Raw genomic sequence first — 72,089 nt, 5'->3', positions numbered from 1 at the left:
TAGTTTAGCTCCGCCCACTAAGACTGTCTCCGCCTGTCTTCTCTAACGTCCGCAGTTGAGACATAAACTCTGACTTGGTGACACTCAGACTCCCACTGGACTTTCCATTCAATTTACACATTTCTTCATATATGTATAAACACACACACACACACACACACACACACACACACACACAACACACACACACACACACACACACAGATAAAACTACCAGAAATACATATATATATAATATGACCAACATATGACAAAAAAATACCACAAATATGAATAAAATGACCAAAATATGAGATGAAACTACCATAAATATGAACAAAATGACCAAAATATGAGCTAAAACTACCAGAAATATGTACAAAATGACCAAAATACGATTGGTTGATAATGTATCAGTGTTATTATTGATTATTGATGGGTTGCAGGGACAGAGATTTGTGTCTGAGTCTCTGCTGCCATCTATTGGTCCATCAACAACATGACTTTTCCCAGATTTAATCCCAGAGTCCTGACTTGTTAGTAGAATGATGAAGAGGTCAGAGGTCACAGCATGCAGTGTAAAAGTTCCAGAGAAGACATTAACAGCAGATTGTGAATTTGTAATAGTTTCTACATCATGACAAGTTGTTTTGATCATAGAGTTAAATACCAGATTGTTCAGTTACTAAATGACTGAATGTTGTGTTCCTTTGTAGACACTCTGGAAGTTGTCATGTGGAAATGATGAACTGAGGCATAAAACTGTTGAAATTTAACTTATTTTCTGAAAACATTTCTGGTTGTTCTGGTTGTCAAAAGATAATTCCTCAAATGTGAACATTTTCAAAATGTGCTTTTTGCACTAAAACAAATGGAATAATTAGGAGTTGTGGTTATTTATAGGTTATTATGCTGTGGAACCTGGACTAGAATCAGTTTGACGTCCTGCTGCAGGGCTTTGAGGTAAAAGATTCACACTAAGTTGGATGATGAAAAGATAAGATAAGATAAGATAAAGTTCTTTATTTCTCCCCACTCCAGGGGAAATTTACATTGTTACAGCAGCTTATGTAACAGTGGACGTAGTGATAAGAATAAAATAATAATAGAGCAATAGTAATAATATTTACAGTATATACAAGGGTGAGAGATGAGGATAAAGTGGCTTAACAGAAAAAATAAAAAATAAAAATAAAGTTTAAAAGTGCAAAGATGTGCAGTGCAAGAATGTCAGTGCAAATTTTATGGTTTAGGGTGGTAATGATATAGTCCAGTTTATGTTAACATCAGCCAGTGATGCTGATGTTGTACAGTCTTATAGCAGATGGGATGAAGCACCTGTGATAGCGTTCCTTCTTGCAGGGTGGATGTCTCAGTCTGCTGCTGAAGGAGCTGCTTAAAGACCCCACAGTGTCATGCAGTGGGTGAGAGGGATTGTCCATGATGGATGTGAGCTTTGCCAACATCCTCCTCTCACCCACCTCCTCTATGGAGTCCAGGGAACAGTGCAGGACAGAACCTCCTCCTGACCAGTCTGTTTAGTCTCTTTCTGTCCCTTTCAGTGCTCCCTGCTCCCCAGCAGACCACTGCATAGAAAAATATTAGGTCCACGTGACCACCACTGTTTCTCTCCCTGCTCAGATTTAGTTGCATGTTCTAGTTGGAGAAAGGTCAAAACTTCTACAAGCTTTGACAAAGTAAATGAGTACAAAATGAATAAATCAGTAACCTGCAGCTCTAGCTTCCTACACGCTAAATGAGACTCCTAATACGTCGACGACGACTCATCTGCATTCCAGTATCCTCACTACCAAACTGTCCAGCAGCCAGAGAAAGATGAGCCAGTAGATGGAATGTCAAAGAATACCTGGGATGTCCCTCTGTTTGGATTGGGAAGTATCCCAGCATGCTTTTCTGGCCATCCTGACCCACAATCCTTTGCAGTTACTTTGAGCATGAGTATAGACAAGCTGGATCTGCTGACAGATGACGGGTCATTTTCCACCACAGGAAGTTTAAAATGCATTATTCTGATGAAGCAGCATGTCCCAGCTGTACTCATGCTGAATAAAACACAACGGACCATGGGCTGTACTGAAAGTAAAAAGGATGAAGAACTGCATCAGACCTGCTTTCTGTGATTCTGTTTTATTTTATCACCAGTAGGTTCCACTTCCAGGGTAACAGATGACATTTGTATGTATGTATGTATATATACATATATACATGCATACATGCATACATATATCAGTTTATGAGATTATGGTAATGCAGTGGACTTATATTTCTGCCATTTGGCTTCAGGTGTGTCTGATTAAACCCTCCATCACCGGTAGATGACTCTAGATATCAGGTGACTCCGTGCACGCCTCATCCTGCTCTGAGGGTTAGTGAATAGAAGTCCAATATGGACTCAATAATTATTACTATTATTGTTGCTAAAGGTACTGCATAGGTGTAAACATTATTTATTTAGCAAGAGATAGTACTTCTGTATCCTAAGAAAGTACCAGAAATGTGCAGAAAGTAGCTTTAAATGCATTTTTGAAGAGAAACAACAGTGTATACTGTACAATGGAATGGAAAACTACAACACTTCCTGGTCTCTAAGGCCTCCTTAATCCATGGTTTGTGTTTGTTGGTCTCTGATGTTAAATCCTCCCCCTGTCCCAGTCCATGATGTGGTTGTTTCTTTTACAGTGGTCCCTGATGGCTGATTTTTTTTGTTTTCTTCATCTGCTTTTTCTTTTTGTCTTCTTGTGAGTCGTCCAGCTGTTTACTTTATTCTGTCTGTTGTTCCTTTCTTCTTGTGTTGAATGATCTTCCAGTTTCTCCAGTGTATGTTTTATCGCATGATTTACACAGAGTTTCATATATGATGTTGCATTTTTTGTCTTTTGGATGGACTAATAGCTGCTGCAGTTTTTTATGTGGTTCTACTGCTGTGGTTGATGTTGTGTTTTCTCATTATGGGATGTATGGGTTCTGTTGTCCCTCGGATATATGGAATGCTGATTATGCCTTTATTTTTATTGTCTGGTTTTTGTGTATGTTTTGTTTTTGTTTTGTTTTAGTTTTTTCTCTTGTTTTTTGCTTGTTGTTTTCCTTTGTTTATGGCCCATATGGGATATTGGTAGTGTGTGAGTGAGTTCTGATGTGTTTTTTCCTCCTCTGTCTGTCTTTCATCGGTCGTCTTTATCATCGGTATATGCCTTGGTCTGTTCTAAATAGTGTTCTAACCAGGTAGTTTGTGTTCTGTGGATGTTCTGATGTCCAGAGGAGGTTTCTGGTCTGTTCTAATAGTGTTCTAACGGGTAGATTGTGTTCAGTGATGTTCTGATGTCCAGAGGAGGTTCTGGTCCGTTCTAATAGTGTTCTAACTGGTAGTTTGTGTTCTGTGGGTGTTCTGATGTCCAGAGGAGGTTCTGGTCCTTCTAATAGTGTTCTACTGGTAGTTTGTGTTCTGTGGATGTTCTGATGTCCAGAGGAGGTTCTGGTCCGTTCTAATAGTGTTCTAACTGGTAGTTTGTGTTCTGTGGATGTTCTGATGTCCAGAGGAGGTTCTGGTCCGTTCTAATAGTGTTCTAACTGGTAGTTTGTGTTCTGTGGATGTTCTGATGTCCAGAGGAGGTTCTGGTCCGTTCTAATAGTGTTCTAACTGGTAGTTTGTGTTCTGTGGATGTTCTGATGTCCAGAGGAGGTTCTGGTCCGTTCTAATAGTGTTCTAAACTGGTAGTTTGTGTTCTGTGGATGTTCTGATGTCCAGAGGAGGTTCTGGTCCGTGTGTGGTTTCCTGTAAACTGTTATTTTGATGCTGCTGTCTTCTCTGTGGTGAATGTTTCATGTCCAGGAAGAAATGGTCCGGTTTATTTCCTCTTCGTGTGTGGATGTATGTTTTCCCGTGTCGTCCATGTTGTTCAGATGATCAGTGAGTTCTTGTGTGTGGTCCAGATTTTATTATTTCCAGGATGTCGTGGACGTATCTTCTCCAGAGTGTGTGGGTCTGCAGAGCGGGGGATGGCTTTGGTTTCCAGGTCCTCCATGGAAAAAGTTACTCATTATGGGCGTGAAAGTGGATCTTTTTTTCAACTTTTATTTTACCAGGTAAGATCAGATGAGAACATTTTCTTCCTTTACAGATGGTTGACCTGGCCAATGTGTCATTGCTAAACCTGGGTGTCTGACTGTAGATTATTCCTTTCAACTGAAAACAGGTGTGATTTTGGCAATAAACCGGGAGGTAAATGTGATGGATGTCGTCTACGTAACATTGGCTGTGGGTATCAGATGGTTTTATGCTTCCTGTGTTTTTAGGGGATCCTTTGCTTTTGTTTCTATGGGATGTTTTTTTTTTCCAGTATTTTCATTAAATTATCTGCTGCAGAGAGAAAAGGAATAAAAGGAGACAGAAATGAGGGCAAATGTGTTCAAAACAAGTTAAAACATCATGCAAAATGCCTCAAAACCTGCTCAAAAACAATAAAAACTGACTCTGAAATGACTCAAAAGCTCGAAATTTGTCTAAACAAGTTACAATATTGTGCAAAATACCTCAAAGCAAGATAAAAAACTGACTTGAAATTCTTTGAAAAGACTAAAAAAAATCTAAATTTGTCAAAAACAACTTAAAATATTGTACAAAATTCCTCAAAACATAAAAACTGACTTAAATATGTCTGAAATGACTTAAAAGCTCAAAATTTGTCCAAAACAAGTTAAAAATATTTGTCTCATAACCAAAATGTATCATGACCTGCTCAAAATGATAAAAACTGACTTGAAAATGTCTGAAATGACTTAATAGCTTAAAATTCAACCAAAATGACAAAATTTGCCCAAAACTAATTAAAGTTCTGCACAAAATCACTGGAAACTTCAGTCTTGACTCATAATGTGTCCAAATGCATAAAGTTCCTGCTGTTGGGCCTGAATTTTAATACAGGTGTAACCAGGTGGTAAACAGAGGCAAGTAAATATCCTGAAAACCACTGAAATCCCTGTTTGTGACTCTTCTGCTGATTGTCGTTTTGGACAGCAGGGGGCGTATTGTTATTGTTGTACTGGGGGTAGTTTTGAGGTCAAAGGGCAAGATACTGGAAGTGGTGGGAACAGAACAAAGGGTTACTGGTTTCTTTGGGACAGTAAGAAACTGTAAATAATACCGTGCTATGAAAGACTGAATTATGAAATATAGTGACAGGGTGGTAAATTGTTTGTTATTTGCATTAAAAATCCACTTTATGTCCGTGTACTGTGCTGAGGAGTACCGACAGTTAGAGCAGTGGTTCCCAACCTGTTTGGCTTGGAGCCCCCCATTTAAGCTGCACTCCAGCCCCCAGCGGGCGTAACTCCATCTTTAGCAGAGAAACGAAGCTCCAGCAGCGTTTGTCCATCATACATGAGCAGCGACTTGATTTGTTGAGTGCCGAGGGTGAACTACAATAAAATCATCAACAAAACTGACAGTGAGAGACAAGCTGCCACACACACTGGCACCATCTTGACCCAAGCTGATCAATCATGATGTTCTTAGTTCCATGAAATATGAATGTATTATTATATGCATTGTGTTTTTGTGTTGGTTAATGATGAGATATTTCTAACTGCTTTTGTGTTACTGCAGTATGTGTTTAGAACAGAGGCTTATAGAGGGCAGTGTGGTAACTGTGGGTTTTATTTGCCCACTAGGTGCCACAGCCGTATGTTTCTGTTTTTAGTGCTATTTCTGGTGCTGTTTCTCATATTTCTACTAATGTGTTGCGCCATAGGTTTTTGTAAAACACAATTCATTGTATAAATTCTATTAGATGTAAATAACTTGGGAAACAAAGAACCCCCACAAATTTAATTTGAAGTATTGGTTTCTGATTTAACCCGGCTTCAAATCTAATGTTAGATTCAGTGTTAAATCCACAAACAGAGAGACTTTTGGTGACTTTTCAGAGCGTATTTTAACATAAACTCAGACTTTTGGTGACTTTTCTGTTTGGATTTTAACATAAACTCAGACTTTTGGTGACTTTTCTGTTTGTATTTTAACATAAACTCAGGCTTTTGGTGACTTTTCAGAGTGTATTTTAACATAAACTCAGACTTTTATTGGCTTTTCAGAGCGTATTTTAACATTCGGAGCTCTAACTCAGACTTTCCTCTCTTCTCCAGCATTAAAACTTTGTCTGCAGAGAGAAAAGAACGACTCCGTTTTTTGCCAGACTGGAGGATGTTGGAGGGAGTCTGTTAATCTCTCTGGACCTGACATTTGAAAACCTCCATCTCTCCTCACCCTCCCAGCCCACTGATGTGAGGAAATCCAGCTCTGAACAGACTGAACTCCTAAATCCCTCCTGGAAGCTTCACCCTGAACAGACAACTGCAACGCCGTGGTAACGGGCAGATTACAGGTAACAGGTGTAAACTGTTAGTAACGCTCAGAGTCACGTGATGCTGCTCCGTTTATGTAGCGAGGCAGAAAATAAGGACGGGAAGCCGCCACATTTAACAGATCAGAGTTTCCACAGACCAAGAGTTCACTCTATTTATGCACTCTGAGAGGAAATTTATCGCTTATTTCTGTCAACCAAACTGGGTCAACATCATAATGTAGCATCAACTTCACATCACGTGGAGTTTACACTGGAATTTATAAAGAAGGTGAGAGAAAACTGAATTCAAGTCGAGTTAACTTAACCTTCCTGTTGTCTTCATTTACAGGCACCAAAAAATATTGTTACCTTGTCTGAAAAAAATCAGCAAAAAAAATCCCCATATTTCTGAATATTTTGCAAAACCTTCAGGAAGAAAATTGCAATAACTCCTTAAAAGTTTCCTTTAAAAGTTTTATTCATAAAAAATTTCCTAAATTTGGCAAGAAAAATCTTGTAAATATATTTAAAAAATGAGTAAAAATCTTCCAAAAAAATCCTAAAAATTGCCAGTGATTTTTTATTTTTATATATATATATATATATATATATATATATATATATATATATATATATATATATATATATATATATATATATATATATATATATATATATATATATATATCAATAAAACTTGTAATGCTTTCTTTAAGAGCATTCATAAAAAAATCTGCAAAATTTGCTGGATTTTAGTTGATTTTGTTGTGAATGTTATTCACAAACATTTTAACATTTCTTTGAACTGTAAACTGTCTGAAAATGACAAAAAAGATGAAACTTGGTGCAAAATTACTCACAAATTTCTCCTAATGAGATCAAACTTTGACAAACTGACTTGAAATTATCTGAAATTACCCATGATTTTTCCAAAAAGATTAAGAATTTGTGCATAAGTGGATTAAAAAGTGAATTCAAATTGAAGTGAATTCAAATTGAGGTATCTCTTCTTCTATTTGCTTGTTTGGACTCAACAACAATTAAGACAATTTCACCAATTTTACTCAAGATTTGGCAAAAGTTCAACTAAAATAACTGGAAACTGTTCAAAATGAATCCAAATGACTTGATTTGCTCAAAAAAGCGGAATCTTTGTGCAAAATGATCCAAAAACTTTTTCTAATTGACTAAATTGTATAAAATTACCCAAACATTTGCCCAAAAAGATTCAAAATGTATGCAATAAGTTGATGTGATCTTCTTGTTAAGCACATTTAACTTCTAGAATTAGGGTTAGGGTTTTAGGAATCTAACGTTCCTAAAACTGAAACGTTGTCCATCCTCCAGACGGATCTAAGACCCGACCGGCCTCTGGGGCGGCGTTTGGTGAAGTTATCTCTGGAGGCTGCTGGAGGATAAATGTGGAGATCTGCAGATAGAAGCCAAGAAGATGGACGGAGCTGGAGAGGAAGAAGATCTACAGTGGTGTTCAAAATAATAGCAGTCCCACATCACTTTATCAGGACCGTCAGTGTTGATTTAACTTATTTCTGTAAGTTATACCTTGAAAAAAGAAACGGGGTGCTGGGGGGAGGAGGGGAGCAGGGCCGTGCAGAGACCTTTGGAGGGGCAGGTGCTCAAAGTTAAAAGGGGGCACATGGAGCAAGAATTTGAAACATCGTACAGAAACATACCTCATAATACAAGGTGCAGCAGTGGCTAAGTCTCAGGACTGCTGATCAGAAGGTCATTGGTTCAAACTCTGACCTGTGATGTAGTGTATGTGAGAAAAATTATTATTTTGAAGCTGAATTTACATCACCATTAGACACTGGACTGTTTAACTGTGGCTACTCTTCCTGGAGTCCTTGCTTTTAAATTTCATACCTTTTCCAGACATGTACTGTAGAGCCACGGATTTGCTCCATGGTGCTGATTCATAATCTGCCCTTTAGTATTCGTAGTGCTAATAATAAGTTTAAAAACAATTAAATGATATAGGAATCATGTATTTAAATGTATTTGTACTTTTATTCAGTTTGACTATCCACTTTGCACAAGACAGCAAGGTTCTAAAAGTTTTATATTTTATATTTAGGCATATTATATTTAATTTGTCTATATATACAAATGTTATGAACAAGTACTGATATCTTTAAATGAGAGGTTGAGAAAATCACAATTCAAATTCTTCTAATTATTATTGTATTTATACTGCAATAGTCCAAAATTATGTGAAAATGCATGTACGTAGTTTCAGTGAAATAACATAACCTCTGTCTCATTGCCTCTAGAAACAGGAAACACACTGCAACTCACTGACAGTAAAATAATACATCTCTCTGATGCACTTTGCCCATGACAACAGAAACATACAGAAACAAAAAGAAGCCTGGCAGACTTTATCCTCTCAGCAGCTGTGTGGTTAACTAGCGGCTAGAACTGATGACAGGTGTGTGTGCAGAGTCAGACACACACACACAGGATGCTCACTTCATCAGTCATCTTGCAAAAATACACCGTACATAAACGAATCCCGCTGCAGAACCTCCTCTCCATCAGCACCATCAGTTGTTGATGTCCTCCCTCGGGTCTCCGGTTTCTAGACTAGCGGCGCTAGCGCAGAGCTACAGGGAACATCTGGACCCCTCAGAGCAGTGGGGGATGTCTACGTAGATCACGTGACCGACCGACGGTAGATCTGAATTATTTTTAGTTTTGTTTTATTTATTATTTTGGTCCTCAGAGACTTTTACACACACACACACACACACACACACACACACACACACACACACACTTACAAATAAAAACAAAATTAAATAGAATTTAAAAAAAACAACTTTGACAACAGGGCACTTTGGGCATCAAGGAGCAAAGGGGCAGGTGCTTCGGCCCCCTCCGCCTCCCCCCACCCCCCTCCGCCTCCACCTCCCCTGCTGAAGAAATACCATAATCTTGGGATTAATCAAAAATAAAACCCTAACTCTATGATATACAAGAACTGTCGACCTCACCTGTTGTCTAAACTGGACAAACCACAGTATTTCAACCCCAACTTAATTATTGACAAAACAATATAGAAAACAGCGGCGGACTACTTCCAGCTGCGGAGGGACACCCTTTTCCAGCTAGCTGCAATCTGACGCAGTGACGCAGCAGAGTGCAACTGACCAGGGCGGAGGGATACGTCATTCTGCTGGGAGAAGAGACACCGTGAGGAGGTAAGTTATCTTCTGAAAGTGCTTTTGAGTTTTTGTTGATAAAATTTAATAACAATGGCAGTTTCTTCTGTGATAAAATGGAATAAAATCAGCACATTGACAGAGCTTTGCGAATATGACTACATTTCCATGTTTTTCTCTATGCTAATCCATCGCGTTAATCATAGTTTGAAATGGCGCATTAGTAAACTACACCACTGTTGTCAATGGCGGACATTTTAGTTGAGGGGCGTTCATTTAGGTTAGAAATGCTTCCGACGTGACAGGAGCAATAAAAAAAACTTTGGAATTCAACATTTGCCTGCAAGCAACTTCTGGCTAATGTTACCCTTTTGTTAGCTAGCTAGTTTGCACACAGTTAAAGTTGTGCCGGTATGCCCGCGAAACTGAGCCCCCCTCCCCTCCCCTCCCCTCCCCTCCCCTCCCCTCCCCTCCCCGGATCAAAAGGGCCGCTATTTGTCTATTTGTCCATCTGCACGGTAAGTTTTAACTTGTGAAATAACAAGTTAATGAAGTCTAAAGACTTGGACGCTTATATTTACTGCATATAGTCAACGTATTTGTCGATGGTCCGAGTGTTTGAGGGGAGGCATTTGTGTTTGTACGGCGTATAGTAATGAAACGAGCTGAAATACTGTGAATTTCTTGCATTCACGCTGTTTATCTACCATCGCTCTCTCTCTCTGTATTCATCCTCTTGCTCGCTCTATCACAACAGAGCTCCTCTACCGCAGCTGCTGTGGGGATGAAGATCTCTGTCAGGGTGCAGCACTGTCTGAACTGTGTGGCTTGTCTAGTTTATCTTTCTCTACTTTTACTACTTACCCTACAGTCTACTGTTAATCTGGTGGTTATTAAATTGATTATTCCATAAAAGGTCAGAAAATAATATTGATGTAGTTCTTTTTTTTAAATTCCAAAATATTTTTATTGTTTTTCACATGAAAATATCAGTACATTTGTATAAATCAATGGCTCACAAGGTCTTCTTAACCCTCTGGCTATGTTCAAAAACAACATCCATTCAGTTTGTTTGTGGCCATTTTTGGCTCCCAACATACTGAGTCTGTAATTTTTTTAGATTTTTTTATCTTTTTTGCTACTTTTACTGCATAAAGTTTTTAACTAACATCAATTCTTATCATACATATAAAATATTCATTTATTTTCATATTTTTAACCCTTCAAATGCCAGTTCGTTTGCACAAAGCACTTGTTGAAAAACAACCTCAGAAATGACCATTATCTATATTCCCAGTGCTATCGGTTTTTCTTGTTTTATTAATAGCACAGTCTGAGATATGTATTTCATTAACAGCAACACTGATTATGATGCATTATTATTTTTGAGCATAGAGAGGGTTAGCCTAACCCTAACCCTTCCTCTCAGCGTGTTCGTGGCCAAAAATGGCCACCCCGTTTGTATTCTCAAAATGCTTTAAAATTTATATATATTTTTTAAAAATTCCACTTTCATCAGCTTAATTTTTCAAATTTGCATCAGTTGTGATCATGAAAACCAAAATTTCATTCAAATTCAGAATTTTAACCCTTTAAATGCCTTTTAGATCACATAATGCTAATGATCTAAAAGGGGAGAAACGCATAAAATCACATTTTTTTTAACCAACTAATACATGCTTCCTGATTTAGTTTTTAAGCATAATTGCAGCTACATGAATGTCAAAAAACAAAAAAACTCCCTCTCAGTGTGTTCGTGGCCAAAAATGGCCACCCCCTGTTTGCAGTCTCAAAATGCTTTAAAATTAATATATATAAAAATATTTTTCCACTTTTACCAACTTGATTTTTAAAATTTGCATCAGTTCTGTCCATGAAAACCAAAAACCAGAATTTTGACCCTTTAAATGCCTGTTAGATAACATAATGATTTATAAAGGGAGAAAAGCACAAAATCACTTTTTTAAATAAAAATAATACATGCTGCCTGATTAATTTTGCTAAATGTTTGTCAATAATTAGCAGTATCAATGATTTTTATGCATCATTAACTTTTTTGTGCACTGACAAAAAAAGAAAACTACCACCTTGTGTTTTTAGAAAATGCAGTAAAAAAAAATACCGCATTATTTTCTACTCTCAACAGTCAAGTTTTTAAAATTAGAATCAGTCCTGACCACGAAATCCAAAATTTCTTTCAGCTTCAGAATTTTAAATCTTTAAATTTGATTTGAGAAAAAAATGCACAATACTTGTTTACTTTGAAAAACAACAACATTTATTTTTATAGAGGGGTGGTACTGGATTGAAATGCAGGGTCTCTTTATTAGTGGGAAACCAAAGAATTTTCCCATTATGAGATATCCATTCAGCCGCCAGCTCCTCTGTATCTGCCATTACCTGTAGCTGTGTTTTTTTGTTTAACCGCTGTGTCTGTGTCCTCACCCCCTGAGGAGGAAGAATCAGGTACTGGCTGGTACTCCTCATCATCAGTAGAGTGGTGCTGTCATCCTCTGAGGAGGATGTGTCCTCATCTTCACGAGAGGATGTGTCCTCATCTTTGGTAGATGTCGTCTCTTCAAGTGCAGTGGATTTCTCCCCATCTTCGCTCTCTGATCGCATCACAAACTCAAGTGCTTGAAGCAGTGAATATGACCTTCTCGCCATCTTGCCAGAGTAAAAATGATCTGGGAGCTGTTGGGCTGCTGATAGCATTAGTACTGACTGCACCTGCATAAAGTCCAGGACAGATTTCTAAACAGTGTCGTAGGTTGTTTTTGTTTGCCCTGCAGCTGCATCTTTGCAAGATGTCCTGTTATTTTTTTTTGGAGACTAGATATTTGGGTGTCTGAGGTCTATTCTGTAGTTGTGTGTGGCACTTTTTATGAAAACAACAAAGCTACAGTTGCTTTCAACATGTGCATCAAAGTCAAGTTTGCCTGGGACACTCAAAGCTCAACAGCCTGCATCAGCAGAAATTCACTGCAAGCTGGATCTAAGATGCAATAATTTATTTCTCTCTACATTTTTTTGTGCTGCAATTTCATGTACAGACACACTTTTCATTATCTGACATCCTTAAGATCACACCTGTGTCAGAATTGTGTCATTCATTTACTCCATTGGAGGGCAGTAAGTCATCATACGCCCCTATTGGAAACTAAGAATATTACATGAAATTGCTCCTTTGGCCAAAAATAGACAAATGACATAATCTGGTAGAAAACATTACAAACTACAATTTTGAAATGTTGAGTTAGGAATGAAAGCAATTTTACCCAACTTGTATGCTTTAGTACTGTGAATAACAAGGAATGAAAAAATGTAGTTTACATGGGTTTCAATTGGCCAAAAATGGCCACGATGGAGCCAAGAGGTACAATTGTATGTATACAGTATATGAGCTGAAGATGAGCTAAGAGCTGAAGTTGAAAATTGAAAGATCTGAAAAGAATCCAGACCCCAAGGAAATGTCATTCCATTTGCATTAACACAGCTGAAATGGTCAAAAAAGAAAGCAAAATTGATTCACATTATCCTTTTTCAAAACATGCAGCTCATTTTGGGTTTTTTTCTCTTGCAGTTGTATAAAGCAGCCATTTCATCAAGCAGGAGGTTGACCCTTCAAAGTGTTATGCAGTGCCTTTGTTGCACCCATGAAATGAACGGCCAGACTCAGGTTCATCTTCGTTTTGGGCAACTTTTATTAACAACCCTCGGTTCAGTAACTTCAAGCATTTCTTTTGTTTTTCTGCTACTACAACACACTGTCGGGACTTGCCTTCCCACAAGTCATTGCGTGTCTCTTTCTTAAAGGTACAGGACTATGTAATAACACTGCAGGTACACATTCACAATCAATGTTATTGTACATGTCAGCATTAAATGTTTTTTTAACCTTTGCAAACACTTATGAATTATGTTTTTAACTTGTCTTGAATCATGAATTATATCTTAATACCATGTGTTTTTAACTTTTTAGCAGGTGTATTTAAATTTTAATTAGAGGATAATTCCAAGGCGCAACACCCTCCCCCACTAAAAAAATAAAATGTTGCCAAAACATTTTGTAAGTTTATATGAACAAACATGCAAAAGTGCTTGTGTCTTATCCTTATCTTCTAACATTGAACATTCTAGTCAATCAAACATTTCTTTCTTTCCAAAAATACCTACACACCAGTGACTACAAATGCATGAATACAGGACAAATTGTTCATAACTTGCATTCCCGTTTCTATGTATAGACTTAAATCATTGGTACATTGGTAGGCCTCCCAAAGTCCATTAAGTCACATATGGCTGTATCTACCATTCCACTTAGCTTAATGTCTTTGACATTATATCATGCTTGATATGTAGTACTCCCATTCACAGACTACTTTTGTGTTATCTAGAACCACACACTTCTTTCTGTAAATATACTAAACCAAAACTCATACGTGTAGTATTTACTCTTAAGTCACAAGAAATATTTCTGAAAAATGACTTATTTGTTTGATAGCACTTATAACACAATTGAATAATTAACTCTTTAGTTTAACTTTCTTTAAACAAGAAACAGCTTAATCAAAACCATACTTCTATTTCTTAAATGAAGTAACACTAGGTTTTCCTAGCTCTTCATAAGTAAAGATACACCATGGTTGACGTGTTCTGGTAGAACGTCTCTCATACACAGTTTCATGTTCGTCCTCAGAAGAAGTATCGGTATCTTCAGGCACAGTAGGTTCAACTGCTTGGCCTTCAGAGTCTGTTTCTCGATCCTGAATGTCCTCGAGTCGCTCGTCCACTGGATCAATAAAGTCAGTAGCAACATCTGCCTCTTGTGACTGACTTATGTTGGACTTGAAGACAGGAGCATCTGGGTTGAGTTGAGTGGTTTGGTTTTGACGTGGCAACCACAAAACATACTTGTCCTCAGAACTTTCAGAATCCTCCTGAACATAGTCTTTGGTTCTCTGTTTTTGTTTTGTTGTTTGATGCCTTTGGTTGTGTTTCTCGTGTTTCTCTTTTGGTCGTTTGATGTCTTGTCCATCCATGAGATAAGGACAGGGTAACAAAAGATTTCTGTGGAGAACTCTTTCTCTCCCTTCTCCGTCGATTGGTATCACAACATATACTGGACTGTCCTTTCCTCTTCTTTGTTTCACCACATGTACTTTGTTTTCCCAGTAAGCTCGTATTTTACCAGGTCCACCTCTTTCTGAAAGATTTTGCACAAGTACATGATCTCCAGGTTGTAGCACCGAGCTCCAGCTTCGTTGGTTATAACACCTTTGTCCTCTTTTACCTGCCTTTCTCATGTTTTCTTGAGCAATACTGTATGCTTCCTGCATTGATCTTTGCCACTTCTCAGCATAGCTTTCATGAGACTGAGGTTTTGTCTGTTCTCTTGGAATCAAAAGATCAATTGGCAGAATTGGCTCTCTTCCAAATAACAAGTAGAAAGGTGTAAATCCGGTAGATTCGTGAACTGTTATATGCATGTACAACTTTGTTCAGATAGTCTTTCCAGTTTGGTTTTTGCGTTTCTTCCAGCGTCCTGAGCATACCGAGTAAAGTTCTGTTAAAGCGCTCTGCGGGATTTGACTGGGGGTGGTAAGGTGTTGTCCTTGAGTGTTGAATACCACAGTAGCTTTGTAACTTTTTGAACAACTCATTCTCAAATTCTCTCCCCTGATCGTGGTGGATACGGGAAGGAAAACCAAACCTGGGTATAAAGTCATCAAACAATTTGCGAGCAGCAGTCTTACCAGATTTATTTGGTGTAGCATACGCCTGTGAAAACTTAGTAAAATGATCAACTATTACTAAGATGTATTCCATTCCACCTTTGCTCCTCTCTAGATGCAGATAATCAATAGAGATAAGTTCAAATGGTGCTGAGGTTGTAATAGTTTGGATCGGAGTTCGAGTCTTTTTGTTGGGTTTCTTTTGCTTAAGACAACGACAGACTTTTGTAACATAATGTTCGATTTCCTCTCACATTTTGGGCCAAAAGAATCTTTCTCTTGCCAAGGAAACCATTCTGTCTGCTCCTAAGTGACCCATTTCCACATGTAGTTGCTGATAAATCAGTGACTTGAGTTTTGACGGAACTACAAGCTGATTTCTTGCATTTGTCTTTCTCCATAGAATTCCATCTTTGTCCAAATACAAATTAGTCCATTCTCTTAAAAGTCTCTTTACATCACTTGTTTCTTTGACTTTTTGTTTGTACTTTATTCTTTCATGTTTCTGTTTGAGTGTGATTACCCTTTGTATCACTTCATCCTCTTGCTGTTTTGTTTGAATGTCTTTGACTGGTATTGGTTCAACTGGTGTTTTACATGAATCTGTAAACTGTGACAGTACTTCAACGTTACATGTAATAGCTGAAATCCAGTCAGTATGTCCATCTTGGCTTGCATTTACTCCTTGTCTGACAGCTGTTATGTCTTCAGGTTTACACTCCTCTGTACACTCAGATATGATTTTGTCCATCTCTGCAGGCTTACGAGACAGAAAATCAGCATCTCGATTGACTGAGCCGGGTCTGTACTTTAGAGTAAAACGAAAATCTGCTAGTTCAGACACCCATCTATGCCCTACTGCATTCAGTTTGGCAGTTTTCATCACGTAAGTCAAGGGGTTGTTATCACTGTATACTGTAAAATGAGGGGCATGAAAAAGGTAATCTCTAAATCGCTCCGTGACAGCCCACTTGAGAGCTAAAAATTCAAGCTTCCCTGAGTGGAGTTTGTAATTTTTTTCTGTTGGAGTGAGTGTCCGTGAACCATAACCGATTACTCTGAGTGTACCTCCCTGACGTTGATACAGGACAGCCCCAAGACCTTCCTCTGACGCATCAGTATGTAGTACAAATGGCTCTTCAAGGTCTGGGTATGCCATTACTGGTGGGTCTGATAGCGCATTGACAAGTCTCTCTAGTACCTGCTGATGTGTGACTGTCCACTCTACAGGTTGAGACGGTGGCAGCTGTGGGGAACGACAACTCTTCTTTGTTGTTGCCTTACTTTTTGTTTTTGGGTGAGACAACAGTTCATAAAGAGGTTTTGCTATTCTCGAAAAATCAGCAATGAATGATCTGTAGTAGCCTAAAAAGCTAACTAATGATCTCACTTCTTTGACAGTCTTTGGTTTTGTATTTTTCAATGCTTGAACCATTTCCACTTCTTTTGGATTCATGCAGTAACCAGTCTCTGAAATAACACGACCGACATAGCATACTTCTCTTTTGAAAAAGTCGCATTTCTTTGGTCTGAGTTTTATTCCACAGTCTTTTTGTTTCTTTAACACTTTTCGCACATTTTCGACATGTTGATCAAAGTCTTTGCTAAAAACTAACACATCATCTAGATACGGCACACATACCTCATCTCTTAAGTCTCCAAGGCAACCTTCCATATACCGCTGAAAAGCAGCCGGGGCGTTGGTTAAGCCGAAGGGAATCCTAAGCCATTCATAAAGACCCCATGGCGTGATGAAGGCTGTGCATGCTCGACTTTCTGGACTGATAAAGCCCTGATGATATGCTTTACCTTGATCTAACACGGTGAACCAGGAGTTCCCACCAAGATTTTCAAGAATCTCCTGTATTCTTGGAATAGGATGTCGATCAGGGTGCGTCTTTTCATTTAACTGTCTGTAATCGACACAAAGTCTGATTGTAGAGTCTTTCTTTCTCACAATCACTATTGGTGAAGAGTAAGAAGATGTTGATTTCTGTATCCACCCTTTGCTGAGTAGATCTTGGATATGCTTTTTCACCTCTTGGTACAAGTGACGAGGGATGGCATTGTACGTTTTTGTAACTTGAACATTGTCTTTTAGATGTATTTTCATTTGCAGGTCTGAAATGCATCCTGTGTCCCATTCATCTTTTGCAAAAACATCACTTTCCTCTCGTAACATCTTTCTCACTTTTTCCTGTTGGTCTTTTGTCAGGTGTGAAAGATCAACTGGTGGATCCCAATGTTCACTTTCATGTTTAACCTCCATTTCCTGTGTAACAGTTGTCTCATTCGTTGTCTCATTGTCCTTTTGTAGTGTATTTGTGATTTCACCTAGATCTTGTACTGTGTCCACAGAAAACAACGACCCTAGTACAGTTCTGTTTTGGAGTCTGATATCATTGTCTGTGTTGTTCTCAACTACAACTGTAATGATTGCTCGTTCTTCACTTGGCAAATGTAGTAGTTGCTGTCTTACTTGTAATCCATTTGGCCATGGTGTGTTTTCATTTGGTTCGAGTATTGCATACTGTCCTTGTAACACATTTTTATTGACCTTTCCACAGATTACTTTGGACATTTTCTGCTTTGGAATGATAACATCATTTCTACCTAGTCTCACTGTCTGACTTTCTGCTGTATTTCTGTCTTTGCTGAGTACAGAGAGAACTGCTTTGGCCTTTTTGTGTCCTACATCTAGTGCTGATTCAAGGCTATGTAAGAACTTATTAGAATGAGCTTTGCCTGTTGACACACTGGTCTTTGCTATCTCCTCTATAACATTGAACCCAACTATTGGCTTAGTGAGTGGCTGAGTGCTAACCAGGAAAGGCACTAATAGTTCACTGTCCTGATTTTCTGGAAGCCTAAACTGCACTCCTATCCAACCTTCATAAGGTATCTGAGTTCCATTAGCAGCAGATAAATCTAAAATACCTTCATCAAGAAGCTCTTTAACAGGGCGAATCTCAGCATTAGGTAAATTAGAATTTTTCCAGTCTAAATCAACAATCGACACTTGAGAACCTGTGTCCCAAAGAGCAGTGGCTGGGACACCACCAATGTAACACTGAACAAGACTTTTGCTTCCTACAAGCTTTGCTGTCTTTTCTTGTTTCTTAGAAAGAGGCACATCATTTTGAATGTGTGTAATGTCTTTAAGATTTACCTTGTTTACCTCTATTTTGCAAACATTAGCTGTGTCTTTCTTTTTTCTACAGCCTATTGCCCAATGATCACTACTACCACACTTGTAGCAGTGTGTGCATTTACCTTCTGGGTTTGACTGTTCACATTTGCGACACTTTCGGGGGGTTTTCTTGTCATTGTTTGTGTAGTTTTGCTTTGGTTTCACACTTTTGTCATAAGTCTTTGCTTTTGTTTGAGTCAAACTTGCGACTTGGGTTGTCAAGTTCTGTATTGCCTCACAAATAACCTTGTTATTCTCCTCAAGTTTCTCCACAATAGGATTTGCTTTGGGTGTTTGGTTTTTATTTTTCTTTGAAGCAACATTTTCACTTTTGTCATCATCATCTTGCACTGAAGCTACTTTGACGGTCTTTTGCTTGGTGAAGGATGAAAGCTTGTTCCTTCTTTCCAGTTCAACGCTGTAGGCGGTGCTCATCTTCTCCAGTAGCACCTCGTCCTCGACAGAAGCATCCTGTAAATAAGGCTTGACATCCACTCTTACAGCATCATCTTGTAAACCAGTCAGAATAGTTTGCAGAAACTGTGTTTGCACAAGCTCAGGATTGTATTTCAGTCCTACTTTGGCTCTTTCTGATGCAAACAACACTTTTTGTCTGAGATCCATGGCACGTATAAGAAACTGAACAGGTGTTTCTTTAGGCTCTTGTACTGCTCGAGTTAAGGCATGATAGAGTTCTGTTGAATCTTTCTCTATAAAATGTGTCCTAAGCACTTGCCTTAAAGAGTTTAAAGTTAGCTCTGTTCTGCTTTCTAAATAACTCTTTAGTTTGACATCAGGTGCAATGGCTTGGATCACTGCCTCAACTATTTCTCCTTCGTCATAACCTTTTTTTAGTCCACGTTCAATTTGTCTTTCAAGGCATGTGAAGTTTAACTTGTCCTTTTGTCCAACTTCTCCTATTTGTCCAATAATTCGAAAATCTTTTCTGTATACTGGATGCATACTTGGCTGTTCTCTCAGTTGTAATGACTCTCTTTGTGACGTTATGCTGTTATTTGACCTTTGTGGTGATAAACCTGCAGTACCGCTTTGATCCGGTAGAGGGTTGATCCTGTTGTTCCACTTGCTCCGGCGTGACAGCAACACTCACGTTTTCAACAGTGGCTGGTGTTTGCAGAATATTAATAAAGTCATTTGTAGCCAAAAGAATGGATAAACCACTGTCCTCCAATGTTGTAACATCACTACTTTCCAGATAAATGAGTATATGCCTTCTCATTAATCGACATGATAGCTTTGTCTCATCACTCAGCTCTAGCTTAAGCTCTTCACTTAGCTTATTCAACTCAGCCAGTGGTAAAGTTAAAAGCTTCTTTTCAATGTCGTCGAAAAGCGTTTCCCACTCACTGTCCATGTTGTTTAGTCTTTAGGTTGTTCACAGATAAGACAGGGTTAGTCCGTTGCTTTTATTTTGCATCCAAGTCCTCGTTGATACACACCAGGCTGGCTGTAGTTGGTCATCATGGCGGACTGGAAAAGCCGTCTTCTCACTCTGCTTCGCGGGTGAAGAAAAAAACAGTCTTCTCCGGCAAAACTTGGCAGAAAAACTTACTTGGACCGGGCGGAAACACCAAAATTTATGTTGCACCCATGAAATGAACGGCCAGACTCAGGTTCATCTTCGTTTTGGGCAACTTTTATTAACAACCCTCGGTTCAGTAACTTCAAGCATTTCTTTTGTTTTTCTGCTACTACAACACACTGTCGGGACTTGCCTTCCCACAAGTCATTGCGTGTCTCTTTCTTAAAGGTACAGGACTATGTAATAACACTGCAGGTACACATTCACAATCAATGTTATTGTACATGTCAGCATTAAATGTTTTTTTAACCTTTGCAAACACTTATGAATTATGTTTTTAACTTGTCTTGAATCATGAATTATATCTTAATACCATGTGTTTTTAACTTTTTAGCAGGTGTATTTAAATTTTAATTAGAGGATAATTCCAAGGCGCAACACCTTGATAAAGAGGTATGTATAGCGTGAATTTGTCAATGTGAACTGTAGTATTGCATGAGCTCACTTTTGTCTAACTTTATGTAGGACACAAATCAGAATAGGAGGACAGCTGCCCTTCTTGGTGGTCGGAGGATAACAAACGAGGAAGACCAACATCAGGATGTAAGAAAATTAACATGTTTATATTAATCATTGACTAGATTTACTGATATTCATTTTAAACAAAAGTAAACATTCTTTTTTCCCCACAACATTGCAGAACCTTTTTCATTACCACTTTCAGTTTTTATTAGGTCACCTGAGGCAAAGTGAAGGACCTAAATTAATTACAAATTTTAAAGATCCCAGGCTGCCCAGAACACTATCCAGATATGGTAGAATCCAATACACTTTGTGGATGGAAGGGTCCAGGCCCCAGGGTTTCACATTTGGCAAAGTTTATTTCCCTTATCTATAGTAATCGTAACCTTGATGCCCTAGAAATTAAGATCTTGATAAGTTTGTGAAGTTTGCATTCAATCCTCAAGTAATGAAGCCGCTAAAGTGGTGACAAAACCCACACCCACTCCACACACACATCTCTGAATTAAAAACATTGGCTTAATCTATGATGGAGCTGAAAAAATCTGACCCACCGGCATTAGGTGTTTGCTTCTTACATGACTGTAGCAGCATAAATCCTAAAATCACGCACTTTGTTGAATATAAATTGATTTAGTTATGTGGTATACCATTCAAAAAGTGGATTCGTATTTTTTTTTCCATAAACAACAAAACTGACTACATCAAAAATTCAGGTGACCGTCAAGTGCCACGGGCCTCTTGTTTTTGTTTTGTTTAAGCTTTGCTCTCCATGCTTGTTGCCGGCTCCTCAGTACCTTCAAGGTAGGTAGTCCAGTGCTGCAACTCAATGACAGGAACTAAAATGGGGTCGTGTGGGGATCTTTCTTGCACTCATCTCATCTATCGTCGTCTCAGAGCCCAGCCAGCCTCCAGTTGCGGGCCAATATTAATCTTTTACTGTAATATTTTCTCTAATATTCATCTTTTACTGCAAAATTTTAGCTCTAACATTCACATTTTACTGCAGTATTTTTGCTCTAATATTCATCTTTTACTGCAGTATTTTAGCTTTAATATTCGCATTTTTCTGTAGTATTTTCATCTTTTTTGCAGTATTTTAGCTCTAATACTCACATGTTACTGCAGTGTTTTAGCTCTAATATTCATCATTTACTGCAGTGTTTTAGCTCTAATATTCATCCAGAGTCTCCATCTCTCTCTCTGTGTCTGTCTCTCTGTCTGTTTCTCTCTTTCTCTGTCTGTTGTGTCTGTCTCTGTCTTTCTCTGTCTCTCTCTGTGTATCTCTCTGTCTGTCCCTCTCTCTGTCAGTCTGTCTGTCTCTGTCTGTCTGTCTGTGTCTCTCTGTCTGTCTCTCTCCCTCTCTGTCTGTGTCTCTCTTTCTCTCTGTCTTTCTCTCTCTCCCTCTCTGTCTCTCTCTGTCGGTGTTTGTATGTGTCTCTGTCTGTCTGTCAGTCTGTCTCTCATTGTCTCTCTCTCTCGGTGTCTCTCTCTCTCTGTCTGTGTCTTTGTTTGTCTCTCTTGGTCTGTGTCTCTCTCTCTCAGTCTGTGTGTGTCTCACTGTGTTTGTGTCTCTCTGTTTATCTGCCTTTCTGTGTCTGTTGGTCTGTGTCTCTCTCTCTGTCTGTCCTCTAGCTGCAGGCTCCTGTTGCCCCGGTCTCTGAGCACTGCCGGCCGGCTGGTTGGCTGGCTGGCTCCCTCCTGTTGCCCCGGTCTGAGAACCCAGCGCTGTGTTGTTGCCCCGATATGAGAGCACAATGCTGTCTTGTTGCCCCGGTCTGAGAGCACAGCGCTGTCCTGTTGCCCCGGTCTGAGAACAGAGTGCTGTCTTGTTGCCCTGGTCTGAGAGCACAGCGCTGTCCTGTTGCCCCGGTCTGAGAACAGAGTGCTGTCTTGTTGCCCCGGTCTGAGAGCCCAGCGCTCTCCTGTTGCCCTGGTCTGAGAGCCCAGCGCTCTCCTATTGCCCCGGTCTGAGAGCACAGCGCTGTGTTGTTGCCCCGGTCTGAGAGCACAGCGCTGTCTTGTTGCCCCGGTCTGAGAGCACAGCGCTGTCTTGTTGCCCCGGTCTGAGAGCACAGCGCTGTCTTGTTGCCCCGGTCTGAGAGCCCAGCGCTCTCCTGTTGCCCCGGTCTGAGAGCACAGCGCTGTCTTGTTGCCCCAGTCTGAGAGCCCAGCGCTCTCCTGTTGCCCCGGTCTGAGAGCACAGCGCTCTCCTGTTGCCCCGGTCTGAGAGCACAGCGCTCTCCTGTTGCCCCGGTCTGAGAGCCCAGCGCTGTCTTGTTGCCCCGGTCTGAGAGCCCAGCCCTCTCCTGTTGCCCTGGTCTGAGAACACAGTGCTGTCTTGTTGCCCCGGTCTGAGAGCACAGCGCTGTCTTGATGCCCTGGTCTGAGAGCACAGCGCTGTCTTGTTGCCCTGGTCTGAGAGCACAGTGCTCTGCTGTTGCCCCGGTTTGAGAGCACAATGCTGCCTTGTTGGCCCGGTATGAGAGTACAGTGCTGTCTTGTTGCCCCGGTCTGAGAGCCCAGCCCTCTCCTGTTGCTGGGCTGTTGTCGCCTCCGCTGTCTTGGGTTCTCTGAACTCTGTCTGTCTTTCTCTCTGACCTTTGTCTGTCTGTCTGTCTGTCTCTGCTCTCTGTCCGTTTGTCTCTCTGAGCTCTTGTCGCTTCCGCTGTCTTGGGTTCTCCGGGCTGTGGTCGCTTCCGCTGTCTTGGGTTCTCCGGGCTGTGGTCGCCTCCCCTGTCTTGGGTTCTCTAAACTCTGTCTTTCTCTCTGCCCTTTGTCTGTCTGTCTGCTTGACCTCTGGTGGCCTCCGCTGTTTTCGGATCTCTGAACTCTTTCGATCTGTCTCTCTCTCTGAGCTCTTTCTGTCTGTCTATCTGTCTCTGCTCTCTGTCTGTTTTTCTCTCTGAGCTCTGGTCGCTTCCGCTGTCTTGGGTTTTCTGAGCTCTGGTCGCCTCCGCTGTCTTGGGTTCTCCGGACTGTGGTCGCCTCCGCTGTCTTGGGTTCTCCGGGCTGTGGTCGCCTTCGCTGTGTTGGATTCTCTGGGCTGTGGTCGCCTCCGCTGTCTTGGGTTCTCCGTGCTGTGGTTGCCTCCGCTGTCTTGGGTTCTCCGGGCTGTGGTCGCCTCCGCTGTCTTGGGTTCTCCGTGCTCTGGTCGCTTCCGCTGTCTTGGGTTCTCCGGGGTGTGGTCGCTTCCGCTGTCTTGGGTTCTCCGGGCTGTGGTCGCCTCCGCTGTCTTGGGTTCTCCGGGCAGCGGTCACCTCCGCTGTCTTGGGTTCTCCATGCTGTGGTCGCCTCCGCTGTCTTCGGTTCTCCGGGCTGTGGTCGCTTCCGCTGTCTTGGGTTCTCCGGGCAGCGGTCGCCTCCGCTGTCTTGGTTCTCCGGGCTGTGGTTGCCTCCGCTGTCTTGGGTTCTCCGGGCTGTGGTCGCTTCCGCTGTCTTGGGTTCTCCGGGCTGTGGTCGCTTCCGCTGTTTTGGGTTCTCCGGGCAGCGGTCGCCTCCGCTGTCTTGGGTTCTCCGGGCTGTGGTCGCTTCCGCTGTCTTGGGTTCTCCGGGCAGCGGTCGCCTCCGTTGTCTTGGGTTCTCCGGGCTGTGGTCGCTTCCGCTGTCTTGGGTTCTCCGGGCTGTGGTCGCCTCCGCTGTCTTGGGTTCTCCGTGCTGTGGTCGCTTCCGCTGTCTTGGGTTCTCCGGGCAGCGGTCGCCTCCGCTGTCTTGGGTTCTCCGTGCTGTGGTCGCTTCCGCTGTCTTGGGTTCTCCGGGCAGCGGTCGCCTCCGCTGTCTTGGGTTCTCCGGACTGCGGTCGCTTCCGCTGTCTTGGGTTCTCCGGGCAGCGGTCGCCTCCGTTGTCTTGGGTTCTCCGGGCTGTGGTCGCTTCCGCTGTCTTGGGTTCTCTAAACTCTTTCTGTCTCTCTGACCTTTGTCTGTCTGTCCCGTTGATCTCTGGTGGCCTCCGCTGTTTTTGATTCTCTGAACTCTTTCTATCTTTCTCTCTCTCTGAGCTTTGTCTGTCTTTCTGTCTCTTTGATCTCTGTCTTGTTATGTCTTTGAGCTTTTTCTGTCTGTCTCTCTCTGCTGTCTGTCTGTTTTTCCCTCTGAGCTCTGGTCGCCTCCGCTGTCTTGGGTTCTCCGGGCTGTGGTGGCTTCCGCTGTCTTGGGTTCTCCGGGCTGTGGTCGCCTCCGCTGTCTTGGGTTCTCTAAACTCTGTCTTTCTCTCTAGCCTTTGTCTGTCTTTCCCCTTGACCTCTGGTGGCCTCCGCTGTTTTCAGATCTCTGAACTCTTTCTATCTGTCTCTCTCTCTGAGCTTTTTCTTTCTGTCTTTCTCTTTGATCTCTGTTTGTTTATGTCTTTGAGCTTTGTCTGTCTGTCTGTCTCTCCTCTCTGTCTGTTTGTCTTTCTGAGCTCTGGTCGCTTCCGCTGTCTTGGGTTCTCCGGGCTCTGGTCGCTTCCCCTGTCTTGGGTTCTTCAGACTGTGGTCGCCTCTGCTGTCTTGGGTTCTCCGGGCTGTGGTCGCCTCCGCTTTCTTGGGTTCTCCGGGCTGTGGTCGCCTCCGCTGTCTTGGGTTCTCCGGGCTGTGGTCGCCTCCGCTGTCTTGGGTTCTCCGGGATGTGGTCGCCTCCGCTGTCTTGGATTCTCCGTGCTGTGGTCGCTTCCGCTGTCTTGGGTTCTCCGGGCTGTGGTCGCCTCCGCTGTCTTTTGTTCTCCGGGCTGTGGTCGCTTCCGCTGTCTTGGGTTCTTCGGGCTGTGGTCGCCTCCCCTGTGTTGGGTTCTCCGCGCTGTGGTGGCCTACGCTGTCTTGGGTTCTCCGGGCTGTGGTCGCCTCCGCTGTCTTGGGTTCTCCGGGCTGTGGTCGCCTCCGCTGTCTTGGGTTCTCCGGGCTGTGGTCGTTTCCGCTGTCTTGGGTTCTCCGGGCTGTGGTCGCCTCCGCTGTCTTGGGTTCTCTAAACTCTGTCTTCCTCATTGACCTTTGTCTGTCTGTCCGCTTGACCTCTGGTGGCCTCCGCTGTTTTTGATTCTCTGAACTCTTTCTATCTTTCTCTGAGCTTTGTCTTTCTTTCTGTCTCTTTGACCTCTGTTTGTTTATGTCTTTGAGCTTTTCCTGTCTGTCTGTCTCTGCTCTCTGTCTGTTTGTCTCTCTGAGCTCTGGTTGCCTCCGCTGTCTTGGGTTCTCCGGGCTCTGGTCACTTCCCCTGTCTTGGGTTCCACGGGCAGCGATCGCCTCCGCTGTCTTGGGATCTCCGGGCTGTGGTCGCCACCGCTTTCTTGGGTTCTCTAAACTCTGTCTTTCTCTCTGACCTTTGTCTGTCTGTCCACTCTACCTCTGGTGGCCTCCGCTGTTTTCGGTTCTCTGACTTCCTTCTATGTGTCTCTCTCTCTGAGCTTTGTCTGTCTGTCTGTCTCTTTGATATCTGTCTGTCTATCTCTTTGAGCTTTGTCTATCTGTCTTTCTCTGCTCTCTGTCTGTTTTTCTCTCTGAGCTCTGGTCTTCTCTCTGAGCTCTGTTCGCCTCCGCTGTCTTGGGTTGTCCGGGCTCTGGTCGCTTCCGCCTTCTTGGGTTCTCCGGGCTGTGGTCGCCTCCCCTGTCTAGGGTTCTCCGTGCTGTGGTCGCCTCTGCTGCTTTGGGTTCTCCGGGCTGTGGTCGCTTCCGCTTTCTTGGGTTCTCCGGGCTGTGGTCGCCTCCGCTGTCTTGGGTTGTCCGGGCTCTGGTCGCTTCCGCCTTCTTGGGTTCTCCGGGCTGTGGTCGCCTCCCCTGTCTAGGGTTCTCCGGGCTGTGGTCGCTTCCGCCGCCTTGGGTTCTCTGGGCTGTGGTCGCTTCCGCTGTCTTGGGTTCTCCGGGCTGTGGTCGCTTCCGCTGTCTTGGATTCTACGGGCAGCGGTCGCCTCCACTGTCTTGGGTTCTCCGTGCTGTGGTCGCTTCCGCTGTCTTGGATTCTCCTGGCTTTGGTCGCCTCCGCTGTCTTGGGTTCTCCAGACTCGGGTCGCCTCCGCTGTCTTGGGTTCTCCGGCCTTTGGTCGCCTCCGCTGTCTTGGGTTCTCCGGGCTGTGGTCGCCTCCGCTGTCTTGGGTTCTCCGGGCTGTGGTCGCCTCCGCTGTCTTGGGTTCTCCGGGCTGTGGTCGCCTCCGCTGTCTTGGGTTCTCCGTGCTGTGGTCGCTTCCGCTGTCTTGGGTTCTCCGGGCTGTGGTCCCCTCCGCTGTCTTCGGTTCTCCGGGCTGTGGTCGCTTCCGCCGCCTTGGGTTCTCCGGGCTGTGGTCGCCTCCGCTGTCTTGGGTTCTCCGGGCTGTGGTCACTTCCGTTGTCTTGGGTTCTCCGGGCTGTGGTCGCCTCCGCTGTCTTGGGTTCTCTAAACTCTATCTTTCTCTCTGACCTTTGTCTGTCTTTCCCCTTGACCTCTGGTGGCCTCCGCTGTTTTCGGATCTCTGAACTCTTTCTGTCTCCCTCTCTGAGTTTTTTCTGTCTGTCTCTTTGACCTCTGTTTGTTTATGTCTTTGAGCTTTTCCTGTCTGTCTGTCTCTGCTCTCTGTCTGTTTTTCTCTCTGAGCTCTGGTCGCCTCCGCTGTCTTGGGTTCTCCGGGCTGTGGTCGCCTCCGCTTTCTTGGTTTTTCCGGGCTGTGGTCGCCTCCGCTGTCTTGGGTTCTCCGGGCTGTGGTCGCCTCCGCTGTCTTGGGTTCTCTAAACTTTGTCTTTCATTCTGACCTTTGTCTGTCTGTCCCCTTGACCTCTGGTGGCCTCCGCTGTTTTCGGATCTTTGATCTCTTTCTATCTTTCTCTCTCTCTGAGCTTTTTCTGTCTGTCTGTCTCTTTGACCTCTGTTTGTTTATGTCTTTGAGCTTTTCCTGTCTGTCTGTCTCTGCTCTCTGTCTGTTTGTCTCTCTGAGCTCTGGTATCTTCCGCTGTCTTGGGTTCTCCGGGCTCTGGTCGCTTCCCCTGTCTTGGGTTCTTCGGACTGTGGTTTCCTCTCCTGTCTTGGGTTCTCCGGGCTGTGGTCGCCTCCGCTGTCTTGGGTTCTCAGGGCTGTGGTCGCCTCCGCTGTCTTGGGTTCTCCGGGCTGTGGTCGCTTCCCCTGTCTTGGGTTCTCCGGGCTGTGGTCGCCTCCGCTGTCTTGGGTTCTCTGTGTTGTGGTCGCCTCCGCTGTCTTTGGTTCTCCGGGCTGTGGTCGCCTCCGCCGTCTTGGGTTCTCCGGGCTGTGGTTGCGTCCGCTGTCTTGGGTTCTCCGTGCTGTGGTCGCTTCCGCTGTCTTGGGTTCTCCGGGCTGTGGTAGCCTCCGCTGTCTTGGTTTTTCCGGGCTGTGGTCGCCTCCGCTGTCTTGGGTTCTCCGGGCTGTGGTCGCCTCCGCTGTCTTGGGTTCTCTAAACTCTGTCTTTCTCTCTGACCTTTGTCTGTCTGTCCCCTTGACCTCTGGTGGCCTCCGCTGTTTTCGGATCTTTGATCTCTTTCTATCTTTCTCTCTCTCTGAGCTTTTTCTGTCTTTCTATCTGTTTGACCTCTGTTTGTTTATGTCTTTGAGCTTTTCCTGTCTGTCTGTCTCTGCTCTCTGTCTGTTTGTCTCTCTGAGCTCTGGTTGCTTCCGCTGTCTTGGCTTCTCCGGGCTCTGGTCGCTTCCCCTGTCTTGAGTTCTTCGGACTGTGGTTTCTTCTGCTGTCTTGGGTTCTCCGGGCTGTGGTCGCCTCCGCTGTCTTGGGTTCTCAGGGCTGTGGTCGCCTCCGCTGTCTTGGGTTCTCCGGGCTCTGGTCGCTTCCCCTGTCTTGGGTTCTTCGGACTGTGGTTTCCTCCGCTGTCTTGGGTTCTCCGGGCTGTGGTCGCCTCCGCTGTCTTGGGTTCTCCGGGCTGTGGTCGCTTCCGCTGTCTTGGGTTCTCCGGGCTGTGGTCGCTTCCGCTGTCTTGGGTTCTCCGTGCTGTGGTCGCTTCCGCTGTCTTGGGTTCTCCGGGCAGCGGTCGCCTCCGCTGTCTTGGGTTCTCCGGGCTGTGGTCGCTTCCCCTGTCTTGGGTTCTCCGGGCTGTGGTCGCCTCCGCTGTCTTGGGTTCTCTGTGTTGTGGTCGCCTCCGCTGTCTTTGGTTCTCCGGGCTGTGGTCGCCTCCGCCGTCTTGGGTTCTCCGGGCTGTGGTTGCGTCCGCTGTCTTGGGTTCTCCGTGCTGTGGTCGCTTCCGCTGTCTTGGGTTCTCCGGGCTGTGGTAGCCTCCGCTGTCTTGGTTTTTCCGGGCTGTGGTCGCCTCCGCTGTCTTGGGTTCTCCGGGCTGTGGTCGCCTCCGCTGTCTTGGGTTCTCTAAACTCTGTCTTTCTCTCTGACCTTTGTCTGTCTGTCCCCTTGACCTCTGGTGGCCTCCGCTGTTTTCGGATCTTTGATCTCTTTCTATCTTTCTCTCTCTCTGAGCTTTTTCTGTCTTTCTATCTGTTTGACCTCTGTTTGTTTATGTCTTTGAGCTTTTCCTGTCTGTCTGTCTCTGCTCTCTGTCTGTTTGTCTCTCTGAGCTCTGGTTGCTTCCGCTGTCTTGGCTTCTCCGGGCTCTGGTCGCTTCCCCTGTCTTGAGTTCTTCGGACTGTGGTTTCTTCTGCTGTCTTGGGTTCTCCGGGCTGTGGTCGCCTCCGCTGTCTTGGGTTCTCAGGGCTGTGGTCGCCTCCGCTGTCTTGGGTTCTCCGGGCTCTGGTCGCTTCCCCTGTCTTGGGTTCTTCGGACTGTGGTTTCCTCCGCTGTCTTGGGTTCTCCGGGCTGTGGTCGCCTCCGCTGTCTTGGGTTCTCCGGGCTGTGGTCGCTTCCGCTGTCTTGGGTTCTCCGGGCTGTGGTCGCTTCCGCTGTCTTGGGTTCTCCGTGCTGTGGTCGCTTCCGCTGTCTTGGGTTCTCCGGGCAGCGGTCGCCTCCGCTGTCTTGGGTTCTCCGGGCAGCGGTTGCTTTCGTTGTCTTGGATTCTCCGGGCTGTGGTCGCCTCCGCTGTCTTGGGTTCTCCGGGCTGTGGTCGCCTCCGCTGTCTTGGGTTCTCGGTGCTGTGGTCGCTTCCGCTGTCTTGGGTTCTCAGGGCTGTGGTCGCCTCCGCTGTCTTGGGTTCTCAGGGCTGTGGTCGCCTCCGCTGTCTTCGGTTCTCCGGGTTGTGGTCGCTTCCGCTGTCTTGGGTTCTCCGGGCTGTGGTCGCCTCCGCTGTCTTGGGTTCTCCGGGCTGTGGTCGCCACCGCTGTCTTGGGTTCTCTAAGCTCTGTCTTTCTCTCTGACCTTTGTCTGTCTGTCCCCTCTACCTCGTGTGGCCTCCGCTGTTTTCGGTTCTCTTAACTCTTTCTATGTGTTTCTCTCTCTGAGCTTACTCTGTCTGTCTGTCTCTTTGATCTCTGTCTGTCTATCTCTTTGAGCTTTGTCTATCTGTTTGTCTCTGCTCTCTGTCTGTTTGTCTCTCTGAGCTCTGGTCGCTTCCGCTGTCTTGGGTTCTCTGAGCTCTGGTCGCCTCCGCTGTCTTGGGTTCTCCGGGCTGTGGTCGCTTCCGCGGTCTTGGGTTCTCCGGGCTGCGGTCGCCTCCCCTGTCTTGGGTTCTCCGGGCTGTGGTCGCCTCCGCTGTCTTGGGTTCTCCGTGCTGTGGTCGCCTCCGCTGTCTTGTGTTCTCCAAACTCTGTCTTTCTCTCTGACCTTTGTGTGTCTGTCCCCTTGACCTCTGGTCGCCTCCGCTGTCTTGGGTTCTCAGTGCTGTGTTCGCCTCCGCTGTCTTGGGTTCTCCTGGCTGTGGTCGCCTCCGCTGTCTTGGGTTCTCCGTGCTCTTGTCGCTTTTGCTGTCTTGGGTACTCCGGGCTGTGGTCGCCTCCGCTGTCTTGGGTTCTCCGGGCTGTGGTCGCCTCCGCTGTCTTGGGTTCTCCGGGCCGTGGTCGCTTCCGCTGTCTTGGGTTCTCCCGGCCGTGGTCGCCTCCGCTGTCTTGGGTTCTCCGGGCCGTGGTCGCTTCCGCTGTCTTGGGTTCTCCGGGCTGTGGTCGCTTCCGCTGTCTTGGGTTCTCCGGGCAGCGGTCGCCTCCGCTGTCTTCGGTTCTCGGGGCAGCGGTCGCCTCCGCTGTCTTGGGTTCTCTGAGCTCTGGTCGCTTCCGCTTTCTTGGGTTCTCCGGGCTCTGGTCGCTTCCCCTGTCTTGGGTTCTCCGGACTGTAGTCGCCTCCGCTGTCTTGGGATCTCCGGGCTGTGTTCGCTTCCGCTGTCTTGGGTTCTCCGGTCTGTGGTCGCTTCCGCTGTCTTGGGTTCTCCGGGCAGCGGTCGCCTCCTCTGTCTTGGGTTCTCCGTGCTGTGGTCGCCTCCGCTGTCTTGGGTTCTCCTGGCTGTGGTCGCTTCCGCTGTCTTGGGTTCTCCGGGCTGTGGTCGCCTCCGCTGTCTTGGGTTCTTCGGGCTGTGGTCGCTTCCGCTATTTTGGGTTCTCCGGGCTTTGGTCGCCTCCGCTGTCTTGGGTTCTCCGGGCTGTCGTCGCCTCCGCTGTCTTGGGTTCTCTAAACTCTGTCTCTCTCTCTGAGCTTTTTCTGTCTGTCTGTCTCTTTGACCTCTGTCTGTTTATGTCTTTGAACTGTCTCTGCTCTGCTCTGTAACTAGCTAACAGCTGACTCTGTTTATGTGTCCAGCTGTCCAATTCAGTGCATCGTTACATCAGTAACTTCCAGATTGTAGACAACCTGAGTGACAGAGGCTCCCTGATCATTCACCTGTTCAACATCACTGTATTTATAATTATTATTCTATATCCTATCATTTTATGTTATTCATATGCTTTTCTTTTTTTCAAGAAGCAGGTTTCTCAGTTCTCAGTAAATAAGTCTTTATGACCACAGTCAACAATCTGAGGCAGTTTTAGGCTATTACACAAAACCAGCTTATTGGTACCAAAGCCACGGTTCAGAACTCAGACTTGCTAAATCAGTGTTGGTGTAGTGCAGTCTAGGGCTGCAGCCAGAGTACTGACGATAGTTGGCAAGAGAGATCATATTTCTCCTATGCTGGTTTCTCTTCATTGGCTTCCTGTGAAATGTAGAATAGAATTCAAAATCCTTCTTCTGACATATAAAGCTCTTAACAACCAATCTCCATCATATCTTAAAGACCTGATAGTACCATATTATCCTAGCAGAACTCTTCGCTCTCAGACTGCAGGCTTACTTGGAGAAGTGACCTGTAACTTCTCTCTAAAAGTAGAATGGGAGGCAGAGCCTTCAGTTATCAGCTCCTCTCCTGTGAAACCAGCTCCCAGTTTGGGTTCCGGAGGCGGACACCCTCTCTAATTTTAAGACCAGGCTTAAAACCTTCCTTTTTGACAAATCTTATAGTTAGGACTGACTGGGGGACCCTGAGGGGGTCAGCTGGAGTCTTCCTCTTGGACGTCCCTTAGTTCTGCCCCTAGTTCTGCTGCTACAGGCCTAGGCTGCTGGAGGACCTCTCTGGATGCACTGAGCCCTTCTCTATCTACCATTATATTTAATATATATATATACCATTATTGCATTACACTCACTCTGTTTCTCCGTGTCCTTTCTCCGAGTGTCCCTGATCCCAGAGCTGGATGCTTCAGATCTGTGGTGGTTCTCCCACCAACTGGCCTAATCTCCATCTGTGGGATGCTGCTGCTGCTGACCTTCCTCCAGCCCACTGCTTCCAGCTTCCCATTTCCATCAATCTACTCTGCATCACCCTCACTATACTTGATTTGCTCGTCTACATATTTTTGAATTTACCACCAGCTATATATGTAGTATATTTAATGCCAGAGCCATACACCATAGCAGTAAACTATAATCAGTTTCCAGCCCAGAGGGATATATGCGCAGATTTTTTTAAATACCATGTAGAAGACTACATACAGGAAGATGAGGCATCAGTTCTTGCACATAGATATACAATAGTCCTTTATTACTCCCCAGGTCAGGGGAAATTTCCAGTGTTAGAGCAGCAAAAATCTTTCAGAGCAGCACTAACTACAGTTTACTACAGTAAAGATAATAATTATAATAACAATAATATATACAAGAATGAAAAATGAATAAATACAGTATTACTACACTATAAGTGACATCAGCATAAAGTGGCTTGTGGAATACATGTAATTGTAAAAGTGCAGAAAATGCCAGCAGTGCAAGGAGTTGTGGAGATTTTCTCAAAACAGGTGAGTCCTGTGAATATGACCAAAATATGAGATAAAGCTACCAGAAACATGTACAAAATGACCAAAATATGATTGGTTGATAATGTATCAGTGTTATTGATTATTGATCGGTTGCAGGGACAGAGATTTGTGAGTCTCTGCTGTCATCTAATCTCTCTCATGTAAGATCATGTCACAGGAGGGGGCGATACTGACCTCTTGTGGACACAGGCGGTAACGACACGACATTATTACTAACTGTATAGCTGGCGACATTACAGGTGAGCAGCACTTCCTGTTCATCTTCAACGTAAAAGCATCTTTATTGTACATTTTATGTCAAACATATTACTAAGCGATTTTGGTCGATTCAGAAGGATCTCTGGTGTAAACCAAGTCGTATTTAACGACAGCTAGCTTCTTCACTTGCTCCGATTACTTTTGTTGTAGTCTGAGTCACGTCCAAACAGGAAATGAATCCACAATGTAGCTAAAGACAATCTATAGCTGCATCTCCGTGATGGCAGCGTTAGCGAGCTAGCAGCTAATCAGAAGCTAGTGACAAGCTAACTCCAGCGCTACCAGCAGCGTCTCTTTAAAAGGTGCTGATCACGATATCAGGCTGAAACATTAGACCTGGGACAGGAAACGGAGCTAGAGCGCTGTGTCTTGGCAGAGGAATTGATTTTAGAACTACGCTGTGTTAAGGTATTAGTCCGTGTCATAACAAACCCTCGTTAGCACTTTCGCTAACTCGGCTAACACTTCCGGTCACGAATGCATTTGTACATTAGCTATAACGTTTTCATTTTTGAACGTATAGTGACAACAAACACAATTTGAGGGAGTCGACAAGCTAGTGGTCCTTAAATACATTTTGTTTCATACTGCAGATTCTTCTGAGTCTCACAAAACCACGTTTTAGCCTAAGAGCATTACGATAGTTTTACGTTGAAACAGGAAGTGCTGCTCATCTGTACTGTCGCCAGCTTTGCCTCAAATAATAATAGTGTCGTTACCGGCTGTGTCCGCCAGAGGGCAGTAAGGTGTACAGTAAAGATTTAGTGACTTTAGGGGTCATTTTGAATGTTTTTATGGCTATTTTTGCTTCAGTTTGTTCATGTTTTGTCTCATATTGTTACTTTAGTGACTTTATGGGTCCTTTTGCATGTTTTTATGGTTATTTTTGCTTCAGTTTGTTCATTTTGTGCCTCGTATTGTTACTTTAGTGACTTTAGGGGTCAATTTGCATGTTTTTATGGATATATTTGATTCAGTTTGTTCATTTTTTGTCTCATATTATTACTTTAGTGACTTTAGGGGTCATTTTGCATGTTTTTATGGCTATTTTTGATTCAGTTTGTTCATTTTTGGTCTCATATTGTTACTTTAGTTACTTTCGGGGTCATCTTGCATGTTTTAATGGCTATTTTATTATTCAGTTTGTTCATTTTTGTCTCATATTATTATCATAGCAGAGGCTCATGGGTAACGTGGTTCTGAGGCAGCCAGGAGCAGAGGCTCATGGGTAACATGTCTCTGAGCCAGCCAGGAGCAGAGGCTCATGGGTAACGTGGTCCTCTGTTTCCAGTCTTTATGCTAAGCTAGGCTAACAGTTCTAACCTCTTTCCAGTCTTTATGCTAAGCTAGGATAGCTGTTTTCCTCTGTTTCCAGTCTTTATGCTAAGCTAGGCTAACAGTTCTAACCTGTTTTGTCTTTCTGCTAACCTAGGCTAACAGTTCTAACCTGTTGTGTCTTTCTGCTAACCTAGGCTAACAGTTCCCACCTGTTGCCAGCCTTTGTGCGAAGGTAAGCTAACAGTTCCCACCTATTTCCAGTCTTTGCTAAACTAGGCTAACAGTTCTAACCTGTTTCCAGCCTTTGTGCAAAGCTAAGCTAACAGTTCCCACCTGTTTCCAGTCTTTGCTAAACTAGGCTAACAGTTCTAACCTGTTTCCAGTCTTTGTGCTAAGCTAAGCTACCTTGGAGACTATTTGTCTGTGAGTAAAACGTGTACATAAGCACAAATAGAAATGTCATGTTAGAGGTTTCTGTTATAATTTGTCAAGTAGTTGAAATATCACTGCATGAAAAGCCAGATTATCGACCCTGTGAATCACTGAAAACCTACTAAGTTCCCCACAGTTATTGGTTGTTCTCAGGCTATGAACTCCTAGTTGGCGGGTGAGGAGAAATACCTTGAATGAATCATGTTTGTGGAGTTGGGGGGTGGGTGTGTGGGGCAAGGGGGGAGTGAGACTTCACACCTGGGGCATGGCAGAGGTGTGAAAACTAATTAGCATCTAGACTGCCTGTCTAGCATGACTCAGGACACCGATTGGATGAAACAAGACATGACAACAGAAAAAAAACTGTGTCATGATTGGTTGAAAGATCTGTTGCTACTGGTCAAATCCCCGCCCCCCGCCGGCCCCCCACCCACCCCACCCCACCTCCTCACCCCCACCCACCCCACCTCCTCACCCCCAGTCACACACAATAATAATGCTTATTATTATTAATATTTTAATAAGACATTAATAAATGTGGGCCATATAGTGTATAATTAGTTAACCCGCATACTTGATATTGTTATCCAATGGGCTATCCTACAATCAATGACATTAATTTATTGGAAGGGAAAAAATATGACATGTTGAGACATGATGAAAAACAAGAGCTTTATTGAACAGTCCAGAGTTCCAGAAATCCGAAATCAAAATTAAAATAAACTGTCTTTAAAAACAAAAAATTTACAAAAAATTTTGACCAAGTTCATCTCTCACTCCAGGCTGGTCTCAAGCATCAGCTCTGGCTTAAAATGTTTTCTGGCTGCTGCTGTGTTGTACTTCAGTGGCTTCAGTCTATCAGACCGCTGTCCATTGTGAAAATGCCTGTGATGTAGAGCTGTGTACTTTACATCAGCCTCCAGCCTGTAGGGCTGCACACAAGTTGGCTAGCTCCTGGCTGTGGAAGGATGGAGGCCGTACTATCCATCCACGCACGCCGTCAACGCTGCCGTCCTCCTCATCTGACATCATGTCAGCTGTGATGCCCTTCCAGAAGTTCTCTTCATCTGGAGCAGGGACTGTCTTCCTGGCATCCAGCAGCTGTGAACACAATCAGTACAGGAAATCAATACATTTAATAATTTAACTGAAAAATAATGTCATAGTGACCAGCAATACTATTCTAACCACATTTTGTATAAAACACACAATGTAATGAATCAAACTAATATCTCTTACCCTCTTTCTTCTGTGGCGACTCGGGGCAGAAGACTTCATGGCCTCCGCCTGATCCGCCATGTTGGGTTGACTGTAGCGGTAGTTCCTCCGTAGAGTTTCAAAATGCTTTTTACAAGCAGCTGGAAAACAGTTAAATGAAGCCGTTATTAGCTTTATTATTATTATTTCCTGCTATTTTCTGCTATTGTTAGCTTTTGTTGCTGTTGATGAAATCGAAAAATTTAGAACAATTTTAAACAGGATACTTACATAGAAGGACGTCTGTCTCCACATCCTCCACATCTGGACTTCAGCCAAAGTTTTAACTAAATATGTCCTGACTGTCTCATTGTGAGGTGAGCCCAGTCTGTGAAAATAAATCAGAACATTCATTTACTACTCACAGCAGAATAACTGCAGAGTCAACTGTAAAGTCATTTAAAACAGTTTTAAATTAGCAGACAATTTGAATGGATGCATGAATTGTTTACAATCTACAGTACAACAATTTGCGTGCATTCAGCTGACAAAGAATTATTATACATGCTTACAGTAAACATTTTTCTCACAAAAAAGAAACGAAAAAGAAAAAAGAATAAACAGTCTCACCCTTGTTCCTAAAAGTACAAAAAGGCAAAAATAAAGTCACGTTTGTTAACAAAGATGGAGGACTACATGCTATCACTGCTTAACGTTACCAATTCAGAGCATTGTGCTAAAACTCACTAAAAATATCCTACAAATGGAATATATTCTTACCGCAATTTTAGGACTGTGCTCTCCTCTTTTCCGCTGAATTTCCTCGCCGCTGGAGAAAGTGTTTAATTTGGCTTCCATGGCAGCTATCCTCTCCTCCAGCTTCTCCTTCAGCGGTCCTCTCTGACCAGACAGCCGGCTGATAACGCTCAATAGTTTCTTCTCAGTGTCTGTCACGGGTCTGACTGGAACCAGTCGGTCATGTCCAGGCTGTTCTATGCGAGGAGTTTGTGGTGAGTCGGAATGGCGATACCGGGCCGCCATTGTAGAAACTCAGAAAGACGACTTCTTTGTCTGTTCGTGTATCGCGCGGTTCTTGCGAGACGACGCGTGTGATTGGACGAGCAACTCTAACGTGATGACGTCAGTGACGCAGCATTCCTTAAAGTAACATGCCGACTTCTCCAGGTCAACAGATTTTCTCTATGCCTGCAAGATGAACTTCTTTGATCAAAAGAAGAAAAGGCTTTGCTCTTTACTGTGATGCCTCTGTCATATCATCCTAGATGAGCTTGATCTACACTACCAGTCAAAACTTTGGACACACCTTCTCATTCAGTACATACATACATATGGAATTATGTTGTAAACAAAAAGAGTTAATATTCAGTATTAATCTCAATGTATAAATAATACATATAAATAAAAACCATTGAATGAGGTGTGTCCAAACTTTTGTCTGGTAGTGTGCATGCAGTGTTGATAATGTATCATCAGATGAACCCTGAACACTGTAACTACAGTTGATCATTTTGCCATTTCATGCAAACTTGTAACATATTTGAATGACAGATTTAGAGCAGAAAGGTCAGCATATGTACAGACCTGATCAAAATCTTAAGACCAGTTGAAAAATAGCTAGAATTTACCTTTTGCACATTTGGATCTTAATGAGGTTTTAAGTAGAGCTACAATAATCAAAAGCAAGAAGGGGGAGTGAGACAAAAAGCACTTTGAAAAAGTAATTTATTGAAAACAACAAGTAAGCTGAAATAGGCTGTTCATCAGCTGATCAAAAGTTTAAGACCATCGCTCAAAAAAATTACAAAAAACTCTCCAAACCAGAACAAAAAATGTTCTCAGTAGGACTCAGTAATGAGTAGCTCCACTGTTCTTGTTAATCACTTCAAAAATTGGTTTGGGCATGCTTGATGCGAGTGTTTCCAGGAGGCTGGTGGGAACATTGCTCCAAGTGGTGAAGATGGCTTCACGAAGGGCATCAACTGTCTGGAACTGATGGCCATTTTTATAAACTTCCCTTGCCATCCATCCCCAAATGTTCTCTATGGGATTTAAATCAGGGGAACATGCGAGATGGTCCAAAAGAGTGATGTTATTCTCCCTGAAGAAGTCCTTGGTCAAGCGAGCATTGTGAACTGCAGCGTTGTCCTGTTGAAAAACCCAGCTGTTACCACACAGACGAGGACCCTCAGTCATGAGGGATGCCTGCTGCAACATCTGCACGTAACCAGCCGCCGTTTGACGACCTGCACCACCTGAAGCTCCAGTGTTCCACTGAATGAAAAAGCACCCAGATCATGAAAACATCTCAGGTGGGATCTCCTTGTCATGCCAGTAACGTAGGAAGCCATCTGGACCGTCAAGGTGAAATTTTTTCTCATCAGAGAATAAAACTTTTTTCCACCTTTCAATGTCCCATGTTTGATGCTCCCTGGCAAAGTCTAAACAGGCAGTTTTGTGGCGTTGTAGGAGACGAGGTCTTTGAATTCGTTTTTTGTTTTTGAAACCCTTTTCCCGCAGATGCCGTCTGATGGTTATTGCGCTGCAGTCGGCACCAGTAAGGGCCTTAATTTGGGTCGAGGACCACCCTGTGTCTTGACGGACAGCCAATCGGATCCTCTGGCTCAGCGCAGGTGTAATTTTTTTGGGTCTACCACTTGACTTTTTTGTTCCATAATGCTCAGGATCTTTCAAAAAATTTAGAATGACTGTCTTACTGTGTCCAACCTCAGCAGCAATGGCATGCTGCGAGAGGCCTTGCTTATGCAGCTCGACGATCCAACCACATTCAAGAAGAGAAAGCTTCTTAGCTTTAACCATCAGGAGGACATGATCGTGTGAATGCCTGACAGAAGATGATAATTTTGAGCAGATTTGGGCTTTTATAGCCTGTGGTCTTAAACTTTTGATCAGCTGATAAACAGCCTATTTCAGTTTACCTCTTGTTTTCAATAAATTACTTTTTCAAAGTGCTTTTTGTCTCACTCCCCCTTCTTGCTTTTGCATATTGTAGCTCTACTTAAAACCTCATTAAGATCCAAATGTGCAAAAGGTAAATTCTAGCTATTTTTCAACTGGTCTTAAGATTTTGATCAGGTCTGTATTTGCTAGATGGTGTTTTTTAAGGAATCCATCCTTGAACCTCTGACAGAAACAAGACCAGCCATTATGAAGCAGTTCATAGCTATTAATGTCAGGTCAGAGAGTACTATATATAGACGCGTAATTGCAGGAGTTTCCAGGCTTCATCACCATCCCAACAGACATTTTTATGGAAAGTCGGTAGAAGTTTGGAACTTGAGGGGAACAGACACCTCATGTCCATCATCATTTCTACCTGTTGAGGGCATTGCTGGAAGATGTGTGGTAAACACATCCACTGTACAAGAAAGCAACATAAGAGAAAAGGTGACTGTAGTCATGCTGCTCTGCATGGTGTTTGAGATTTAGGATTTTGACAGTGTTGAAAAGTGCCTGTGATGTGCTTTTATTTACTTTTATAAAAGCTGTATGAACCCTGATTCAAATAAAGTATAAACTGTATAGTTTTGTTTGTGTCCTTTTTCTCTTAAAAAAACTAATGCAAGTGTGAAAAGTCAACCCCCACCCCTAACCCCCCTACCTTACACCTCCAAACCCACCAACCCCCCTACTTTACACTTCCACACCCACCACTCTGATTTGCATTTGTATAGCTCACAGCATTTTCACTGACACTGGAAAGCTCCCCCCCGGGACATCAGCCGTCCACGTTAATTCCTGGCATTTCTCGGTAGCTTTTTGTGCTGCCTGCAAACTGCCATTAACTTGAAATTCCACGGGAATGTTCAGTGCTGTTTACAGACAAAAATCCCTACTTTCATGCAGTGTATGTCATACAGTGTTGTTAGAAAGCCCTCATATTTTGATCATGATGTTGTATGGGTTGCGTTATAGTTGTATTTCCTCCCTTGTTGAGCTAATCGGATGTTTGTGTTTTTTTACGTAATGTCCTTGAACGCACCTCGTGTGTGACGTAGCTTTTCTCCATGTTGCAGCACAGTTGTTAGCTAGTTCTCTCCTGTGCACATGTCTGAACTGGATGCATGTTGCATTTTATCTTCCTTAACCTGCTGTGTGTAAATGATGAAGGTGAGTGGTCATGTGTTCCACCAGTAGAGCATGATTATGCACTGTTTAGTGTTACTTGTTGATCGTTTAGCGACACTTTACAGGACGGACGTTAGCTTAGCAATTAGCCCACCATGATGTCTGTCCGAGCGGGTTTGGCTACATTGCTACCATCATGTGATTGAAATGCTGAGCCATGCATAATATTTTGCCCTTCGTTATTGTGTTTATGTGCATTTGTGTTACTGTTTCATAGTATAATTATTATTGTGGTTACATTTATGCTGAATGTCTGACTGATTCAGTATTCCTGTTTGTGATGTTTCAGAACCACAGCTAGCCACAGTTATCCACAAGTAGCCACAGTTGTCTACAGTGCAGCACAGAGTTATCTGCAACAACAATAAACATCATTAACCTGCCGTGTTCTTTAACGGGGACACCTTCATACCTTGTGCCACTCTGAAAATACCTACCTGGAGAACCCTCACTCGCGGTTAGAGTTGGATATGTCGGTGAACGGTTTCTGTCGGGTTCGGTACATGTCTAATACGTGCTGTGTTCATGAATGTATCAGTGCTTGTATAGTGATTTATTTTCTTTTCTCTGTTGTTGTTGTTGTCTTTTGTCTATTTCAGTTTTACAATATTGACCTGAGTCAAGCTCAAGTAAACCACGCAAACCAAGCAAGAAAAGTTGTACAAACCAACAGGATAATTAAAAGTTTGGTTTATTGCTGTATTCATTTTCTCTTACAGCTCAAAGTCGGGCCAGTGGACGGCATTTGCAGAGACTATGCGCCTGGGAAGAGCTTCAGCTTTCAGATCAGCGGTGACCCGGGTGCAAAAGTCAGCCTGGTGGCTGTGGACAACGCTGTGTATCTTCTCAACAAGGACAGACTCACACAGAGGAAGGTGCGTGAATTTCTATCTGAGAGGGTTAGGGTTGATAAGTTGTCCTCAAGAACTTATCATCATGAGGACAACTTCTATCATCGATAGAAGGGTTTAAAATAGAATTGACTTTACTCATAAAACAATCTCCACATTTTTCTCAGATTCTCCATTTTCCACATTGTGCCACATTTTGTTGCCATAGAACCAAATAGCAACAACAAGAACTAATGCCTTCTTTGTGAATATGCACAATACTTCTAAAAGTCAGTTTTTAATTGACATGATTTAATACACACTGGAATGCAGTGGGTTTAATAAGTCTAACCCGAACAGGCATCATTTTAAAATCTAAAGTCATGTCACCTCATTCTTGAGTAACCTTCTGCTCAGATTTGGGACGTGGTGGAGCATGGAGACATTGGCTGCACCCGTGGGGGAGGCCGAGATGCTAAGGGGGTGTTTTCAGATGCAGGACTGATGCAGGACTGATGCAGGACTGATGCAGGACTGATGCAGGACTGATGCAGGACTGATGCAGGACTGCTTTACTCCTCCAGTACTGGGTTCAAAACTACAACCAGACAAAGTATGTATGAGCATGGAACAGCTGTCTGTTCTGTTTGGAGAATTTCAGCCGTTTCTCACTCGAGCAACTTCCCGAGTTGACACCATCGTACATGCTGTTAACGTGTTTACATGTGAAGGCAGATACCTACTTGTTTTAGATTCTCCAGTCAGGCTACTGAGCAAAACACAGAGTAGTTCACAGGAATCATCATGTACTGTAATACTGGTGATTTTAATGATTTTAATTCTTCTTCTTCTTATTGTTTTTTTTTCCTCCGTATTTTAATCATGTTTTAACTGTGTAATTTCATAACTGTGTTTTGTATTTGCTGCTGCCTATCTTGCCCTGGACTCTCTTGAAAAAGAGGTTCTTAATATCAACAGGATCTCTACTGGTTAAGTAAAGGTTGAATAAAATCAAAATGGAAAAAAAAAATAATGATTTAATTGTTTTCTTGTTTTCTTGGGTTAATCATGGAGTTCCTCAGGGTTCTGTCTTAGGACCAATACTGTTCACATTATACATGCTTACCTTAGGCAATATTATTAGGAAGCACTGTATTAATTTCCATTGTTATGCTGACGACACTCAATTGTATTTATCTATGAGGCCAAATGAAACTAATCAGCTAGCTAGACTGCAAGATTGTCTTAAGGACATAAAGACCTGGATGACCTATAATTTCTTACTACTAAATTCAGACAAGACTGAAGTCATTGTATTTGGCCCCAAACATCTTAGAGAATTGCTTTCAAAGCATATAGTTACTCTGAATGGCATTACATTGGCCTCCAGTACTACTGTGAGGAACCTCGGTGTTATCTTTGACCAGGACATGTCCTTTAACTCGCACATAAAACAAATCTGTAGGACTTCCTTTTTCCACCTGAGAAATATTGTGAAAATCAGGAACATCCTGTCTCAGAGTGATGCAGAAAAACTAGTCCATGCATTTGTTACTTCTAGGCTTGACTACTGTAATTCCTTATTATCAGGTTGTCCCAATAGCTCTCTGAAACATCTACAGCTGATCCAAAACGCTGCAGCCAGAGTACTGACGGGAGTTAGCAAGAGAGATCATATTTCTCCTATATTGGTTTCTCTTCATTGGCTCCCTGTTAAATCTAAAATAGAATTCAAAATCCTTCTTCTGACATATAAAGCTCTTAACAACCAATCTCCATCATATCTTAAAGACCTGATAGTACCATATTACCCTAGCAGAACTCTTCGCTCTCAGACTGCAGGCTTACTTGTTGTTCCTAGAATCTCTAAAAGTAGAATGGGAGGCAGAGCCTTCAGTTATCAGGCACCTCTCCTGTGGAACCAGCTCCCAGTTTGGGTTCGGGAGGCGGACACCCTCTCTATTTTTAAGACCAGGCTTAAAACCTTCCTTTTCGACAAAGCTTATAGTTAGGGCTGACTGGGTGACCCTGACGGGGTGAGCTGGTGTTTTCATTTGCACAACTGACTTCCCCTCTTGACGTCCCTTTAGTTTGCCCCTAGTTATGCTGCTATAGGCCTAGGCTGCTGGGGAACCTCTCTGGATGCACTGAGCCCTTCTCTAACTACCTATGTATTTACTATATATACCATTATTGCATTACATTCACTCTGTTTCTTTCTGTGTCCTTTCTCCGAGTGTCCCTGGTCCCAGAGCTGGATGCTGGATGCTTCAGATGTGTGGCTGTGTTTTATGGTCCTTGTGTCCCACCCCCCCACCTCTCTATCTCTACCCCTCTATCTGTATCCCTCTATCTCTACCTCTACCCCTCTATCTCTACCTCTCTACTTCTTCTGTCCCTCTCAACCCGCCCGGCCAGCAGGCGGATGGGTCCCCCCACATTAGAGCCGGGTTCTGCTCGAGGTTTTTTTCCCTGTTAAAAGGGTGTTTTCCTTTCCACTGTCGCCTTTTGGCTTGCTCTGGGGGTCAGGCATATGGGTTCTGTAAAGCGTCTCGAGACAATTTGACTGTAATTGGCGCTATATAAATAAAATTGAATTGAATTGAATTGAATTGACTGGTGCTCCTATACATAGCAACACCAGTAAAGAAACACACAAAAAAAACCTATAGTGAACATTGAAAAACATCGTAAACTAGCTTTCATTAGGAAGTAGCTGTCAACACTTTGAATCCAGTTTTCCCCTTGTAGCAGCTCAAGGCCGTGTTTGCACTGTGTGTTTGCTGAAAGTGAGGCGATCCTGGAGTCGCTTTGGGTGGAGAATAATATACAAACCAACTAATCTCTTAATATGTCGGTTTGTGCCTAATACTGAATATTGTTTTATGTGTGTTAAATATAGGTGATATTCACTTCTGAAAAGTCTGGTACGAAGTTGATACTTCATTTATAGTGTAGGGTTACAACCTATATTCACAAGAGATTTACATTAAAAGCGACCAATGATTGAAAGAGCAAAACCCATATCTCGTGTCAAAAAGGAACTCATCTTAACCTAAATATGTGTTTTCTTGGACTGTTGCTTGCTTTTATAGCAATTTTTGAGCCACTACGACATATCTTCCTTGTGCGCTTACGGGTTAGGAACACATTGAGAATCAAGAATCTTTATTGTCATTGTGTTTCCCCACAGCGAAATTACAATTGGTGACTCCCAGCTATATATAAAAAAATAGAAAAAGGCACACTATGTACAAATACATTTTTAAAAAAATACCTAAAAGATATAAATATGTAAACAGTCTTAGTGCACATGAGCAGTAGGATGGGTGATAAAGTGCAGTCCAGTGCAAGACTCAGTTCTTTATTCCACATAGTGTATCTGTTGTATGTGTAGGGGGGAAATGGATTGGACAGCTCTTGGATAAAAACTGAAACAGTATGGGTACCACAGAATGATAAAACTGTTCTAAAAAGCTGTGATGAATCTGTTTATAATTGTGCATCTTGTCCATTGAATCCTAAATATCATTCCAAGGTAACACTGGTTGTCCAACTCTTTTTTTAAGTCACCATTTGCTGTTGCTCATCGGTTAGACAAAAGCACAACCAGTGCAATGAAACAATGAAACCTTGTGTAAGGGTTTTTGTTTTGTTTTTCCTGTTTTTCCTCTCATCTCCGCAGCCCTGCAGTGTCCAGGCAGTACCAGAAGGAGACGCTCTGCTGAACTGTTGAAGCGTAAAGCTCAGCTGGGTGAGTGTCCCCTCATCATGATTTGTTTAGCCAAGAACAAGCGGGATGAGCACTTCTCCCACCTGACGGGTGATTTGCACTAACTGAGATTAGTCGGTATATAGTTTCTGCACATCTTTCAGTGCTTTCTACCTTTAGGCTGACTTGTTGTGTATAGTGATCTCATAATAATAATAATAATAATAATAATAATAATAATAATAATAATAATTCATTGGATTAATTGACAAGCTTCAGGGGAGAAGAACCCACAGCAAGCTGACATGGAAATGTTATGAGACCGTTGTGTTAGGAAGCAGTTGCTGTTTTACACACTAGTGCTTAATATTTATTTGCATTTGGTCTGGAAGAGTCTTTTCCATGTCTAGAAACAAACGTTTGTCTTTTTTTCTGCTAAATTTGTAATTTTCTTCACCCACTCTTCACCAACTTTGTCTGGCATTTCAGTCCTTTATTAAATGTGCTCTTAAATACAAAAGAAGCTAAACAGCTGAACGAAACTGGCAGATTTGATAATGATTCTATTGAGGTTCTGCACTAGCAGTTACAAGTGCAATGTATAATGACATTGGACTTTTATCAACTGTTGATTTAGAAAAAGAAAAAATTAATATCTCCAATTTAATTACATAATAATGCACAGCATTTCACAAACAATCTTCTTCTCTGTTCGCAGTTGCCTGCTAATCTTGATTTGGAAGTAGAGGCTCGAGGAAATGGACAAGGAATACTAGAGGTATTATCACGATACATAAGAATGGACTTGTAGAATGTTGTAGAATGACATGAATGGAGTATGGGGTTACTAACCAAGACTGACCTCATTCGAGTCTCACTTTCATGGCGTGCTGAAACCGCAACAATCCATTCTAAATGTATTTCAGAAATATCACAAAGACCTTGCCGCTAAGGGCTTTGTTTATGAGTACAATACTTATACGCTACTGTCTGCTTTTCCTCTTATGTTTGTTTGTTTCTTCCAGTACAGGGAAAGACGACCACGGGTTGTGACCTATTACAATCAGCTGCATGAGGTGGAAGAGAAAATGCCCTGCAAGCACTTTGATCTCAACGTCACTTTTGAAGGATCCAGCGGTAGATCAAATTCTCACACTATATCACATATTTTACACGACGTCCTTCAGACGGGTGACAAATTAAAGCAAATGCACTTTAACAAAAAAAAAAAACCAAAGCATTTTGACTGCTGACCTGAGTAAATTTAGTAAATTGAATTTATAAAACACTCGCGTACAATCTCTTAAAATACATACGTTTTGCATACATCACAATGCAAGGACTGTGTGTGCTCATCTTCAGGGACTTTTTGTTCGTATTATTTTTGTTAAGATCAAATGAATACATTATTGTTAAGATCAAAATAACACGTTGGAGCATAATTACATCAAATACACTATTACATACGCTCTAGCCCACCATATAATATATACAGCTGTACATTAATTAATGCTTTGCTACTGTCCCGGACCAGAAAAGCCTCCAGCAGATGTAGAAAAGTCAGACAAGATCAAGTAGTTGTTGTTGTTATACGTGTACACGACTGTGCAAAATGTTAGATCGGCAGCAATATCGACAACCTTATTACAAATTGCAGGGCACAGTTTCACAGCTTTGGGTAGTTCAAAATATCTTGTGCCAGTTCCTCTGTGGACTGACACTCTGTACATTATCTGATAGGTACTTTATTCATTCCCTTAGGGAGATTCAAGGTATGCATGAGCTCACGTGTTACATAGAAGATAGAGGGCCACTGTGCGAATGAGCATGCAACAGACATCCCAAATCTGCCTAAAATGCTGGTATTTACAGAGGTGAGCTTAAAAAACTGTTAATATTTACAATAAAGTGCAAATTGGTGTTATTTGCAATAAAAATAGAGCATGATAAGAGTTCATAATACAATAAATATAGTATTTGAAGTACAAATGATGTCAGAGCTCTGTGGAAGAACATCTGTTAGTCTGCTGCTGCAGGTAGTTCTTCATGGATTCTTGGTGTGCCTCAGTAAAGACTGATTCCTCTGGTTTTTCTTTCAGACTCATTTTAAAATGCTGCTGCTCACATGCTCAAAGACTTTAATCTGATCAGTGACTGATTGTACGTTATGCCTTTACATGAACAATGTGACAGCAGCTGATTATAGTCGTATAGTCATCGTGCCCTTTGTCAGTGCTGTTCTTTTTCTCATTCACAGCAGGGCTCTAGGACCCAGAGACGTCAGGATGGTGGTTCTTGATATCAGTCTACCAACTGGATTCACCCCAGAAAACTCTGACCTGGAGATGGTAATCACCTTCTAGTGCTAGTGCAGAAAAATCTGAAAGCTTGTGTCAATGGTGTATTTAAGTGTCTTTAAAATGAATGTAGTATTTTAAATAAAAGTTTGTAAAAAGTTTACTACATCATGATAATGACCTTCTAATGGATGAGACATGAATGATCGCATGTTTAGGACGGCGGCGTTGCTAACTAGCTAACAGCTGACTCTGTTTATGTGTGTGTCCAGCTGTCCAATTCAGTGCATCGTTACATCAGTAACTTCCAGATTGTAGACAACCTGAGTGACAGAGGCTCCCTGATCATTCACCTGTTCAAAGTAACATCACTGTATTTATAATTATTATTCTATATCATATCATTTTATGTTATTCATATGCTTTTCTTTTTTTTCCAAGAAGTAGGTTTCTCAGTGCTCAGTAAATAAGTCATTATGACCACAGTCAACAATCTGAGGCAGTTTTAGGCTATTACACAAAACCGGCTTATTGGTACCAAAGCCACGGTTCAGAACTCAGACTTGCTAAGTCAGTGTTGGTGTCGTGCAGTGTAGGGCTGCAGCCAGAGTACTGACGATAGTTAGCAAGAGAGATCATATTTCTCCTATGCTGGTTTCTCTTCACTGGCTTCCTGTGAAATGTAGAATAGAATTCAAAATCCTTCTTCTGACATATAAAGCTCTTAACAACCAATCTCCATCATATCTTAAAGACCTGATAGTACCATATTATCCTAGCAGAACTCTTCGCTCTCAGACTGCAGGCTTACTTGGAGAAGTGACCTGTAACTTCTCTCTAAAAGTAGAATGGGAGGCAGAGCCTTCAGTTATCAGCTCCTCTCCTGTGGAACCAGCTCCCAGTTTGGGTTCCGGAGGCGGACACCCTCTCTAATTTTAAGACCAGGCTTAAAACCTTCCTTTTTGACAAATCTTATAGTTAGGACTGACTGGGGGACCCTGAGGGGGTCAGCTGGAGTCTTCCTCTTGGACGTCCCTTAGTTCTGCCCCTAGTTCTGCTGCTACAGGCCTAGGCTGCTGGAGGACCTCTCTGGATGCACTGAGCCCTTCTCTATCTACCATTATATTTAATATACAGTATATATACCATTATTGCATTACACTCACTCTGTTTCTCCCTGTGTCCTTTCTCCGAGTGTCCCTGATCCCAGAGCTGGATGCTTCAGATCTGTGGTGGTTCTCCCACCAACTGGCCTAATCTCCATCTGTGGGATGCTGCTGCTGCTGACCTTCCTCCAGCCCACTGCTTCCAGCTGCCCATTTCCATCAATCTACTCTGCATCACCCTCACTATACTTGATTTGCTCGTCTACATATTTTTGAATTTACCACCAGCTATATATGTAGTATATTTAATGCCAGAGCCATACACCGTAGCAGTAAACTATAATCAGTTTCCAGCCCAGAGGGATATATGCGCAGATTTTTTAAAATACCATGTAGAAGACTATATACAGGAAGATGAGGTATCAGTTCTTGCACATAGATATACAACAGTCCTTTATTACTCCCCAGGTTAGGGGAAATTTCCAGTGTTAGAGCAGCAAAAATCTTTCAGAGCAGCACTAACTACAGTTTGCTACAGTAAAGATAATAATTATAATAACAATAATATATACAAGAATGAAAAATGAATAAATACAGTATTACTACACTATAAGTGACATCAGCATAAAGTGGCTTGTGGAATACATGTAATTGTAAAAGTGCAGAAAATGCCAGCCGTGCAAGGAGTTGTGGAGATTTTCTCAAAACAGGTGAGTCCTGTGAATATGACCAAAATATGAGATAAAACTACCAGAAACATGTACAAAATGGCCAAAATATGATTGGTTGATAATGTATCAGTGTTGTTACTGATTATTGATCGGTTGCAGGGACAGAGATTTGTGTCTGAGTCTCTGCTGTCATCTAATCGCTCTCATGTAAGATCGTGTCACTGGAGGGGCCGCTACTGACCTCTTGTGGACACAGGCGGTAACGACACGACATTATTACTAACGGTATAGCTGGCGACATTACAGGTGAGCAGCACTTCCTGTTCATCTTCAACGTAAAAGCATCTTTCTTTATTGTACATTTTATGTCAAAAGTATTATTAAGCGATTTAGGTCGATTCAGAAGGATCTCTGGTGTAAACCAAGTCGTGTTTGACGACAGCTAGCCTCTCCACTTGCTCCGATTACTTTTGTTGTAGTCCGAGTCACGTCCAAACAGGAAACGAATCCACAATGTAGCTAATGACAATCTATAGCTGCATCTCCGTGATGGCAGCGTTAGCGAGCTAGCAGCTAATCAGAAGCTAGTGACAAGCTAACTCCAGCGCTACCAGCAGCGTCTCTTTAAAAGGTGCTGATCACGATATCAGGCTGAAACATTAGACCTGGGACAGGAAACGGAGCTAGAGCTCTGTGTCTTGGAGAGAATTGATTTTAGAGCTACGTGTGTTAAGGTATTAGTCCGTGTCATAACAAACCCTCGTTAGCACTTTCGCTAGCTCGGCTAACACTTCCGGTCACGAATGCATCTGTACATTACCTATAACGTGTTCATTTTTGAACGTATAGTGACAACAAACACAATTTGAGGGAGTCGACAAGCTAGTGGTCCATGAATACATTTTGGTTCATACTGCAGATTCTTCTGAGTCTCACAAAACCACGTTTTAGCCTAAGAGCATTACGATAGTTTTACGTTGAAACAGGAAGTGCTGCTCATCTGTACTGTCGCCAGCTTTGCCTCAAATAATAATTAGTGTCGTTACCGCCTGTGTCCGCCAGAGGGGCAGTAGCGCCCCCTGCTCTGATAAGGATAAGGATAAACTTTATTGATCCCACAGTGGGTAAAGTTCACCGAGCTGCTTCACTGAGGAGAGTCTTTTAGTTTTCAGATAATATGATGGCGAAGAAAATGTGTTACTGCAGTAAAGATTCCACTGAATTATTATTTGATCCATGATCGAGAGCACTCAGTTCTTCTCCAGTTTGTTGCTGCGGTCCGGTGAACAGGTGAGCTCCAGGTGAACAGGTGATGTCAGCAGCAGGTCAGTCTGTGATTGGAGCAGTAAAACTCATCTACATGAAATTAAATGTTATGCTAATGTAGATGCACTCATGTGACATAAAGTGGACTAGGTTTAGAGCCAGGATTTTTAACTTTTGTATCTCTGTGTTCCCCCCGCTGCCCTGAGCAGGTGGTACGTTCCACTCAGACACACCTGACGGGGTCAGACCACCAACACACAAGCCCCACCGCTGCAGTTTATTTAACCTTCAAGTAGTTTTATCGATCTTTTCATGGTTTCTTCATCTTTGAATGAATATTTTTGGCACTAAATGTGAACTTTTTGAACGGACTCTGCTCGTCAGATGGAGGAACGTCAGGGAGTTTGTTGGAAGATTCAGGTGAGAGGAAACAGAAGTAGGATGTTACACTGCAAAAAGTGTGATCAGGATTATTTAATATTTACTAAAGAAATAAGAGTAAACTATGCATAATAAAAAAGACTGTGCAGTTTGGAATCACATTGGGTTGAATTCACCAAATTTGAACAATTTATTAACTGCATTTAAATTAGTTTTTTAAATAATAAAATCAGCTGAGAACCGCTGAGTAGAATTTAATGATGTTTATCAGAAAAGTCAAAAGTGCAGAAAATTGATGAATGTTACTCATTGGGAGGTCGTGACTTTAACCATCTACATTCCCGCCCACCACATTTTTCACCACACGGACATGCAGTCTGCCACACACTTCACTACCATTTGCTTAAAGGTAAGACCTGTTTAATTGTTCTTAGTTAACAAACAAGTCAAGTGTCTGTACCAATTAAATATTGTTTTGCGTTACAGCAAATTACCAAACATGCCAATTTTATTGCACTACAAGTCAAAATTAAGGTATTGTGTCAGTGATTCAAAGCCAGTTTGCGTAGTCTTTGAGTCGACTAAAAGCAATGATTGAAAAAGTAGCCTCAATGTCACAATTTAATGCGGCTTTCCTAAGTATAACGTAATACCGTTATATATTGGCCGTAAAATGCTAGTTCATATTTTATTTAACTTAGTTTTCTGTCCTCAGCCCAAGCCCCCCTCCCCCACCATAACAAACCAGCTAGCTAGCTAGCAAACCCGTGAAGCGCAAATGGAGGCGCAAACGTTGCTCTCAAAGGTGAATAATCAACTCACGGGTTTTATTTCAAGTTAATGCATTTAGTTTTCACAATTAAATTTTACTCGAGTAATATTTTTACTCAAGTAACCTGATTAAAGCAGAATGCTTATCAGCTTTTGTAACGTTATACATTTCGGAACAAAAATACAACGGTTTGGTGTCCTTACGTTTTGAAATAAAGTGCGCTGTTTCCTCTGTCTTATTTTAATTTGCCGTTATTGCCGTTAACGTCTGTTAATGTGTTTTGAGCACACTGGCTGGTGCTTTGCTAATCCCAATTTCACCGGCTCTGACCGAGGCTCTCCTTTGACGTTACGTTAGTTGCATTCAGATGAACGGCCTTCCTCAGTTTTCTCGGAGTAACGTTACGTTAGTTACATTCAGATGAACGGTCTTCCTCAGTTTTCTCGGAGTAACGTTACGTTAGTTACATTCAGATGAACGGTCTTCCTCAGTTTTCTCGGAGTAACGTTACGTTAGTTACATTCAGATGAACGGTCTTCCTCAGTTTTCTCTGAGTAACGTTACGCTTTCAGACTGTGGTTCCAGCGCACACTGACAGATAAGCAGTTACACCGAGCTGCGTTTGTGAATGCTGGGTTATCAGTACATTAGAGCTCTATGCGGACTCTGAGCTGCCAGAGAAAGGCTTCGTTAGTCCGCCTGTTTGCGACTACACATTTAACTTTGTACATATTATCTTTACATGTCACGCTCAATATATCCAAATGCTACGCGATGTCTCCTTTTCCCCCACTAACGTTTTAGAAGTCATACTGCCAGCAGTGTGTATCCATAGAGTAAATCACTCAGTTAGGCACTGGACATTCTTATAGAATGATGAGACCAAAATAAATACCAGCAAAAGAGACCATATTCACATGGAGAAAGGACCAGAATATATTTCCTTTTAAAAATAATTCACCCTATAATGTTTCATTCACTGATAGTCTTCCTATGAAAGTGAAGAAGGGAACTCACAGTTGTAGGTTAAAAGACAACTTATGATGAAATGCCACATCTTTGGATTTTATATATTTTCCCTGTCAGGGTTATTCTTAGCCTCATTCTTATTTGCATGACATGTTTCAGTGTTCCTGCTATTAGCACCCTCTTAATGTAAAGGTTCTACAAAGTTTATTAAGCTTCTACAATTTTTTCATGCCACTGTTTTAATGATTTGCTATGTCTTTTGTTTTTCATGGAAGTAAATCTATTGTAAATGTGTCTAACTAGTCTTTCAGAGGCTGCTGGGTTGTTTAAATGCAGTTCTTCACTTAAGTAAGATCATAGACTTCTTCGTTGTACCCCTAAAGAAATGTTCTCTTATTATCCTCATGTTATTAGAGACCTGAATGTAGTGGATCTGATACATGAATAGTTATCCAAAGAAAGGTTCAGTCAAGGCATGTGGACTTGTTTTTAGATACTGAAGATGTTTCTTTTAGAATAAGAAGCCGTTTGGATGAGAAGTGAAATGTCGTCAAGATCTAAAAACGAATCCAGTTACCTTGATTCAACCCTCTTTGGATGATACATTCATATTTGCAGGTACATGAGTGACAATTTGCGTCATGCAGTATGTGGACAAGCAATTGTAAATTTCAATTGTTTAAGTTACTACTAATATCGTCCCTGTTCTGTGTGTGTATGTGTGTTATTTAAATCCTGATATGAATTTATTTCCAGATGCATTAAGAATCTGTGACTGAACGTTCTTAACAGGTATGTGTCACACTTGCATTATTCATAATACACTATATCCTGTGATACCATATTTCACATACAGTACATGTTGTGTAAAGGGTTGTACATCATTGGTATTGCAGTAGAAATTGCTAACTATTTTTGTATCAATTTTTGCTACATAAAAAGCAGATTAACTACTGTTTAAATTGTTGGTGATGTTCAAAATTCATTGTTCGAACTTGTATTTGAAATTAAAGCAGCAGAACATATAGAAATGCTGATCACAGATTTCTCATAGACATACAGTTAAGTTAAGTTAATGGTTTGTACATACTTTTCCCACACCTGTAACACTAATTAATCATGTTTTCTTCATGTAATAATGTAACGGCAAAAAAGTTTACTGCAGACTTTCTTAAAGGGATAGTTCAGGCTTTTTGAACTATACATTGGTCAGCATCTGTGCCAGTATAATTGTCTGTTTCTCCCTAGAGGGGACATGTAAATTGCAATCTACTGCAGGTAAGACACTATGAATAAATACCTTATATAATCCCACTTCAAAAAGTGAACTATTCCTTTAAGATGTCAGACAAAAACTTTATTAAACCGATTCTAAGGTAATATGCACATCAACAAATGCCAGCGCTGAAGGATTTTGAAAAAAGTATCTAATTGTAATTATGTTTTCAGTGATATTGCAGTTGCAATATGATTTGCAATATCAGAGGGAATTACATTTTTTTAATCATTGTTCTCATTTTCATTGAAAAACATTAAAATGATTATGGTGTGATTTTTTGCAGGGATCTGTAACAGATGAGTTTTGAAGTCTGTAGGATATGATGTGTAGGCTACGACATCTGTGCAGCATAGCATTTCATTTAAAATGATTTTTGACACACGTTTTTTGCTTTTAAGAAATATTATGCATTCTGTGATTTGAAAATTGTAGTAGGCTGGATTGCGAGTTTGACAAAATTTTGATTAATTGTTCAGCCCGAGTACATTATTTAATTACTAGATAAACTAGTGATGTAGGCTACTAGTTATACACTGAGTAAAAAATACCTTTTTTTCTTATTACTTTAGGTTCTGGCCTATGGCTCGGCGTGTAAGATCTGCAAGTCTTTGTCTGCTACAAAGGGGAATCTACTAAAACATTACAGACTACAACACGCAACATTTGGTCGGGGGCAAACCCAGCCATGTCTATATGACAGTTGCCCTTGCACATTTAAAACACAGGGTGCCCGTCGCACACATTTGTCCAGGTATCATACAGCTGAAGACAGTCTACGGCCAGGAATCATCTCTGCTTTTAAGTGTTTAGTTTGTGGTGCTAGTTGTTCTTCAGAGAAGGACTACTTTCAGCATGTTGGAAATCATCTGAAGAGCCATGAAACTGTCTTTTGTGTATTTGATGGATGCAGCTTTCGGACAAATATATACAATACATTTCTGAAACACAAAAGTAGAAGACACAAATCCTATTCTTTGTGTGATTTTAAGCAAGGCGTGTATGAGAGTCACCAGAATCAGACTGCTGACCATTCTGATTTTTTAGAGGCCAGTGATGATAAGGGCACTAGTTTAGACTGTGAGAAGGAAAGTACATCATACTTAGTTCTTCAAAGAATTGCCTTACTTCTGCTGAAGCTAGAAAGCGTCTATAATGCCTCAGTGAAGTGCATTGATGCTTTGGTTGAAGACCTTCAGTTCATTTCATCTTCAGCATCTGTTGAAGTTGTTAGAAATTTACTTGATTCAACATTGAAGGTAAATAAGTGCATTCTTGACCAGGCCATCATAACAGACTTGGCAGAACAATTGTGCAACTTCCATCCCATTAGTACAGCACTTGCTGCAGGCGGTCCACTTGGTTCAGCTTTTAAAAGAAGAAGGTATTTTAAGGAACATTTTGATTGTGTTGATCCTGTTGAATATATTCTTGATTCCCAAAAGAACAAGACTTTTCAATATGTGCCTATTCTCGAGACTTTGCAGAAGGTCTTGAAGAATAAAGACATTGCAGAGGGAATCTCATCCAGACACTCAAACAGTACTGGATATATTAAGTCAACTTTTGATGGTAAACTTTTCAAGCAAAATGCCTTCTATTTTGGGGAAGAGACGAGACTCTCTATAATCCTTTATGTCGATGACTTTGAGGTGTGCAACCCACTAGGAACTTCAAGAAAGAAACACAAAATTACAGCTGTTTATTGGATTTTGGCAAATGTACCATTCCAGTTGCAATCTGCATTAACATCAATACACCTAGCTCTACTTTGCAAAGCTGTTGATGTCAAACAGTTTCAGTACAAAGCAGTTTTGGAACCCCTCTTGAAAGATCTTGCCACTCTAGAACAGGACGGGGCTTTCATTTCCAGTCTTGGAAAAAATATTAAAGGGACTGTACACTGTGTTGTAGCCGATAATCTCGGTGCACATTCGATCAGTGGACTAGTTGAAAGTTTCACGGGGCCGTACATTTGTAGATTTTGTCTTGGACATTCTTCAGAATACCAGACACATGAAGTGCGGACTGGAGTGTTTCCACCTTGGACAAAGAAGGACCATAGTTTGCATGTGCAAACTGTGAGAGAAAATCCCAATTTAACCCATTGCTTTGGTGTTAAGCGGTCGTGTCCCTTGACTGATAAACTGAATCACTTTCATTGTGTATCTGGGTACCCACCAGATGCACTACATGACCTTTTTGAAGGCATAGTCCCAAGAGAACTAGCATTGTGTTTTCAGACTTTCACCAAGAAGAAGTACTTTCATTTGACTGAACTCAACGAGTTAATCACATGTTTTCCCTATAAGGGCTCAGACAAAGTCAACAGCCCTCAAGCAATCCCTGAAAACTACATTCATCGCAAAACTATAGGTGGAAATGCCCATGAAAATTGGGCCCTAATACGGTTGTTGCCACTCATTGTTGGTTCACGGATACCTGAGGATGATTCAGCCTGGCAGGTTCTTTTGACCTTAAAAGACATTGTGGAATTAGTCGTTGCCCCTGTTCATACAGTTGAAACTATTGCATACCTTGACTTTAAAATATCTGAGCATCGTGACAGATTCTTAGCAGTTTTTCCTAAAGAGACACTGACACCCAAACACCATTTTTTAGAACATTATCCTGCATTGATTGAACAGTATGGGCCTTTGGTTGGTGTATGGACAATACGCTTTGAAGCGAAACACAGCTTTTTCAAACAAGTTGTGAGACACACAAAGAACTTCAGAAATGTCTTGCTGACCCTTTCTGCAAGACATCAGATGATGATGGCATGTCATTTGCATACAGATGTTGGAAAACAGCCATTGTGTGTCACAAAAATATCTGTAGTGCCTTTAGATGTGCTGCATTCAGACATACAGGAAGCTTTAAGAGAAACATCACCGCTTCTGTCTTATGTGCAGTTAGCTAACACTGTCACCTGCTATGGAACAAGGTACACTGTTGGGATGATCTTGTCTTATGGCTCTACTGGGGGACTTCCAGACTTTGCTGAAATTATTCAGATAGCCATATTGAACAACTCTGCACATTTTATTGTAAAGTTACTTGATGCCTGGTATGAAGAGCATATAAGATCTTTTCAACTAGAGAACACTGGTAAAATCGCTCTTGTTGAGCAGCAGAAACTTGGTGATGTGTACCCCTTGGCTGCATACAATGTGGGAGGAAAACGCTTGGTCACACTCAAACGTCACTTCTGTTGTTCATTTTAGGTAATTTTGATAAATTATGTTAACTTTTACATCTCATATCTGTATTTTAACCCGTTGTACTTGAAATATAACAATACAGTGTCTTTTATTTGTTGACATTTTAACAACTTCATAATAATTATAATTATGGCATACACATTTAATGTTATGATTATAAACCATTGTAGTGTTCCACTTGAATAAATACAGATTTTTCTTATTTTTATTCTTTTTTTTTCATGTACTGTATAAGCTTCTGCTTGTGATGCCATTGAACTTTTGTCTGTTCCTTTCAGGATGGCAGAGATGGAGGCAAAGCTGAGAGTGATAATTCATGATCGAATTGAGAAGTTGGTCCTTCCATCAGGAATCCCGCCCACTGTGGAGGAGCTGCAAACTATTGTGAAGGAGACTTTTGGAATTTCTGCTGAGTTCAGTCTTCAGTATTTGGACTTGGAATTTGAAGATTACTTTACTCTTCACAGCAGTGATCTTATCAAACACAAAGACACCATAAAGGTTGTTCACACTGCTCCGATTCTTCTGAACTTGCATCAATTTGATGAAAGTTTGGATAGATCCTTTGTTCAACAGTCAACTGACTGTGACTCTGCATCATTTGCAGAGTCAGCTACATCAAATGCAGAGTCAACTGCATCAAATGCAGAGTCAACTGCATCAAATGCAGAGTCATCTGCTGGAACATCTTCACAGGACACCATTATCCTGTCTAGACGAAGTACCACAGAACGTTGTCAACCATGGCCAAAGCAGTTCCCCATTCCACTTTTTGCATATGAAACTGAGATGTACCTTGAAAGAGCCACTGAGGACTACAAGAAGAATGGAACACTTTTGACTACTTCTAAGATCAAGTCAGACATTCTTGAGAGGCTGGCTGAAACTGTATATACATATACAGCCTATCCGTCAGGTTCACAGATAAGTGGTGTTGCTGAGGCACTGGTCAATAAATATCCTTGTCTCAAGGAACCTGGTTCCTTTGCAGGCTACTATGGCTGGCAGCAAAGCCTCAAATACAAGATGTCAAATTATCGCACCAAACTCCGAGGCTACGGTGTTCCTGAGGTGTTATGCAATGCACTGAAACGCAAGACCCCTGCAGACCAGAAGTCTGCAAAGAATGTAAAAAAGCCTCGAAAGGCAGAGGTAAACTTCCTTCCTCCTTACCCGGCTGGAGAGGATGAAGAAAGTCAAGAACAAGAGAGGATTCAGTTGCTTACTGAAGTAAAGAAAAAGGACAACAACGCATTAATAAAAGAAAAAATGGCAAAAACATTTGCACACAGAAGAAACGAAATCATCAACCAATCACCCAGCATAGAGGACATCAAAGCCAGATGGCCTGCTCTATTTGAGACATCTAACGTGAGTTACAAGTGCATGCTAATTAGAAGTATCCCCAGTCCATTGTGAAGGATTGCACTGGTGATTCTGCATTTAGATCTTAAATACAAAATGTGTTGCGTTACTCTCATCTATTTTCTAGATCAAGTTTTAGAATTATATAGTTTTTTGTTGCATTACTTGGTTATACAGTTTCTAATGGGAATCATTTTAAATAATAGAGGAAGTACCAACATTGAACATTGTAATGTTCCTACCAAAATATTTGATTAAAAGGTTCATATTTTGCCCCTTTCACAGTTTGATATTGTGATATATGTGATGTATATACAAACAGCATGTTTTTATGATCAAAAAGCTTCTAGTTACAGCTGAACAAGCCAAGGATACAGGTGTTCTGTCTCACTAAGCCTACTAATGCTGTGATTGGCCAGCGTCTTTGACCATGTCGAAAGTGTCACACCTCTGAGTACAGAGCAAGCAGCCCACATTAAACTGACTGAGTTGTCATTTCAGTTTCTGTGTTAGTAAGCATACCAGAGTCCAAAATTCAAAAAAAGTGTTTTTTTTTCTTAATATGACCAATTTAACATGCTGTAGAGTCTAACCCAGAAGGTAAACAATCGACAAACATGGAGGTTGTAAAATGATGGAAAAATAGTGATCTGAAGTAGGTTGCTTCTTGCTTTTGAAAAATGTCGTAAGAGAAGTATGCATGTTTGTAATATTTGAGGCTTTAAAGCTGGATTCATGATTTATCTTTCAGATCCAGGATGAGTTTCACAGAATCACAATGGTGCATCTTGAATCGAAGTTCATGTCCAAGCTGGATGAATATACTCCTCATCTTCTGAAACTCTTCCACTCCAAGGGCGGAAGCATGGGGTTGAGGTTGCAGGCTATCCTACTCAAGGTATCCTTCACTGAGTATTATGTTTGCTAATATTTTATTTTTGGAATTTTGTGATCAAACTGCTGAAATATCACGAATTACATTACAGGAGGTAATGTTAGCCTGTGATTCTCTATAAATGGATTATGAAATAATTGTATCAGAATTTGTTTGATTAATGTTTCATTATACAGGTCCCTGAGACAGCACAGTAAGGATCCTTGATAGTGGCTTATTGATAGTAATATAAACCACCTGGTGTTTATTTTTTTCATTTCAGACTCCAAGCAATCCGAACATCAGCATGACCAGAGATGTTGTCATTCGATGTTTGATGATGTACCTTGGGGAATCTACAGATCAACTCTTAAAAGAGTACGATGTAAGTTGAAGTACATGTTAAAATATAAAGAAGGGGATCTCTCTCATCTCTTCTACTTGGTATGCCTTGGGAAAGTCAAATCACAAAATTGTCATAACTATATTTCTCCCAGTAGCTCGTGGTAGGCTACATCATTGTCCTCTGTTAAGTGTGTTTATGAGTTTTTATTTTTCATTAGGGAATTTTTAAGTACTAATGCAGAATTAGGAGATGTTATTAAATCTCAATTTGATTTCACCACCTGGCAGAATTTATAACTTGTCAGTAGTTTATGTATTTTTTTTCCTAGGAATGCTTTACCTAAAAACTGTAATTTTATCAGTCTTATTTTTTTAGTTTTTTGTAATTTGTCCCTAAAAGCTAGCTAAGAAATGCTGGCCAAAGAGCTGTTTTGTGAATACAAAGACATTTTTACAGAGAGATTGAAGCAATGTCTTAAATAAGCAAATGAGAGCAGAGTTGAACTAGTTGCTGTGGAAGACTTCAAGCTTCAGGAATGAACTTAGAGTGCCACATAAGTCTTGTTTCCACTACAGTATGGATTGGTATGGTAGTGGTTCTAATCGGTAACAGATGGCTTTGCAGGTCCACTGTATAGGGGACCCTTACAGTAGTAGCAGAGTGTTGACTACTGAAGAAGTACCGGCATGTACCTCTTCAGTAGTCAAACACTCCGTTGTTAGCAGGTTCTGACATTTTCCTCTTGAGAATATACAATCAGAAGGTACAAATGGCAGGTACCATGACCAAAAGGGTTACAAAAATGGTAACAAGTTACCCTGAAATGGTAGCAGTTCCATGGCAATGAAAACATTAAAATAAGTATGGTTATAGAGATTAGTGGACTGGTGACCAGCCTGTGTTAGCAAATGTAGAATAAGATATTCATTAATACAGTGCCAGCAAGAAATTATGTAGTAATGGATTGATTTCATTTCAGAAGTTTCATTTACAGAGTTTTTAACAACTGTAACTCTGTTCAGCCCATCATTGTATGATTGAATTGTTTTGAGTTATTGGTGAACTGATTGGATCATTTTCAATTTACCTGGTGTGGAAAATATGCTTTATGTACATTTTTTACTTGTTATCTCAGATTTTTCTAAAATACTGACATAAATAGAATGCATTACAAGCAACAGCTATGACAAACGCCAGATTTTCTTGTCCAAACAGTTGGAAGCAATTTGGGAAATAGGACCTTCTCCTTTGGCTGTACTGTCTGATGTACACAATATTCTTGCTATTACAGGATGCTGATGAAGACAGTGTGTCGCAGGACCTTACTGTTCAAAGTCTGAAGATCTACAACATCAAAGCTAAATCGTTGGAGGATCCAGACGACATCGGCATCGTGGTGGAGGGTGTGAAAGTTCTGACTGCACTGGGTAACTTTTCAAGGGCTTGCTCTCTGCTCATTGGGTTGGCGTATGTGCTGAATCTTGCCTATCCAAAGGAGCTGAGGTACACGTTTGAAGTGTTTCAGAAACTTCTTCTCGAGCTGGATAGTTCAAAGCTCTCCCCAAAAGTGAACAGCCTCAGGAATAAGCTACTGGCTTAAGAAAAGGGACCGTTGCTAATCAAAATAGAATTGACAAGTCACTGTCAAAACTGACACAGAAGACTTTGTGAAATGCTTGAGTTTTAGTGAAATTATTGCAGTACATTACAAATTTTAATTTGTTGAATTTTTTTCTTTTATTACACTACGTTGCTGTTAAATGCTTCCATGTCATTGAATAACACCATCCATTCCGAAACCACCCTTTCTAAGGACAGACCAATTGTTGTCATATGTGGTAATGTGGCCTGTTGCATGGCTTTGCATCTGTTCAGGTTGAAGTTTGTATACGTGTTCTGTCTTTCAGCTGATTGTTAGAATAGGAAAATAAGTGTCATGGAGTCAAGGGCCCCAATACATTGACATGATGTAGCATAGAAATACAACAAAAGAAAATGGAAGTGCCACATGGGTCTAGTCCAGCTCTCACATTTTGTCATGCAGATTGGCTGAGGTGTTTTCCCCAGTTAACCTGTACATGCATACCTGTCCTGTGCACTACATGCCCCTTAAACAGGAAATACATGTTGTACTTTTATGTGATTGATAATGAGGAAAATGTTGAAGCATGCTTAATTGAGTCCCAGTTAATTGTTGTTCATGTGATGGTTCTAAAATATCATATTAACCATACTTTGAGCAGATTGGCATCATGTTTTTAACTTGATACTGATATATATTGCCCCTTCTCTGTTTTATTATTGTATTTTGGCATTTTGCAGTTGTTGAGTGCTGTATTAACATGTTTTAAAAACTTGCAGAAATAAATGTTTATCTGCTGCTGTTTTATGCATTGTAATGTGTTTATGTTTCTTGATGCCACAGTTTACTTAAGTTTGGTCAGAATATTGGGTAAATTCGACACAGAAAAATTATGGCAACAAAGTGACATTCAATATTATTGAATAGATTTAAAGTCCCATGACACAAATTATAACTTAAAATTAAACAATTGTTTTAGGTACAGATAAATGAGATAAATGTGCTGAATTAAGCAACAATGTGCTAGAATATGAGTTGATGTAATTTATTTTATTTACTTAATCCAAATCATTTTTATGCAAATATTTAGCAAATGTAAATCAATTTCACCCATATAATTAATAAATGTAAGTCAATTTCACCGAGATTATCAGTAAATATTAATCAGTTTCCCCCAGATATTTAGTAAAACTAAATTAGTTTCTTTCAGATACTTAGTAGATATAAATCAGCTTCCCTTGTGAAACTGATTAGGATTTACTAAATATTTTTTTTGCTATTACTAAATCCAACACATTTCAACTGTTGCTTTTATAAAGATGTACTTAATTTTTTTGCTTAAGTTTAGATAATGTATTCAATACTTTTTAATCAAAATTATAGAACTTAAAATCTATTCAATTATATTGTGTGTCACTTTGTTGCCACAATTTTTTTAAGTAACCATTGGTCAAATTTTTCTGAGTGTGGTGAGAGACATCAGTATCTGGTTGTTAATTTACCAGAGGATGCTTATAATCATGCTGATGTGGCCACAGACACTACAGTATTTTAGTGACTCAATAAATGCCTAAGTTGTTTATTTTTTAATGCTTTTATAGTTTTTAATAAACATTTATTAAATAGCCTATATGTGATCAATAAATGGCCTTTGACTATCTGAAGAAAAACTCACTCAGAACTCTGATATGCGAACAGCACTAAATAAATCAATAAATACATGCATACACACATAAATATGTCAACACATTAATTGTATTAAGATAAGATTTAGATGAAAAACAAATGTCTGCAGAGAATTTCTTTGTACAGTATTCTGCATTCAGTTGTTTATGTTTTTGCAGAATCCAGTATTGCACACTGGCTGGTCATTTTATTTCATTAGTTTGGTTTCACTGTTTAAAATGATGCCACTTATTTTCAGACAGAACCTGTGATAATAAAACAAAACAAAATTCTTAGTATCATGTTAATAATGCACTTAAAGCATTATGTATGGCTAAGTGCTTTTTTCAAAATTAAATATATCACTCCTTAGGTGGTAGTGGCCCCGAGTTCGGTAAAGTTGGAAAGATATTCACAGATTCACACTTCCAGCATCAATAAATCGTTAGATATACTTTGTCAAAACATAAACGATGCCTCTTTCCCATCGTTGTAAGGTAGACAATGTGTTACAAGCCAGTTTTTCAAAAGTAGCTGTTTTTCAAGTTGCAGAAATAACATTGGTGTCTATGGAGTGAACAGGGACCGTCTGCAAACTGCAAAACCGCTGCAACAGCGAAGACACACAAATATTCACTAACTTAACTCTGATACACTGTAGTGTCACCAAAATCACTGCAGCCTTCAACTGGTTCCTGTTGACACCAATGTTATTCCTGCAACTTGAAAGACAGCTACTGTTGATAAAACTGGGCTTGTAGCACATTGTCTACCTTACAATGATGGGAAAGAGGCACCGTTTATGTTTTGACAACATTTATCTGAGTTATTGATGCTGGAAGTCTGAATCTGTGAATATCTTTCCAACTTTACTGAACTGTGGCCCCGGCAGCCGTGGTGGGCGTCCTTTATTTTCATTTCTGAAAGGTGGCAACCCTAGTTCCATCCCTACCTCTGTTCACCCTGTACTGGGATGGAACCATGATACCAGCATATTGTTACTTAGAAGACATTTTTAATTTCTATAACATTTTTATCTTTCCTACCTCCATGTTGGTTTTTAAACTCCATGTTATTGTCTGCTCTATTTGCTGCCCTGTGCAGGACTTGGATTTTGATAAGTGCTCCAAAAAATTAGGATTATTTGCATTAATATTGATGATCTTAGTGCCAGCAGTTCGGATGCAGATAAGCATGGAAGCTACAAAGTTTTTAAGTCCAACAGAAAACTGGACGAAAAGCTATTAATAGCAAATAAATTTAACAAAACCCCCAAAAAACTCAGTCATGCTGCTTGAATAAAATGCGCTGCAGTCCAGAGGAGATGCTAATTCTGTCTCTTTTCTGCCATTTGGTGCATGTACATGCTCCTAATAACTCATTTCCCAGTTGATTAGATGTAAATGGGAGTTTGACAAGCAAACGAGTCTCAAAGTAAGAAAAATGTTAAAATTTGCACAATTTAACAACAACCTTGGCAGATATTGCCTGTAGCTGTTAAACTCTCTGAACTCTGTTTTCTTTTTGTTTTTAACTCGGTGTTGCTCATTTTTCACTGCAACATAAAATCCTGGATCTCTATGGAAACAGAATAACGATGAGTAGAAGCAGAAAGAACTGAAACCCATTCTCTGTGCATCAGGACACACTTAAAATGACATAAATCACAAAAAATAATTCTATTTTTTCACAATAATGCAAACATGAACATTTTTCCAACCACCCACAGCTGTTACCAATATTTAAAAAGTGCGTCTACAAACTGTAGATTTTTTACTGCTCATATTTATTTCCATACTTGTCTCCTACCTGCTCTGTGTAAACACAGCCTGCAGTTCAGCTGAAAAAGTCTCTGGATTATTATAAAGTGATTCTAGGTTGCCGTCAAGTCAATCATGGCTTCAAGGTTGCACCGTGGAGTGCAGAATTTTTAGTTTTTCAAATAAGTTTAACATAAACGGTTCATTTTTGGCTAATTTTCGAGGTGATTTTCATGAATTATGATTTCTGCTGATGCAGTGTCTCAGCTGATCAGTTTCTGGATAATTGATAAGTTGTTTTCTGTTTTTACAGTTTCTTACTGATTCATTATGTCATTTTGGTGATTCAAAATAATGAAGATAACACCTTTAAACCTTCTGTCTGGTTATAGAGCGATAAGAGCCACATTCTTTAATGATTTAATAAGATATTCCTGTCCTGTGCAGAAGAACATTATCAAAACATGATAATAGTTAAACAGCATAAAACTTTCTAACATCTTGAAGGTGAACACCAACATGTCTGCACTGAGTTCCGCTTCATTCCAGTTTAGTCCAGTTTGTTAGAAACCCTATTTTCACATTCTGGATCTAAATGCTGTCGACCACGCTGGGTTTGTCCAGATGTCTGAGCTGAATGTGGCTTCGCTGTATTTCACTTCAGTCTGGCTCAGAACCGACACAGAACTTTATTTTCAGCTCATAAATCAAAATGCGACCAAACCGAGCTGGTTTCAACAGAAATCATGATCCCAGTTTGCAGCTGGACGGTTTACACGAAGACACAACACAAAATGGAGGGAACAGGGAGTTAATCAGATAAAAACACCTGAAACTACAGCGATAATTCCTTGATAATAATTCCTGGTTTATGAGGAAAACGGAGCCCACAGATGCTGCAGGTCAGAGTTTAACGTGTAAACATGTGGATGGGATTCATCTACGGCTGTCTAGACTAAAAGACGGTTCTGGTGGAATAAAGAATAGTGATAGATCGATTATCGTAGCTGATATTTGCTATTTTCTGATTATCAGCATCAGTATTTTTACTGGATGATTATTGATAAATGGTTACTTTAGCTCCTCCCTGTTTCACTCTGAGGTCTCAGAAACATCTCTAAGGCAGAAAAAGACTGAACATAAAAACACAAACCAGGAAGTCAGCTTCTGTCTCAGTGGCTAATGCTATGCTAACGGCTAGCGGCTATGATTGGCAGCAGAAACAGAATCTGGAAGAGAATAACTAATAAAGCTTTAAGATCTGGATCTTAGTGGACAATAAAAATGATAAAACTGAAATAAGAAACCAGAGAAGACCAGCAGCAGATAAACTGATCAAACTCAGCTGATCCCACATAAACAGAGCAGATAGTTTAACCCTGGTGTCGTCCTGCAGGTCAAACTGACCTGGTTTAAACATTGAAAATGTGGAAAAAAAATATTTTAACTGTGAAACTTCTGATGTCCACATTTTCAACATTTTTTGGAAATCTTTGAACATTTTTTGGTGGAAAAAAGATGTTAAAATGTTTCTTAAGAACTTTCACAAAAAAAAAAAAATCAACCAAAATCCAGCAAATTTCACTGGATTTTGGTGGATTTTTTTGTGAATGTTCTTAAAGAAAATATTAGAAGTTTTACTGATATATATATGGAATCACTTTAGATATTTTTAGGATTTTTCGGAAGATTTTTACTCATTTTTTGAAAAATATTTACAAGAATTTTATTGCCAAATTTGGGGTTTAAAAAAAAAAAATCTAACTTTTAAGGGAAACTTTTAAGGAATTATTGGAATTTTCTTCCTGAAGGTTTAGCAAATTTTCAGAAAATGGGGAATTTTTTTGCTGATTTTTTGGATTTTTTTTTCAGACAAGGAAACAATATTTTTTGGTGCCTGTAAATGAAGACAACAGGAGGATTAATGACTCCTATTTCTATTTTACATCTTCAGTTACAGTCACTCTTATTAATGAAGAACCTCGTTATGAATAACGGTTCTCTGCCGTCACAAGATGTTAAAACATTACGTTAAATGTGAATCAGTTCCAAGTATCAGTTATTGTTCTTTCTTGATCAACAATAATCACCACTGGCCCTTAAAACTCCATATCAGTCGATCCCTAATAAGAAGCATCTTCATCTACTAGAAGAATGTCGGTGATGCGACAGGCTGATGCCACTTCCTGTCCTGACCTCTGCCCTGGCTGTTAAAGTCGAGGTGAGGAGCTCTCCGACCTCCTTCCCTCCACAACGTGTTGCATCTCTTCTTGTTCCTATAGAGCCCTGTCCCGGTGCACCATGGGAGTCGGTCTCACGGCCCCTCAGAGACAAAACCTGCTGTCCATCAAAGGCCCATACAGCCGTCAATCACAGCCAGGACTATTCATGGGTGTCTACGGAGACGGCGCTGTTGAACCAAGTCAGATCCAAGGCTGGCATCGGATTTAAATGGAGGAAGGTTAGAGGCCGAGGAGGGACCAGAAGCCGCCCACCGTCCAAACAGCCTCAACGTAGAGTCAAAAACCAGCTCAAGAAGATGCTAAACCACAACACATTTCAGATTATTCACCTGATGTTAACTCAGACAGTCCCAGAGGAAAACTTGCTGGTCATAGTTTGCTCTTTAAAGAATTAGAATCAGAAATACTGTAAAAATCCTCAGTGCTTGGTTAAATCGGCTCCCATTCAAAGCCTTAGATACAAGCAGTACAAAAAACACTAAACATAAGTAGAAAAATATGTCCTAAAAACATCAGCTGAAAAAGCCTACAATATAAAATGTGCACTAATCTATGACGCATTTAAATAAATAGTGTAATAAATATAAATGAGTTATATTTGTGTTTTTGCAGAGGTGTACTCTACTGATCAAAAGGTTGGGTTCACTGAGAAATGTCTTTATTGTTGAAAGAAAAGTAGTTTATTTCCATGAAAACAGCATGAAATGAATGATAAATCCAGTGTAGACATTGTTAATGTGGTAAATGACTATTGTAGCTGGAAACAGCTGATTTTTAATGGAATATCTCCATAGGGGTACAGAGGAACATTTCCAGCAACCATCACTCCTGTGTTCTAATGCTACATTGTGTTAGCTAATGGTGTTGAAAGGCTCATTGATGATTAGAAAACCCTTGTGCAATTATGTTAGCACATGGATAAAAGTGGGAGTTTTACTGGAAAACATGAAATTGTCTGGATAACTGCAGACTTTTGAACAGTAGTGTAGATAGTGTAGTTATTGTCCATTATAAATCAATAAGTTACCTTAAGGGGCAAAAAATCACATTTAAGTTCCGTTAAAAGTTCTGCTGCAACCAAACCAGTTTTACATCCATCCAGGTGTCAGTCTAAAGACTAAATCTGTTTTTTGTTCATTTTCTCTATAACCAATTATAAGCATCAATATTCTGGGAAATATCACAACTTTAACAGCAAAACTGCAGCAGTTTAATGTCTCAGACTTGAAGTCACAGAAACAATCATTGGTACCATGGATGTGTTTTCTGATGCGTTTCTGTTTTTACTAATTCATTAAAAAAAAAAATCAAAAAGTGCATCATGGGTACATTTTAGAGTCTCATATCGGCATGTTGGACAGGTGGTTGGTCAGAACAAATTACAGACAATATAAAGGTCTTATTTTGATACCAGAACCATCTTCTCGACACCATTCCTAAAAATTTTATCTCCATTTCCAGTTTTTATGAAGTTATAGAGATTTGAAAAAAACAACGCAAATTAAAACTCTCTAAAGGCCAGTAACTGATAATATCCATAGTACGAAGGTAAAAGTTCACTAAATAGAGTAAAGTTATGGTACATTAAACATAACTGCTGCTTTAAGAGGCTGCATCTGAAAACTGCTACGGTGATGAAAAATTCTGTGGAGAACCTGAGTAGAAAAAACTAACTACTGCCTCAGAAACAACCACAGTGCTGAAAACAGACAAGACGAATCGCATGTTCAAAAACCAAACAGAGTTCTAGACTCCTGACAGGAAACCAGCAGCACAGGGAGGATTTCACACAGCTGGAGGACTGGGAGGATTGGGAAGACTGGGAGAGGACTGGGAGAGGATGGGGAGGACTGGAGAGGACTGGGAGGACGGGGGAGGACTGAGAGGATGGGGGAGGACTGGGTGAGGACTGGGGGAGGACTGAGAGGACTGCGGGAGGACTGGTGTGAGGACTGGGGGAGGACTGAGAGGATGGGGGAGGACTGGGGGAGGACTTAGAGGATGGGGGAGGACTGGGGAGGACTGGGGGAGGACTGAGAGGATGGGGGAGGACTGGGTGAGGACTGAGAGGATGGTGGAGGACTGGGGAGGACTGAGGATGGGGAGGACTGGGTGAGGACTGGGGGAGGACTGAGAGGATGGGGGAGGACTGAGAGGATGGGGAGGACTGGAGAGGACTGGGGAGGACTGAGAGGATGGGGGAGGACTGGGTGAGGACTGGGGGAGGACTGAGAGGACTGGGGGGGACTGGGTGAGGACTGGGGGAGGACTGAGAGGATGGGGAGGACTGGGGGAGGACTTAGAGGATGGGGAGGACTGGGGGAGGACTGGGGGAGGACTGAGAGGATGGGGAGGACTGGGTGAGGACTGGGGGAGGACTGAGAGGACTGGGGGAGGACTGGTGAGGACTGGGGAGGACTGAGAGGATGGGGAGGACTGGGGGAGGACTTAGAGGATGGGGAGGACTGGGGGAGGACTGGGGGAGGACTGAGAGGATGGGGGAGGACTGGGTGAGGACTGGGGGAGGACTGAGAGGATGGGGGAGGACTGGGGGAGGACTGAGAGGATGGGGAGGACTGGGTGAGGACTGGGGGAGGACTGAGAGGATGGGGGAGGACTGGGAGAGGACTGGGGGAGGACTGAGAGGATGGGGAGAACTGGGAGAGGACTGGGAGAGGATGGGGGAGGACTGGGTGAGGACTGGGGGAGGACTGAGAGGATGGGGGAGGACTGGGAGAGGACTGGAGAGGATGGGGGAGGACTGAGAGGATGGGGAGGACTGGGGAGGACTGAGAGGATGGGGGAGGACTGGGGGAGGACTGGGAGAGGACTGGGAGAGACTGGGAGAGGATGGGGAGGACTGGAGAGGACTAAGAGGATGGGGGAGGACTGGGAGAGGACTGAGAGGATGGGGAGGACTGGGGGAGGACTGAGAGGATGGGGGAGGACTGGAGGATGGGGGAGGACTGGGAGGATGGGGAGGACTGGGGGAGGACTGGGGGAGGACTGGGGAGGGTGGGAATGTTATCTGCTGAGGTTGAGGGTCGAGACAGAGGTTTTAACTCACTTCCTGTTTCTGCTGCTCGGATGACAAACCTCCTGGAATTCACATCCATCCTTCACTCCCACTCAGTCTTTCATTCCCAGTTCAGCCTTCCAGCTGGTTTTTACTGGTTCTCCCACTCAGACATTTACATGGAAGTTCTTACGTGTGGAATTAAGGAGAGCAGAGATTTTAAAAACCCAGTAACTTACCATTTGTTGCCACTTCTGTGCACCAAATCAAAGTATTTGTCTCTGTTGGCTTTGCAGCTGCTGTGGAGTCCAGTCAGCTGTGTTCTAACATGTTCTAACGTGTTCTAGCCACATTATAAAGACACATATGAGATTTGGTTTGTTGTGTTTGGTCAATGAATGACAACCACACAACACAAACGAAGATAGGAAGCAAAATTATGCTCCTATACAACCAGACTTCACGTTATGTGAGGACAATGTTGTGTCCAGCAGATCTAAACTATCAAACGGCTCCAGCAGAGGACAGATTTTTCATTTTTGGACCTTGAAAATGCAAAAAATTCAGTATTTTTAAACAAGAGTGGCATTAGGGTCCCAGAAAGTTCCTCTTTTTTCATCTGAGTTTGTTTCCGTCTGTAAATCTGGAACAAGCAGCGACCTGATGTAGGTCAGGACCAGGACTCTACAGCAACACACACACCTACACACACACACTCCATCCGTACGAGCACACACACCTACACACACACTCCATCCGTACGAACACACACACACGCACGCACGCACGCACGCACGCACGCACGCACGCACGCACGCACGCACGCACGCACGCACACACTCCATCCGTACGAACACACACTCCATCTGTACGAGCACACACTCCATCCGTATGAACACACACTTGCTGTGATTTTCTTGTGACACTTTGCATCCTGCAGACGAAGTGATTGAATAATTCAGCAGATTTCCTGAACAGTAATGGATTGATGGTGGTTCAGACACGGGGTTAAGTGCTGTACTCAGCATCCAACCATTATCCAACCATCATCCATCATCAACCAACCATCATCCATCCATCCATCCATCCATCCATCCACTCATTCGTCCATCCATCCATCCATCCATCCATCCGTCATCCATCCGTCCATCCATCCATCATACACTCATCATCAATCATCCATCATCCATCCATCCATCCATTCATCCATCATCCATCCACTCATCCGTCCATCCATCATCCAGCCATCCATCCATCCATCCATCCATCAATCATCCATCCATTCATCCATCATCCATCCATCTACCCACACATCATCCATCCATCCATTCATCCATCCACTCATCCATCAATCATCCATCCATCCATCCATCCATCCATCAACTCATCCATCCACTCATCCATCCCTCCGGTTGAGTTTATTTCCATCCATAAAGCATTAAATCCAAATAACTAAGAAAACTGCAAAAACATAAACGGAATTATGTGAACTATGTGAAAATATTTGTGCACATTGTACCTTGTATGTGGACTTATTACATTATCTGCCTTTTTTCTCTTTATGTTATTTTATACATTTTCCTGTTTTTAACATGATAAATATACTGATAATATACAACAACAATCACAGAAAATGCATTAATTTATGGGTCTGCTGTAAAACATTTGTATAAAACTGGAAATTTGTTCTTTTACAACCATAAAATTACACAGATTTACTGTATTTAAATCAGCTAAAAATAGCTCTAAAAAAAACAAAAAACAACTGATATTTGCAGTTCTTTCACAGCTTTCTAATGTTACAGTATTTCACCATTTTTAACATATTTGTTCTGCTGCTGTCAGATTTTCACAGTTTTTTATTGGATTCATTCTTACAGCGTACATCTGGTCCTCTAAGAACCAACAGAACTAACGGAACATCAGAAATGTGAAGAACTCAGCCATAAAATCTCTGAAAGAACACGTTTGCTGTCAGACACAAAATGGTCCTAAATGAGCCGTTTGGTTCAGGAAGTAGGATGAGGAGGAGGCTGATGGACATTAGAGAGCCTCTGGGACAAACCAGCGTTCCCACATTCCCACAGTCTGAGCTGGAAAACGCTGCATGGATGCAGCTGGAACTGCAAGGAACTCTGGGTAACGTATGGCCACAGGAAGCAGAGGTCACGCTTCAAACATACAACACGCCTGAAAATACCCCAGATCTGCTGAGTCCTTGTTAACGGTGACGACGGCTGCATCGATTCATCTACAATTAAACTAAATGATTCATTTTCCTCCAGAAAAACAAACTCAGTAATTCTGTTCCGCTCATTTAACAAACTGTATGGTATTGTATAATCCAGCATTAGAGGAAACTAACCATAACTCTTTACTATTCATTCATTTCAACACTTATTTATAGGCTAAAAATAGTGTTTTGCAGATTTTCCTTGTTTGGTTAAATTGCAGAAAATATTAGGTAAAATCAAAGAAAAAGCATATTTAAAAAATAAGTAAATAAAAAGAGGCCCAATTTTTAAAAAATAAAATCCACATAAAAATCTGTATTTTTTTTACTAATTGTTGTTAAGTTACATGAAATATTTAGTAAAATGTTAATTTTGGAAAACAGGCTAAAATTGGTAAGAAAATTCACATAAAAATCAGTATTTTTAAATTTTACAAATAGTTCAGTGTTAATTGTTAAATTGCAGAACATATTTTGTAAAATCAAAGAAAAGCACATTAATTTGTACAATCTGGACAAAATTGTAAACAAAA

At 41.7% G+C, this 72,089-nt stretch overlaps 3 long non-coding RNA genes across 4 annotated transcripts; 2 read left to right on the top strand and 1 right to left on the bottom strand.

Annotated features, from left to right (window-relative positions):
- Positions 1–6,112: 6,112 nt before the first annotated feature.
- Positions 6,113–9,556, top strand: LOC129348033 (uncharacterized). Its single transcript, XR_008600453.1, has 3 exons — positions 6,113–6,279; positions 7,689–7,893; positions 9,425–9,556. It is a non-coding gene; the product is annotated as an uncharacterized LOC129348033 (long non-coding RNA).
- Positions 9,557–34,014: 24,458 nt separating this feature from the next.
- LOC129347988 (uncharacterized) lies at positions 34,015–48,266 on the top strand. Of its 2 annotated transcripts, XR_008600363.1 has the most exons (7): positions 34,015–34,404; positions 40,688–40,843; positions 41,216–41,411; positions 44,484–44,552; positions 45,229–45,288; positions 45,536–45,647; positions 46,768–48,266. It is a non-coding gene; the product is annotated as an uncharacterized LOC129347988 (long non-coding RNA). The 2 variants fall into 2 exon arrangements; XR_008600364.1 differs by lacking the exons at positions 34,015–34,404; positions 41,216–41,411 and having other exon boundaries at positions 40,749–40,843.
- Positions 35,568–36,690, bottom strand: LOC129347990 (uncharacterized). The gene is made up of 4 exons (XR_008600368.1): positions 36,582–36,690; positions 36,093–36,189; positions 35,844–35,962; positions 35,568–35,705 (listed from the first exon to the last, which is right to left on the bottom strand). It is a non-coding gene; the product is annotated as an uncharacterized LOC129347990 (long non-coding RNA).
- Positions 48,267–72,089: the final 23,823 nt, after the last annotated feature.

This window comes from Amphiprion ocellaris, chromosome 22 (genome assembly GCF_022539595.1).
Source record: "Amphiprion ocellaris isolate individual 3 ecotype Okinawa chromosome 22, ASM2253959v1, whole genome shotgun sequence".
NCBI classification, from domain to species: Eukaryota; Metazoa; Chordata; class Actinopteri; family Pomacentridae; genus Amphiprion; species Amphiprion ocellaris.
Note: the sequence above shows the minus strand (reverse complement) of the source record. Positions and strands in the feature narration are given on the sequence as shown.